The sequence below is a fragment of the Protopterus annectens genome, chromosome 1.part0, assembly GCF_019279795.1.
Source record: "Protopterus annectens isolate FY-2018-M chromosome 1.part0, PAN1.0, whole genome shotgun sequence".
Lineage (NCBI taxonomy): Eukaryota > Metazoa > Chordata > Ceratodontiformes > Protopteridae > Protopterus > Protopterus annectens.
In genome coordinates, this window is record NC_056725.1 from 127,412,358 (window position 1) to 127,484,446 (window position 72,089).

The following is a 72,089-nucleotide window of genomic DNA, read 5'->3' on the forward strand; positions in this document are numbered from 1 at the left end:
TCGAGTCCCCAAAACACAGAATTATTCAAAGCATGTATTATGATGCAATAGCTCCAACTTAAGGATTACCACACATAAACACATACTCCAATAAATGATTCTGCAGAGATGGCAAGCCCCCTTGCACCCCCATACACCCTGCAGCTTAAATGTACAAACTCCAAGATCACACTGCAGTGGAGAAACAGTACATACAACATATCCCAACAATTGCTGAAATACACACCTGTCCCTCCGGAAAATGCATATAAACTGCCAGCACAAAAACGTTCACTTCTAGTTACTTTTCCCAGAACCGCAAAGCACACTTACACAATCTCCTTTCCAAAAATAAATCCTACCATAAATAAATAAATTTTACTAACCCTTTTCTTCAAAACTTGTACTACAAACTCTGACAAATTCTGTTCACCATAAAACGTAATGTCTGCATGTCTCTTTACCACAATTCTCGACTTCTTAAAGCAATACCACAGTAATTATACTCAACAGACAAGACATGTTACCATTTTTGATGTTTTGGGAGTTGATGTGATAACTTTTCAGTGTTCTGAGTTTTTGACATTATGGTCTCGATGTTTTGACATTATGTTAATTTGACCAAATGAAGTAGATCCATATATAGTATAATATATATATATATATATATATATATATATATATATATATATATATATATATATATTATATATACAGATGTAGGACTATTGAACGAAAGTTCAATAGTCCGTATCCACAATACCCGAATGCACTTTAATGAAAGCACTTTCATCAAAAAAGTGCTTTCATTAAAGTCCGTTCAAAAAAAGAAAAAAAAAATACTAAATCTTCTTTTATGCAAGCATGAGGGGGGGCTGTGCCTCTCCACCCCTCCTACTTTTATATTCTCACTCCGAGGTCGCACTACAGTGGGGAAAAGGTAATTCTCCCTTAACTGCACCATAGTGCAACCGGCACAACCAGCATACATAACTGAAAGTGCTGCTTCAGTGAACAGCACTTTCGGTTATGTATGTTCGGTGATTTCTGCTTCGGCAGAAAGTGCCGTCAGAGATTTTATATATATATATATATATATATATATATATATATATATATATATATACATACACAGATATATATTTATATAGATTTATAAACATACATACACACACACACACACACACACACACATATATATATATATATATATATATATATATATATATATATATATATATATACATATTTATGTATAAAATCATGTAAGGAACTGGATAATTAATATTAGCATATTATCCAATCATCCATGAGTAGTTGCGATTGCATATTTGTGTGTAAGACTGTTAATCATATGGATGTTATAAACCATCACTGAACACAGAGGTGGAACAATATCAAGTGAAATGTAGCTGACATATCAGTGGTAACAATCAAGAGCTGGAGTCACCCACACATGGCCATCTGTTTTTGCTTTGTTTCTCACCTAAAACTGACAATGCAAAAACAATACAATTAATTATAAGCCATTTCTGTGACATAATTTGTGCAAATGCTGTTTTTCACAGTGCTCATCATTGTGCACAGGCTGGTTCACATGACATCTGATTTGGGCTTTAATTCCCTAATATTTTTACTGAGATCTTTCTAGAGAAGACATGAACAATGATGCTGAGAGTAGTGTTCCATTTGGAGGTGATATGAGGAAGATCCTCATATTTTTGTAGTCCTCCTCATTAGAAATTCCAGTCAGAGGTTTTTGCAGGGTGGCTGGGTTTCAGGGCAAGAATGAGGCATAGAATACTGTAGTTTAGCCAAGGTTGTTTTTCATGCTACTTGCACCCCATAAACAGGTGAATAGTGTTGTCACCATTAAAGTGACCTAAAAAGACAACAACAACTGATGAGAAGATCAGTATAGGTTCTACCCACCACCTCAGTTCTGTAAGTATATCCCCCAATAAACATGCAATGCAATAAAATGACATGACAGCACACTTTATTCTTTGTTACTGTTTTTTCTTATGTGTAGCCCCTGCAGAGATTAAATGAAAGTGGGAGGCATATAAAGTACAGTTTTGTACCTACCATAAATGTAGATGTTCGAGGATCCACATTGCTGCAGTCCTAACTATTGGGTAGTCCGCTGTCCAGTCGGCCCGAATACCAAAGTATATGGCTGACGTCGGTCAGGGCGCATTAGACTGACGTCAGTACGTCAGGGTACTAATGCGCATGACCGACGTCATATCCTCAGTCTTTTCTTGCCCCAGATGTCAGAAGACCCTGAAAGGATAAGGCCAAAAGCCAAAAACTCCCAACATATCTGCACCAAAATATATATATATACAAAATATACAAAATTAGCAGAACATAACCTCACCTACACAACCACCCCTAAACACAGAGGGGAAGGAGGGAGGGTAAATTGGACTGCAGCAATGTGGATCCTCGAACATCTACATTTATGGTAGGTACAAAACTGTACTATGTTCTTCATTCCACATTGCTGCAGTCCTAACTATTGGGTAGAATCCCAAAGCAGAGGTAAGGGAGGCTGGCAAATCATAAGGAAGCAGGAGCTGATAACATGCCTTGCAAAATAGCTGTGGCAAAACCAGCCCTAGACTTAGAGTAGAGAGGAAGGTGGTAATGCTTAGAGAAAGTATGCACTGAACTCCAAGTAGCTGCCTCCAAAATATCCTTAGTTGCCACCCCTTAAAAAGCTGTTGAAGTGGCAGTAGCCCTAGTGGAATGAGGCCTAATCCCAGCTGGAATCTCCTTGCCATGATGGGAATAACAAAATGCAATGCAAAACCCAATCCACCTAGAAATAGTTTGTTTTGACACAGGCTTGCCCTGAGAACTCAAAGCAAAAGAAACAAACAACTGCTGAGACTGCCTAAAATCCGTAGTCCTGCTCAAATAATAACGCAATTGCCTGTGTACATCTAAAGTGTGCAAAATCTTTTCCCCTTTATTTTGGGGATCTGCATAAAACGTAGGCAAATGAATAGTTTGGTTTAAAGCCACACTAGAAACCACTTTAGGCATAAAGGAAGGATTAGTACGTAATGATACCCTATCCTTATGAAAAATCAAAAGGCTCAACCGCCATAAGGGCCTGTAACTCAGAAACCCTTCTTGCAGAAGTAATGGCCAAAAGCAGTCTTCCATGACAAGTATTTCAGTTCAGCAGTAGCTGCAGGCTCAAAAGGTTGTAGAGTAAGTTTCTCCAACACAAAATTGAGATCCCAAGCAGGAGTAGGAGCTCACGTGGGGTCTTATATTCTTTGCCCCTCTAAGAAATTGCTTGAACAAAGGATGTGAAAACAATGGTGGGTCACAATCATAGTGAGCTGAAATTGCTGCAGCATGAATCTTAATGGAAGAGAAAGACAAACCGTTGTCCAATAACTCAGTAAGATATTGAAGAGCCACACTCAAATTAGGCTCCGAAATCTCCAAATTCTTTGCTGCAGACCAAAATAAAAATCTCTTCCATTTTTCTGCGTACACTTTCCTTGTACTAGGTCTTCTGGCTTCCATAATCACATTTAAAACTTGTTGAGGAAGTTGAGACCTGCTGTCTTTCAAAACAGAATATGCCAGGCTGTTAGATGAAGAGAGTGAAGCTTGACATTGAGCAGACGACCGTCCTTCTGAGACAACAGATGTGGAATCAAGGGTAAAGGCCATGGAGGCTTCTTTACCAGACTCCTCAGTAATGGGTACCAGTGCTGCCGAGGCCAATCTGGAGCTATTAAAATCATCCTTGGCTTGTCTTGTCTGATATTTAGAAGCACCTTTGGAAGAAGAGGTAGAGGTGGAAACGCATACACATGAAGATTTTTCCAACTGAAGGAAAGAGCATCCATTTTCCAAGCTGTGTGATGAAACCTCTTTGTGCAAAACTTTGGCAGCTGGTGGTTTAGTGGAGAAGCGAACAGATCTATGTCTGGAGTTCCCCAGGACAGTGTCAACTTTTGAAATACATGAAGATCCAGTTTCCACTCATGGGGATCCATGATTTGTCTGCTTAACACATCTGCTAAGGAGTTCTGTGCTCCCGGCAGAAACCTTGCCTGAAGAGTTAGTTGCAAGCTTAGCGCAGTCTCCCATAAAATCATTGCTTGCCTGCACAATGGGTAAGAATGTGTTCCCCCTTGTTTGTTGATGTACCACATGACAGTTGTGTTGTCTGTTAGAATCAACACCTGCCCTGAAAGAAGTAACTCCTTGAAAGCCATTAATGCAAACTGGACTGCTAACATCTCCTTCATGTTGATATGTAGATGCTGTAGTCTGGCAGGCCACTTGTCTTGTATCCACTTTCCATTTAGATGAGCTCCCCAAGCAATGTCTGAGGCATCTGTCGTTAGAATTTGACCCGCCTCTGGCCGGGTCACAGAGAGTCCCTTGTTTAGGTGACATTCCTGAGCCCACCACAAAAATTCCTTTTGAATGCAAGGTATTATTTGAATGACAGTGTCCAAATCCTGGCAGTGCTGTGTCCATACATTTTTGAGATACCATTTTAGCTTCCTCATATGCAGTTTGGCATTGGGAAGCACCAGAATACAAGATGCCATGAACCCTAAGGCTTGAAGGACTGTCCTTGCAGTCAGCCCGGACTGAAGAGATAGTTGATGGAAGTAACTGGAAAGATTCTTTTGTTTGTCCGGGGTTAAAAAGGCCATCTGGGCTGCTGTATTCAGTCTCACACCCAGAAAGCACATGTCTTGAGAGGGTACTAGACTGGACTTTATATCGTTCACAGAATACCCTAGGCATCTTAGCACTGCTATGACATATTCCAAATGCTGTAGAAGGTCTTCCTTTTCTTGAGCCAGAATCAGGCAATCGTCCAAGTAAGGATAGATTTGAATTCCTTTTAGCCTGAAGTAAGCTATCACTGGAGCCAGAACCTTTGTGAATACTCTGGGCGCAGTAGATAAGCCAAAGGGCAATGCAGAGAACTGATAATGAAAATTTCCAGCTCGAAAACGCAGATACTTTCTGCAATTTAGTCTTATAGGCACATGAAGGTAAGCTTCCTTGAGATCTAAAGTTACCATCCAGTGATCCTTGCCCAGCAGAGGTAAAAGCTGTTGTAACGTCAACATTTTGAACTTGGGAATGTCCAGATAAGTGTTGAGGATAGATAAATCCAAAATTGGTCTCCACGTGTTCCCCTTCTTCGGTACTAGGAACAGGCGAGAATAAAATCCTAGGCCCTTTCTGGCACAGGAACCGGCTGAATGGCCCCTATTTGGAGTAACTGAGAAATTTGCTTGTGAGCCTCTTGTCTTTGTAGAGGAGGAATGTCTGGCATGCCCTTGAAAGGAGGCAAGGTATGGAAATAAAACCTGTAACCGTGGTGAATGATATCCAGAACCCATTTGTCTTGGGTAATTAAATCCCAATTTTCTTTGAAAAGAGACAGTCTTCCTCCTAGAGGTGCTGCCAGGCGAGAAGGTACTGGCAGCTGAAAAGGCAGGTCATTGGGTCTGCTTACGAAAGGACTGACCCCTGCCCTCACCAGAAGTCTGAGCAGGTGAACTCCTGTCCTAGGCCTAAAAGCACCTTGAGCTCTGCCCCTACCACGTCTAGACCTACCCCTAGACTGGGAATCATAAGCAGGATAAGTCCATCCCTTAGCAGGCCAATTTCTACTAAACTTGGAGGCTGCACCTGCAAAAATCCTTAACAGTTTGCATAGACTTAGCCTTGTCCTCCATCTTCTTTAAAACTGCTTCCACAGGCGAACCAAACAACACATCAGACTGTAAAGGAGCATCCAAAATCCTTGTCTTAACATGCTCAGCTAAGTTCTGATCTCTCAACCAGGCGTGCCTACGAAGAACAGAACCAGTGGCAGCCACCCTGGAGGAGGCCTGCACAGCATCAAAACCACATTGCAAGGAATGTTTACCCACTTGTTCAGACACATGAACTAAATCCTGCAACTCTTTACACTCAATACCTTCCGCCAGAGCATCCACTTTAGATTTCAACTGTGAAAGAAGATAATTCTGATATTTTAACATGTGAAACTGACAATTCAACGCCCTCATGGCTAAAGTGGAAGAAGTATACACTTTCTTTCCCCATCTATCCAAAGCCCTTGCCTCTTTATCAGGAGGGACAGGATTTTTAACAACTGAGGCCTTCACACCTTTAGGCCCCTGAGAGACAGTTTCCGGGTCTGCCCTAGGACTCTTAAAAAGATACTTATGAGCTTCAGGCACCCTATAATACCTATCCGGTTTAACTGGGGCAGGAGGCAAAGAATCTGGATTCAGGGAAGCCTCTGCAAAAACATCTTCCACCACATTCAAAACAGGAGGTATAGCTAAAGGCCTGTGCTGGGGTAAAAACAAGAATTTCCTAAGCCTTTTCCTGGAATCAGAGAAATCTTGACCTTCCCATTTAAAATGCTCCCTCATGGAATGCAGAGTCTCTGAAAATGAAAAATCCTCAGGAGGGGAAGCTGAAGGAGTAGAATCATCCACATCAGAATCAGAATAAGGAGGGTACTCCTGCAAGTCTTCAGCCGAAGACTCAGAAGCCTCCGAGCATTGCTCAAAACTCTCAAACTCAGATTCCATCCTAGGCCTCTTATCAGGAGGGGGCATGGAACCCCTTATCATAGTAATCAAATCCTCTGCCATTTTAAGCATATGTTTCTTAGGCAAAGACCCTGAAGTACTAGGAGAAACCCCCACTGAAGCAAAACTCGGCCTGCCCCTCAAAGAAGCCTTGGAAACAGAAGGGGAGGCTCTGACCACCTTAGGCAAAGAGGGAAGAACAGCCACCGGAGAAGCCCAATCAGCCTGGCCTACTTCCTGAGAGGATACATCCTGTAACAGTAAAGTCTCTCCCTGAGACTCCAAAGAAACACCTGGCAAAACCTCCGGCTCCACTGAGCCCTCTAAAGAACCGCCGTCTGGGACTGTCGGTTCCTCCACTCTAGGCTTTGCTGTTTTGTCCTTGCGTTTTTTAGCGAAGCGGCCGGAGCATCCGACGGCATTTTATAATTACAACGCTTCCCAAACACTAACCTGGCACAGTCTAACCTTCTCTTAATAGTGCGTTTGTTAAATCTAGCACAAGAGCGGCATCCAACAACGTCGTGCTCAGGCCCTAAACAAGGTATACACAAAGTATGGTAATCCCTATGAGGTATCTGTTTCCCACAAGAAATACAGTTATTCACTTTTCTGACATCCGGTTAAATACTGAGGCAAGAAAAACCAAAATATTCCCCAACGGGGTACTTGGCCAACTTTGATTCGGTCTGAAACTCTGGCTTCAGAAACTTTCAGAACGCCAACCTGCACTCGCAAAATTGCTTCTGCATCGGACCATGCGGCAAAAAAGACTGAGGATATGACGTCGGTCATGCGCATTAGTACCCTGACGTACTGACGTCAGTCTAATGCGCCCTGACCGACGTCAGCCATATACTTTGGTATTCGGGCCGACTGGACAGCGGACTACCCAATAGTTAGGACTGCAGCAATGTGGAATGAAGAACATCTACAGACTGTAACACCTCAATGATGCATGGAATAAGTATAAATTTGGGTATCACTGACTATCATGTCAGAATAGCACTGATTTTAACAATAGGTTATGAAGTATTGTGACATCAGGTCACGCGTGGTTGTCAGAAACCTACATGAGTATACGTATTCTACATTTGCAAAGTCTACTAACCTGTATGATTAGTTCATGTAGCAATTGTTATTGAAAGACAAATAGATGTGGGTTCAATCCCAGTCAGCAGGAAAATTTGTCTGATATGCATTTTACAAGTCAGTATTCACTAGCTGTACTTATACCTTAAAATAACATGTAGTTAGGCCCAATACATATTTAAGTAACTGTTATCTATAATCAAGTTGTAAAATAATTAATGTTTAGTGGAATGTTTTTAAATGGGAGTCCAGGGATAGCATTAGTGTAATATCAATTTATGACCTGCAGTGTTCAAATTTAGATGTAAATAGTATTAAAAATGTATGTGGAATATGTAATGACTGTAACATTAACAATGCAGAATATTTATGATATATATTTTTTTCTTTTTTGTCTCTTTCCCCACCCTCTTTCTAATTATCATTTCTATTTTTTTGTTTGTTTTGACTTATCATTCATTGACTTGCAGAATTCATTGCATCTTCATCACAACTGCCACCACAGGAAGCTAGAATGGAAACAGATTAATGGACCATTATCCCTCCACAGGTGACAAGGCACTTCAGGTACCTCTGCTCTGGAGGATGGCATAGTGGTACTTACCGGGAGTAGTACCAGTGGAGGTAGTGGTTATGTAACTTGACTAGAACCGATAGGGCTCATGGAGGAGATTGTGGAGAGGGGCCTTGGTGCCCACTGTGGCCATATGGAAGAATCTTGAAACAGGTAGCCGAATCAATGGCCTCATCCAGCACTGCCCAGTTGTCTGTGACAGGAGGCAGTTATGACAGCTGGGAGGGTGAGGGCAAGATTCCCACTGTTTTCAGGCTGGACAGGGATGTGCCTCTGAAATTCTATAGCAAATCGCAACCCCCTTCCTCTTGTATCCATCACTATCCCTGTCTGTCTTGTATGTCCTTTATGTCTGCACCTGCTACCTAGCCTATCCTACATACTTACCCCTATTATGCCTAAGTACCTTAACAAATGATCCTCTCTCTTTAAAAAGAAAAACTAAAAAGATACCTGCCCCACTAAAAATTACTCCCCATGTATAATTCTCCTATTTGCCTGTGTGTGTGTATTATAGACCTAATTTGTTTGAATTAATCATACATTACTGAGCTGTTGTCATACATCATTTATGATATATGATTTTAGCTAGTGAAGAAGTGGGTAGATATGATCCTCTCACCATCCTGTTCATTCTTTAATTATTCCCAAATGTCCCACCCAATGCTTGCTCCTCATTTTCACCAGTGCCCTATTACCACCATTTAACAACTTTAATATGAACAAAAATAAAATGTTTTGCAGACTACACACATGATCAGAAGTGGCTTATAAACATAAATATCTATTTTTGTCCGCAGCATTTGTGCATGGCTTTGCATTGAGCAGTATAGCCTACTGCTAGTTCTAGTCCTATGGCAAAACTAAAAAAATAATTATGCATGTGCTATTACTTTGTCATCAGTTACACAACTGATTTTGGCAACACTGAGCTTTGGTAAGCAATTATATCAGTATGATAGTAATGTCAGTTACCTCTGTTACTTCCATATGGTTAATTGGTTATTGTATACCTGATATGAGGAGTCCATTCTAATGCATGCATTGCACAGCTGTATATAACTGAGGGTGGGATCCTCTCACAGTTTTGTTCCTAGTGTCATAGTATGTTCCACTTAACTGGTACAATTATACTCCTTTGCAGACTGGTATTGCAGAGTGCAATACTAATATCAGTTACATGTATACGCCTTATTATTACCCTGCACATTTTGTGCACAAAACAGTGAATTTTCACTGTCACACACATAAACTCAAAACTTATATGCAATCATGCAAAATGCAGTGATCTGGAGGATAACAATCAGGAATGCATGGGTGGCACTCTACCTATTATGTAACAGCTGTTACTTTCACCTAAAATGTTCCTGTTCAATCTTCCAACAGCACCTTTGTGATATGCATTCTACACAATTCCATCACCATTAACTTTTCAGACATATGACAGTCTAAGTCCATCTGTGCCTTTACCCATGACAGCACTGCTCTGGAACATATCATTTAGTCCATCATTACATCCATTTCAGGAATGTGTATTTACCCTCATGGTTATGCACATATGTATCATTCCCTATCATGACAATTAATGTAAAACAACACATGTATCACTTCACAGAGAGCAACAGCAATATTAGCATGAGGGGACAGTAATTATCATTTAATCATTAAAACTATAACAGGGTTGAAGGTTTAATTTACTTCTGATGCAAAGCAGCAGGTCATGTTATGGATGCTGATCCACATATTCATGGTGTCTGTTTCATCATACACATTGCCATTTCTTCCATACATGTGTCACATTCCCTTCAACTGTTTGCTTTCTGACAACTATAATATGATTTTTTTTCTGTGGTGTCAGCAGTTACTGCATAGGTCTAGAGACTGTAGAGGGAGATTTACAGGTGTTTGAGCAGTGTGTAAACAAATAGTAACAGGCAAGACTGGCTTACTCAACAGGTATGATGTGTACCGTTCCACTTAGGAGTAACATTTACACAGAGAAATGGTTTTGATCCCTCAAGTGCTGTCCTCCATTTTATGGGTGGCCACCTGCATTGCAGCACCATGCTCAAGTTATCCCTTCAGATGTTTGCTTCCTAACACCTGTGATGTGACTTCTTCTGTGACTTCAGTGGTTAGTCCACAGCTCTAGAAAATGTTGAATGAGGTAGACAGGTGTTAAAATCCAGAGGTATGTGCCTAGTTTGAGTGTGCAAGAAAATAGTAACAGGCAGGGCTAGTTTATTCAAAAGATATTATATTTACAATTCAACCTGAGGTAATATTTACACAGGGAGAGTATTTTAATCTCTGAAATGTTGTATGCCCTTTTAAGGGAGACCACATTCATCTCAACAGGCAATTCAAGTCACCCACTCAAATGTCCATTTTCTGACAACAGTAATATGATTTCTTCTGTAACATCAGCAGCTAGTGCACAGCCTCTAAAATGTTGAATTATGTAGGCAGGTATTCAAAATCAGCAGTGTGTACCTTATATGATATGTAAGAAAACAGTAACAGGCAGGACTAGCTTACTTAACATATATAATATGTACAATTCATCTTGGTTGTGATGTCTAAAGAGGGAAAGGGTTTAGATCTCTTGAGTGTTGTATTAATTTTTAAGGGAGGCTGCATACATTTCAACACACTGCTCAACTTACCCATTGAAATATGTGTTTTTCTGACAATTGTGAGATGACTTTTTCTGATGTGTCAGTAGTGAGTGCACAGCTTTACAAAATGTTGAGTTATATAGGCAGGTGTTCAAATCCAGCAGTGTGTTTCTTATATGTCTGCACAAAATCAATTAGAAACAAGCAGGACCAGCTTCCTCAACAGATGTGATATGTATAGTTTTACTTAGGGGTAACAGTTACACAGGTAGAGAGGTTTGATCCATTTTAAAGGTGGTTGCATGCATTCCAACTCCCTCCTCAAATTAAGCCTTCAACTGAGTGTTTTCTGACAATTTTGATATGACTTCTTCTGTGGCATCAGCAGTTAGTGCACAGTTGTAGACATGTGTATGCACAGTTGTAGACATGTGTGTTAGGTAGGCAGGTGTTCAATCCAGCAATGTGTACTTGGTATGAGTGTGCAAGAAAATAGTAACAGGCAGGTCTAGCTTATCCAGCAGATGTGATGTGTATAATTCAACTTAGTGGTAACATGTATAATTCAGGTTAGAGGTAACATTTACACAAGTAGATGGTTTTGATTCCTCAAGTGTTAACTCCCTTTTAAGGGTTGCCACATGCAAACACCCTGCTCAAATTATCTCTTCAGTTGTATGCTTTCTGACCACTGTGATATGACTTCTTTTGTGGCATCAGCAGGTATTGCACAGGTATAGAGAATGCTGAGTTTTTAGGCAGGTGTAGACATCTAGCAGTGTGTACCTTTTATGAGTTTGTAAAAAAAGGCATTGCTGACATGAAGGACTGGTTTACTCAACTAATGTGATGTGACACTTTTTTGATGGCTGGTGGATTTTGATTATCTAACTGCTTTACTTCCTTGTAAACATACCTTGTTTAACAATATACAATTTGTATCTTCCACTACATGACTTCTAGCAAAAAACAGCATTGGTATTCTGTGGTGGGAAATAATAAATTTCATTTCTTATTCTCTGGCAAAAACTGCTAAATACTTGTCTGCCGCTGCACAGCTTTGCTGACTATTGTGCAATGGATGTTAAAGTCGATATGTGGAGGAAAACAAAAGTGATATAGGCCTGTGCAAACATTATGTCAACTACCGTATCTTCTATATTTCAGTGTAACCCTGTGGTGATATTTTAGTTGTCTGTTAGGTGTGTTGAGGGCGGTGATTCAACAGTTATTGTTGTCTGTTTCACAATGCTTATTTCCTTTGTCAGTTTTCAATAAGGTGGTTGCACACCCCTCACTACCATAGCGATATGTTATTCCACTCAGCTGTGCTCCCAGTCATTAAGCAGCATGCCCTGCAGTGATTTGACATCTGTCAGTCATATCAGCAGGGGTTAATTCTCATCCCTAATACTTTGCCTGTTTTACTGGTCACAAGTGTTACATTCCACACAATGCTAGCTATCCTGTTTTGTATGCACATAATTAATTTATTGGGAGTCTTACACCACCGTTGTGATGGCCATTCATGAGGATATGTGTTAATAATGGACAAGTAAGTAATCTGGGTATAACTGCAGGAATGTGTGCTGTGTTCTGGGAGATTTGCTGCATAACTGCTTCAAAAACAAGTTTATGTATAATAAATATGTGACGTGACAGTTCTGGGTTAGCTTTCCCTGAGGTGTGCTACTTGCTCTGCTTTATTGCAGTCAGTCTGCACATGTGAGATTGTCATTGACTGTGTACTTATGACCACTTGCACTATGACGTGTGCAAAGTCTCACATTAACATTACAATGTGGATGTACTGGCATGTGGGCCACAGTACTGCACTGACACATTTCCATTTCTACTCACTGTTATGATATATTATGAGTGTGCAGTTCACACTTCATTGTTGTTAGGTATGTACTTGTTATTCCATTACAACACAGGTTTATTGAAGCAGGAAGAACAATACAATGACATCTCAAAATTATATACATGATAGATTATGTTATCTTGACTAGCAATATGCATATGATGTTAATGAATCTTTGGCTATTTCACCTCTTACATCTTGTTATGTAGAGAGCTTTGAATGGTTCTGTGTTAGCTATATCTATTTTCAAGAATAAAACTGCACTAATGGCTTAGTACATTATAACAGTATGCAAAATATATATATGATATATATGAAAGAAAATATTGTTAAAAGACACTGATTAGAATCTCTATATTAACCGCAAATGATGCACACATTGTTTATGAAGTCAAATTATTTCAGTTAAAAATTTCTAAGGAGGGTATAATTTCATATAGCATACAGCAGATTGAAACTGTTTATGAACAGAAATATAAAATATTTGTAAGTGGCAATGAGACCAATAATGTACAGATTGTAGTTGTGTATAATAGTACCACTTCTATGATTTTAATATATATGTTGATTCAGGAGCAGTAAAGAACTGTAATAGTTTAATGTCTTATTGTGATCTTTGGGAAAGTAGTATGAAACACATATGTGCCCATTAGTTTCAGAAATCTGAATTAAAAATATTATGATGTACTCCTGATTTTTAAGTGTCATTAAATAATTATTTCTGATAAAAAAGCCTTGGCACATTTATTTGTGCTTTTTGTTAACAATATATACAGTTCTATTACTAGTAAGACTCATGCATCTGGTGGTCATTATCCATATACAGTTAATTATGCTGTTTGTGATGCTGAATGCACCAAATGTAACTGTTTTTATGTTGGGAGAACCAGTAGGTGATTTTCAGCTAAAAAGTACATTAGCTAAACATATGAGGTCGTGTTAGTCATTTAATAAATTAAGTCTGATATTTTGGAAAATGTTTATATATATGATAGACGGTGAAACTCTGAAAATACGTCACACTGCAAAGATTATTATTGGCAAAATTTATTTTACGAACATGCATTTCCTGGATTAAATATCACAGTTTAATTTTAAGTGCAATAAAATAATAGCAAAAACACACTTTGAAGCAATAAGAACATATTCTCTGGAGGCACTCTTTATTATAATTGCATGCCATGATCTAGGGCTGGTACACTGTAGAAGGCACATATGCAAATGGCCCTCCTCCTTGGTCATATATAATTCAACAACACAAGAACATTGTTGGACTGGCTAGTCCCAGCAGGGTGACCTCTGAGACTCTAGTTGTGTGCTGACTGATGGTGTCATGCTTGGCAGCTCAGCCATCCCCCTTCTCTGCTAACATGCTGCAGCATGCAAAGTTGAGCAATATATTAACAATGTTAAAAAAAAAAATCTACATTGAACACTAAGAATATCCTTACTAGCAATGGAATTCCAGGTGATTTTATCCCCAAAAGGATAGACCCATTCTGTGCTCCTTTCTGATATCAGACTGAGCAAAAAAAAAAAAAAAAAAAAAAACTAAATAGAACACAGCATATTTGCAATCAGACATATATTAACACCATGCTTGTTTACTCTCATCAAAAAGACAGCCAGCTTTAAATGCACATTTTTATATATTTTAATAAAAGTTTGTAATTTTAGCTGTGGTTGTCGGTTTACATTTTATGAAAGACAACGAAAGTTCCAGTGTGGCCAGAAAAAAGTTTAATGCAATGCAAGTATCACAAAACACGAACCTTCAAGGAGTACCTTCATCTTCCAAAGCCCCATCCTTTATACCCCACAGTTGCCAATCAAACAATTAAACAATTAAATAATATAGCAATTACATATTTTAAATCACATTTAAAACACTACAATTTAAAGATACATAACTTGCAATATTTTCAATAACACATTTCCAACAACAGTCTGTGTTCAGACCCTGATGAACAAAGTTCCATATTTCAAAATAAAAAGTGTTTCTTTATATAACAACAAATTTCTTACATAGTCACTGTCCCCCTCTCCTTGTACCTGTTCTTGTACCTATGTATGTATATTTATGCAATCAAATGTAGTTGTAATAAATACTATATAGGGCAAACTAAGCGAATGTTTAAAAAGAGACTAACAGAACATCTAAGAGACATTAGGGTAGGCAAAATAAAGAGTCCTTTAGCCTAACATTTTAAATGATATCATAATAATAATTCTGTAGATTTAAAAGCTACTATTTTAGAACAGGTACAAAGAGAGGGGGACAGTGACTATGTAAGAAATTTGTTGTTATATAAAGAAACACTTTTTATTTTGAAATATAGAACTTTGTTCCACAGAGTCTGAACACAGACTGCTGTTAGAAATGTGTTATTTAGAATATTACAAGAGATGTATCTTTAAATTGTAGTGTTTTAAATGTGATTTAAAATATGTAATTGCTATATTATTTAATTGTTTAATTGTTTGATTGGCAACTGTGAGGTATAAAGGATGGGGCTTTGTAAGATGAAGGTACTCCTTGAAGGCTTATGTTAAGTCGAGGCGCTAGAGTGCTACTTCGTGTTTTGTGCTACTTGCATTGCATTAAACATTTTTTCTGGCCACACTGGGACTTTCTTTGTCTTTCAGAATTTGGATTCTTGTTGACTGGTGGTTTATATTTTATGTTATTAATACTTTGTTAGTATACTGACTTTTAGCTGCCTGCCTTATCTTTATTTTCTGCTTTGTTTATCTCATCGAAGTGATAAGAAGGGGCACATAGCTGAAGGTTTTGATCTAGAACTGGACTATAATCTGATGACTCCCTTTATGGAGAAATACATGGGTCATTTGAAAAGGATGTTGAACGTGGAAGTCAATCCACTGATTAACCTGGATTTTGGGAAAGATACACATGCTGATGATGAGGTACCATCACTAAATCAAAAGAACTGGAAAGTGAGCTATGTAAACTAAGAAAGTTGCAGTGGCAATGATTTCATTTTGAAGCATGTCTGCATCATGTAGTTGTCCTGAGGGGAATAGGAGTGCTCCATATGCCTACCTATGGTGAACTTTATCCAGATCTGTTAAAAAGGTGGCAGGCGCTCAACTTAGAACTGAGTTATAATTACATGCATTTACTTAGAGACTTTTACAAAAGTATGTACGTATAAAAGTATGTATGTATGTATGTATGGACGGCATAGTGGTGCAGCGGTAGCATTGTCACCTCAGAGCAAGAGGTTTTCCTTTTCGATTCTCGGCTGGGGTGCCTTCTGTGTGGAGTCAGCTTGTCCTCCCTGCGTTCGTGTGGGTTTCCTCTGGGTGCTATGGTTTCCTCCCATGTAACAAAGACATGCATCTGGAGCCTTTCTCCCTGGGAGTCTGCTGAAAATTGGCTTTGTTCCAAGTCGGACTTTCCCGGTTAACAAATGTTAAATATAAATAAAATGTGAAGCTGAAATTTATGAAAAACTTACTAAAGATTCTGGTAAAAAATTTTATAATTTAACAAGATCTGTATATGCAGCTTTAAGACAGTTACGATCTGATCATTTCTCTAATTTTTAAGTAATACTATTAAGGTTTTTCTGCCTGGACTGAAACTTTTACCATGGACAGAAATGGAGGTTATACAATGTATTGCCATTGTCATGCACATCTGTCTATCTATCTGTCTATCTATCTATGGCTTTTGAGCATCTCTGCTTCAGTCTCCCATGAGGGTATGGTATCCTATCACTTGCATGATGGCAATTTCTCAGTTAGTGTCACATGTACAAAATGTGTATTTTTATTTATTTTATTTATTTGATATTTATTTACCAGGATTGTCCGACTGGACACCAGGTGTCCTTTTTCGGTGGAGTCCTGGGGAGAAAAGCTCCACAGATTGCAGACTAATTAAATAATAATAGTTAAAAAATAACAATAGTTAAAAAAGTTTGACAATGCTAACAATAGTTAAAGAAATAACAATAGTTTAGAGGGTTTAAGAAGTTATCAAAAGATTCAGAGTAAAAAACAATGTTTAACACTGCTTAAAAATACCTGCAATAATTAAGAATATTAGAATAGTCTGACAAATTGATAGCAAAAACTTGTTCTCAAAAACATAGTAGTTAAGCATAGGTAGAGTATATATAGAATCATCTTAATAGACATAAGACACTGTATTCTATCTGCTTAGGCATGTAGTATAAGACAGTGGAAATGTATCTAGTAAGGGGGACTGGGGTAGTACACCTATTTATAGAAGGAGGTTGCTAAATTTGGGGCTTGCCTTTGCCCTGAGGTACTGTGACCCAGGAGTTAAATACATTTAGCCCAAGGGTTCAAGAGGCAACCCCCCTCCCCCATATAAGGGTAAAGCACTTTCTCCCTACAGAGAAATGCACTATTTTGAGATGCTGAATTGTTTTATTTGTGCTTGATTCACTGTTAAAAAACACAGTTTTGATGAACTGAGAGATATCAGCTAGAGAAGTGAACCAGTTTAAAGCCTTTAAAAGGCTACTTGCAACTTGAACCTATGATGCCCACTTTTGTTATTGTGAAGAAAAGATCCAAAGACATTTTAGAGCCTATTACAAATTTCCACAAAGTACACCAGACTTTCTTTTGTATTATCATGTATTGTTGAATATATCTACAGGTATCTAGCTATCTATACATGATTACCTCATGATGAATGCTTACATGAGAGAACAAAAAAAAAATTGATCTGCAAAGATCAAATCACAAAAAACATAAAACAATGGGCCAGATTCATTAACAGCAACATGAAGTGTAGCAGTCATGTTGGTGGCATGCAGCACAACCACCACAATAGCTCGTTATTTGGTATTCATTAACAAAGGGAAATGGCAAAATATGCTAATGAAAGCATAAAGAGCCTATGTACATGCTAATTAGCCAATCCAATATGTCAGAGATATTCAAGAAGCTATAAAGCAATCATATAGACTAGGTGGCTACTTTTGTCATGTACACCAAAACCCTTTGGAATACAGCATGATTACACAAAGGAAAACAAACATTAAGGGTTGTTGCTGCTATTATTATGTTGTATGTGTAACAGGCTTTAAATCAGGGTACTGCTGATGCTAGACCTCAGGCAAAAAAAGGGGTGTTTGGACTCAGTTTGACTTACAATGGACTGCATGAAACAGAAATTGTTGAGAGATATAGGGTGGACAGGGAAACAATGGAGGAAATATGCAACCTTTGCCACCCCCATCTCAGGCCCCAGAGAAATCACGTAGAACCCATCCCAGTGTAAACAAAGATATATTTAGTATTATGTATACCAGCTACTAGTACTTTCCAGAGACCCACAGAGGATATATTAGAGGTGTCAAAGGCATCAGCCTCTACAATATTATATCAGTTTTTAAATGCAGTGCTACTGCACATAAGGGAACACATCTGTTTCCCATTTTCCCATCCACCCACCATGAGAGAGAGCAAAAAACATGCAGGAACTCTGTGCAGTAGCACACTTGCCTGAAGTGTTTGAGGTCATATATTTACACACACGCGCCCGCGCATGCGAGCGCACACATACACACAGACACACAGACACACAGACACACACAGACACAGACACACAGACACACAGACACACACAGACACATGCACACACACACACACACACACACACACACACACACACACACACACACACACACACACACACACACACACACACACACACAGAAATAAACGTCCCCACCTGGTGAACAGGGAGGGATATGCATCAGCAGAAAATGTTTTCAATCTATAAACTGCCAGGTTGTCTGTAATGCCCAAGGGATCATCTACAATGTTTGTTCAGGTAACCCAGTCAGTTTCTATGGCTCACACACATGGCATACTTGTGAGCTGTACACCAGGTTTGCTAAGATGACATTCCTCAGGGGCATCTAGTGGGGGATGCCTGTTATGACACCTCACCGTTATGAGCCCCTCAGACATGACACCCATGAGAAACCCAGAAAACTCCACTGAGCAGGGATACAATGAGGATGACACTTAAACTGGGAATAACAGAACATGTGTTTGGTTTGCTTAAATCAAGGTTCTTGTGTCTAGGCACATCAAGAGACGCACTGCAGTATGACCCGAGCATCTCTGTCAAAATACTTAACAGTTTGCCATGTTACACAATATAATTCTCAAGAAACAGATTCAACAAGGGCAGCAAGGGGCAGTAACACAGTTTCAAGGACCACATTCAGGGCCAGCAGCAGTTACAGATGAGGAAGCTTTGGGAGAACCACCAGCTTCAGATTGTGCTGGCAGGAGGAAATGTGCACAGTACAACCTGGCTCTGGCTAAGATGCAAAGGATAGCCCACACAGTCACTACCTAGGTCAAAGCCTTTGGTCCCATGCACATACACATAGGAAAACTGATTCTGTCAAGCTCTACAACCTTTAATTAACCATGTAATGGCTGAGTTATGATGGCATCAGACAGGGACAACTCCAAGAACAACATTTGTAACTGCAGAAATATTAAGGTAAATATGGAAACTAAACATCTATAAAACATGAAAGAGGCCAATTATACCCTCATTTGCACAACTATACCAATAAGCAAGACTGAAGTATCTAATGCTTCCACTGGTATTATGACAATACTAACTGAAATACAATGCAGTTCAGCAATTATAAAAGCAATCATTCACAAGTGAGTAAAAACAAGAAATTGAGAAGTTTTCTTCTGCAATACATATTGATCAATCCAATCTTATGAATAAACAAGCATTAGCTATCCACTGTGCATCAGACATAAATACAACCTTATGTCACACAGACATGTGCAAAGGACACGGCTCAGTCATCATCATTTGCACAGGGTGGGGGTGGGGTATGGCAGGAGGGCAAGACTGAGAGAAATGAGGATGTGCAGGTAAGACACACGTGTATCTACCAAGGTATATAATGTTCAAGGCCAGTAGCAGCAGCTGTATAACATTCAACAGTACTGTTTAGACAGTTTGTGTATGTGTGTGTGTGTAAGTGTGTGTGTGTGTGTGTGTGTGTGTGTGTGTGTGTGTGTGTGTGTGTGTGTGTGTGTGTGTGTGTGTGTGTGTGTGTGTGTGTGTGAAGTTGCATGGGAAAGGAATTTTTTTTTCAATATGTGTGTGTGTATCTGCATGAACCTAATCAGGCACTGTCCTAGCACTATATCCTGGCATTTCTAACAGGAGTGAGCTGTGCTTGGTAGAGTAGTCAGCATCATCACCCCTGACCATGAGAACCACCAGTCCCATGATTTGTATTGCTACTTTCAAGGTCCTGGATAGAAGTCAGGATGCCATCTGAATGTGAGAGATGTGTGCTGGATGAGCTCTCCTCACAATTAGTCCAGAACCACAAATCCATGGCCTACCATGTCTGAGTATAGATACTACAATCACTGATGGAGCAGTGAATGTACTGACTCTGTGGGAGCAGGGATTTTTATGGCCATGTCTACTGACACCAGGAGATGAAACAGCACTCCAACCACATGGATACCCACCCTCCCCCTGCAGACGTTCCATCACAAAAACTGCACAATCCACTGTGCCAATAATCCTGTCTAAGGAGTTGCCCATACAGTTTAGGGAGTCACTCATGTCAGACATCACATTTAGTATTCGTACTATCTTTTCCAAGGCCCAGGTGGAACTTGGCTATGCCTCTACTATGGCCCTACAGATATATCTTGTGGCATCTAATGATACACAAGTCTTCAGAAGAGTGGGCAGCAGGCATCCTCCAAGCAATCCTACCAACCCTCTTGTGTGGCACCATGCCCTCACAATGGCTACTGGGAAAAGCAACCAGCACTGCAACCAGAGTAACCACACTAGCCTGATCAACTGTGTCACTCTCAACCTGTCCTATATCAGAGGACTCTGTGTCCAGTGAATGCTTTGGCATATTGACTATGTCTGAAACATGGGCAGGGAATGTGGCAGACACAACCTCAGTGTCAGACTGTCCCTCGACACCCCCGCACTGTGCCTCTTCATCACCATCATCATCCTCAGAGGCTGCTGAAACTCTGACATCAGGTGGTAGGAGTTTCACAGTGATACTCTCAGGATCACCTTTGATAACAAGTAAGAAACACAAACAGAAAAATGAAGAATAAAGTTGATCACATATTTTCATTATATTAAAGGTATGTTAAATATCTTAACAGATGCTAAAGCTGCAGACACTTACTCTCATATTGATCTGAATCTACCTTTTATACAGCTTTAACAATAACCACGTGTGCTTATCACGTGCAGGTGGGCTGGCAGCTTGCAATCCAGAAGTGCCTGTATGTGGGGAATGGAAAAGAAAGAATTTTGCTAAGTATCACAATGCAAATAAAAAATGAAGAAGACAACAGTCCCCTTCAGAAGTGCATATTAAAATGTTCTCATCCAAAAAGTTAGTGAACAGTTGGATTCCCCCCAACCCAAAGCAAATTTCACTATTTATGTATAACTGTAGTCTGACTCAGAGTTATTGCTGACTCTCTCTCTATATATATATGTATAACAGACATCTTAGATATATGCATATACTGGTATAACAAAGACACTTGCCTTTTGTATACCTGGAATGTCTACTTGTGAGAATCTGGGTCTGTCATCCACATCTGCATCAACATCAAGGATTCTGGTGGAACCCTCTACCAAACTATCTGGATTTCTGACAATGGACAGGAACACCAAAGTGTCACTTAGTGGTAATTTGGTAGGAGGACCACCCCCACCCCCATAGCCACTTGTTCATGGGAAATTGCAGCATCCCTACCCTGGGGAGAAGTTATCACGTCATGTCACTTGCCTGATACTGTATCTGGGAGTAGGTTCTCCCATACCCCTTGAAAGCATTCATTTCATTAACTGCCTGCTGCTATAGTCTGTCTCAAGCAGATTAGTCACCTCTACCTCTCCCTAACAGAAAAGCTCTGTGACATAAGACCTGGATAATGACCTCATTTTCTGCACCACTATATGGTGGTTTATGGGGTGCAGATTTCTTCTTGGGTGCCATATCCCTGAATGAGATGAAACAGAAAACAGACACAAAAAGTTGAATATATAATATACAGACAGGATGGCTGTTAGTTCAGTTTTGTATGACTTCATCTATCCAGCATGCACACAAACAATTCAAATGTGTTAAGTGTTCACTATGACTACACCCAAATTCTCCCCAACCCCCAAAAAAAGAAGTATATGTAAAACTTAAACGTCAGCACAGATCTTATAGCCCTCCTGTAGTAGAGATAACACAGGTATAACTGTGTAATACCTTGCAGCTTAACAATAACAATGTTATATATAGCATTAGAAAAGCAACGCCAAACTGTTATAACTGCCATATCTACTACTGTGGAGTTCAGCCAAGTAGAAATATACAAACAGAACAAACACAGATAAAAATGACAGATTTTCATACTTACTTAACATACCGTCATCTGCAATAAGTGTTAAAGCATGACATACAAACTAAATAATGTGACATGTAGCATTCAGTAGCATAATTGTAGAAATACAGACATGATAATGACAAAAGGATGGGATAAAAGAAAAAATGTAATATAATAAAAATACTTTTCAGTGGTCACTGCAATTCATCTTGTAATGTTAAACTAAAACCATTATTTAAGCAATATTGACATATCTGGACAATGCAGTACTGTAGAATATAAATGTCCCAATGTCTTATTTTTCTAGTATTATTTGGCTCTGTGTTTCAAAATTGTGTCCCCAGTATGATACAAGGGCACTACCTACACCATTACCTTTATATAGTGCAGAGTGAGCCATATGAGCATTGTGAGTATGCAAATGAGGTGTGAATCACTAGCATTCCTGAATACCAAAACCTGCACTAAGTGTAAGGAATGTAAACATGGTGTAAGGACCTACAATTACATGCATGCTCCCTTACAATGCAAGGACAAGCATTGATAAGTGTTCCCTGTTAATGGCTTGCAGGTGTCTATGATTACTATGCAAGAACAATCAGCTTTCACAGTCTCCCCTCTTTAACATGCACATATTGAGGATATGTCATGGAAAAGAGACTTAAAAACTCTGAAAGTACATTGAGTGATTTAGGAGAGTGACAATTCTAATATTTCAGAGGCTGGCTTTAATAGGTTCATAGGTTCATAGGTTGGTACTAGGCTATTGGCCCTAGGGCCTATACAAGCCTAGCCATAACAATTCCCTGGAAATTTCTTCCCACAATATTTGCTTCCCTAGACCCCTGTCTAGCAGGGCAACTGACATGATCCCCGGGATGAATTTTCTATCTCCCATCCAATCGTCAAGGTTCCTTTTGAAGAGGGCCAAGGAGGTGCTCTGCTTGACATGTATGGGCAGTCTATTCCAGAGTATGGGGAGTCTCTGGGTCAGGAATCCATCCCTCCAGCATGTTTTCTTCATTGTGATGACAAGGTTTAGATCCCTGGAGAGTGTGGCTCTGAGGGATTAAGATTTCTTTAATTGGAGCATGTCCAACAGCTCAGGGTTTGACATGGCCTTGTATGTTAAGCAAAAATTGCCTCTGAGTAGACGATATGCCACAGAGTATAGCTGGAGTTTTTCTAGATGGACAGCATAGGGCATCTGCTTTAGACCTGTAATTCTTTTAGTGTGGTATTTATGCGACCTTTCCAGCTGTTGCAGATGTCTTGTGAGGTACATACCAAACAGGAAGTGGTACTCTATAATGGGTCTAATGAGGGATGAGTACAGTGGGACAATGACCTCCTTTTTTCTGGATGAAAAGCCCTTAGTGATGAGGTGCGCCACATAGAATGCTTTTCTGACTGTTGTGGCAATGTGGTTATTGAAGGTGAGACCACTGTCCACCTGTGTCCCTAAGTCTCTCATCACACTTTTGGTGTTTAGTGTACTGCCACTTATGTGGTAATTCATGCGTACATGTTTTTTCCCAAAGGGGATAACTAGACATTTCTTGGCATTAAACTTGAGCCCATGGTTCTGGCACCAAGTATCTGTTTCTGTAAGGCCCTTTTGCAGAATATCCACAACATTTGGGGATTCAGTAATGGCTCCCAGTTTGCAGTCATCTGTGAACTTTGTTAACCAGAGTCCCTTAGTGTTGGCCTGTAGTTCAAAGAAGTAGATACCAAACAAGAGCGGTCCCAGGACTGAACCCTGAGGTACTCCACTTGTCATTTGTTTGGAACTGGATTTGGAGTCAGCTACTTTTATAGTGTGGGTTCTGTCAGTAAGCCAGTTGGCAACCCATTGAGTGACGTAGGGATTTATGCCCAGCTTAATAAGTTTATCTATGATTCCAGAGTGGGGGTGGTGTTGAAGGCCTTGGTGAGGTCCAGATAGGCTGTGTGGACTGCCTTACCCTTGTCCACAGCTCTGGAGACTGATTCAAAGAAGTCAGTCAGGTTCATGAGACAAAATCGGCCCTTCACAAACCCAAACTGGGTGGGGTCCAGTGTTTGAAGGTTGCCAATGTCTTTGTTTATAAGTTCCATGATAATGCCTTCCATGCCCTTGCAGATCAGGCTCATCAGACTGATGGGATGGTAGTTCCTGGGATCCAAGTAGGATCCCCTGTTGTGGAGTGGGATAACTGTAGCTGTATGCCACTCAGTGGGCACGAAGCCTGAGGTGAGGTTATGATTAAACATGACACTTGGATGAGGTGCCAGTTCATTTTGTAGTTCATGTAGTACACAGCCCAGGATGTCATCTGGTCCCATGGATGCTGTATTCTTAGCTTTGGAGAGTGCGGTTTCTACCTGTGTGGCTGTGATTACCAGAATTTGGCAACCTTTTGGTATTGAGATTGGCCCTTTAGGGGGTGAGAGGGGGGGTGAAGTTGGCACTAAATCAATCTGTCAGGATATTGGCAATATCCTTGGGATCAGTATATTTAATGCCATTCTGTTGTAGCTCAGAGCAGATCTGAGCATTGCCATTTAGATTCTTGACATAACTATAGAATGCCTTGTGGTTGTCTTTGGAATCTTTGGCAATTTTATTTTTATAACTAGCTTTGGATGATTTTATGAAGGATCTCAGCTTCTTACTGAGGCTGGTATGGGATTTTTTTGCATCCTGGGATTTTCCTCTTTTCTGCAACAGTTTCTTCCTTCTGTTGTATAGTTTGTTTATGACAGGGGACCACCAGATTGGCTTCCTTTTTTTGGAGGAGAGCATCTTAGTTTTATTTGGGATGGCACAATTCATGCATGAGTGGATGTGCTCTTACAGTGACTTAGTGTATGATTCAGCAGTAGAGCTTTCAGCTCCCATCTGCATGGGTGTCATGAAGTTTGTCACTTCTGACTTGAGTAGCATAAAGTTGGCTTTGCACCAGATTTTTTGTCCCTTAGTAAGAAGCATTGCACATATTAAAGGGAGTACTTAAAGCAATGGTAAAGATAACATATGGCAATAAGACAGAAATAGACTTGCTATTATGAAAACATGGATAATGAAATGGGGATCAGACAGAAAGTAAGGGACACACTTGCAGTGTTTGTAGTCTTTGTTTAATTCCATGTGGTATATGCCTATGGTGTTTGCAATATCCCAATCATCCAAACATTCATTCTGAAATGTGGACACGACTTTCATGACTTGTTTCTGTTGCACTTTCAATGTGACTTGATACAATGTCACATTATCATTACATTTAAACTCTTTTTCACATTGTTAATATATGTCTTTGTCTGTGGCACCACTGGGAAATACTGGGAAATTATTGATTTCAATATGCTTGTTTAAGGGTTCAAATCTGTACAGCTCCCTGTTAAAATATACATTCAGTTAAATGCAAACTGTACATGTAAAGAATTTGATCTATGATAATTGTTTTTAATTATTATTTTTTTATCATTTGTGCACTGTTTGGTAGTGTTCAAGAGCACTGAGTTGTATTCCAGTGCTCAAGGTGAAAACTGACATTTTATTTACACTACCATCAATAGTGCAATGAATAGTGCCGTTGCTCTGGTTTGCTCATTAGTATGAACAATACTAAGTGAATAAATTAAAGTTATTACACTCCTGTTTTTGTGGTATAATGTGTAAGGGTATTTAGCTCAGTGAAACAGCACAGATGACACAGAGATCAAAGCCTATTTCCCAATCATTTGACTGAGGGACTTCATAATAATTCTTGAGATTCATTTTGTTGTATGAATGTGCTGATGTGAGAAACTTAAGTAAAGTTAGCACTGACTAAAAGTGACAGACAGATAAGTCATTTGAAATTATGGAAATATGAATTATGTGTGCCGTGTGAACATTGAATGCATTGCTTCAGTTCCCTCTGCCCTTCTCCATTACCAGGGCATTAGCTAAAATCCTTATATTGTGAAACACACATCATAATACTGATGTGGCAATGAAATGCGAGATGGCTGATAATATCACTGTAACACATTACTAGCTGTGCTCATTGCTACATATACATTGTAATTCATTTCAAGTATCTTCATAGGTTCATAGGTTCATAGGTGTGAACTAGGCTAATGGCCCTGGAGCCTTTACAAACCTAGCCCGTAAGATTACCCTGGCATCGTGCTACCCGACCTTAGTTCCCAGTGCCTCTTGAAGAGGACCAGTGAGGTGCTCTGTTTGACATGTATGGGAAGTCTATTCCATAGCATGGGCAATCTCTGGGTTATGAACCTGTCACCCTCACCCTTTTTTTTTTGGGGGGGATAGGTTATAATTTATTAACAATCTGCTGTTTGCATAACTTGTTGCTGAAAAAATTAATGACCAATTGCACAAAGAGGCATACTGACCACTGCATCTTAATCTGCCATTCCTCCACAGATGGCAGTACAAACATCTAGCAATTCATGGTCACAAACTGTCAGTGTTGCTACCATAACCCCTGCCTACCTGCTCCAAGTGTGTCAGGTAGCTTTGCTCCAGCTGATGTGCAGTGGTACCCTCTGGGAGCAGTAGTAATGGATGTGGTGATTTTTTCATCAAGCAGAAGCTGACAGGGTTGTTGGTGGATATAATGGAGAGGGGCCCCAGTGCATGTATCAGCAGGGTTGAAAAGGTCCTGCGTTGCATTGCAAAGATGATGCAACATCTGGCACTGACCAAGGTAGCTGCTGCAGGAGACAGTGATGACAGTTCTGGGGGTGAGGATTAGACTCTCACTGTTCTTAAGCTGGATGTGAGTGTGTCTCCAGTGTCTGTTACCTATCCCCAATCCTGGTGTCCTACTGAACCTCTCATTCCTAAGCACCCTTTCTGACATTTCCCACCCCCCAAAAAAGGCACCTGTCCCACAAAAATGTACTCTCCATACATAGCTTTCTCCTTTGCCTGTGTGTCATCTAGACATTACTGATTCGGTCCAATTGGCCATACAGCATTATTCTGTTGTTGTTACCCATTACTGGTGTGGTGACTCTGCAAAGTCATGAAATTGTGTGTGCAATTGTACACTTACATTGTTAAGAAGTGGATAGCTTTGGTGTTCTCCCATGACCCTCCTGAAAATTCCTGCATTCTTTCCCCCTGTGTCGTACTCTCTACTTGCCAACCCCACTTTCAGCACTGTCCTATCAACACATTTTCACATGTTTAATATGGTCAAAAATAAATTCACACAGAACACACATGACCATAAATGACCATTGAAAAAGCCTTTTCCTTATGTCCTTGGCATGTGCACAGAGTTTGGCATAGCGCAGCTATGCTGAGTAAAAGAGAACACTGTTTAACGTCTTATTGCAAAAGCTGAAGATTTCAATTCAGTCTGCAGTGATCCAATTACTTTTGGGCAAAGTGTTTAAATCTGCTGCACTATAGGAATACAGACTAAAGGTAGACTAAAGGCAGTACTGTGGAACAGTTAATGTAACAATTCTTAGGTTGCTGGATGTATTAAACTAGGAGTTCCTATGTGGTGTGTTGAGAGAATTACCTTTTTTGTAGCCTAATGTTTTTGCATAGTGTCATGAGTTTGATTACAGGTGTATTTTAATTTATTACTTCATGATATTTATTTAACTGCAAATGTCTATTTCTCTACATATAAAACAACAGAGCATAACAAATTAATGATTTAATTAGTAAGATTAAAACACAATACAGATGTTCCTGCACCCCCCACAAAACATATTGTTGATATTCTTTGCTTCTGTCTCCCTCTCTCTTTTTTCCTTCTGCTTCATTAAATTGTTGGTATGCTTCAATAGTGTTGTTTTTAGTGTTGTTAAAACAATGCAGTAGGACAGGTCTGATGTCAAAGGAAAAACACTTAATCTAACTTTCTAATCTTTAGCTATTCTTAAAAGAAAACACAGTGCTATAATCCTACTTACATACATAATGAGCAAGCAGTGCTTGGTTAGATGTCCATGATCAAAATGCTTACAGTCTCTCATTGAACAATAGTTTTTAAACACTAACCAACAGCTCTGCTGAGGCCCTCCCAAATTACATCATGTTGACATGTATGTTTTCTCAGGCCACAAACTGCATTATTTAGCAAGCTAACACCTGCTCAGGAAACTACAACAATACAAGGCATTTCACATATACACTCTAGTGGGAACCAGAGCAATAAAGCACCTTCCAAATGTAAATTCTGGCCCTTAACTTTAACCTTAAAACAATGGGCATGAAACCTTCATCCAGACCCACTATAGCCGACTTGTAAAACATCAAAGAGATTCATAATATCTTTCCAACTTCAAAAGACACATTTGAAATGCTTGGCTTGGTTTTCCTTACAGCAGATGGCAATGTTGCAACAATCTTGAAGTTCACATTTTACAATGTTTTCTTTCATTTAAAAACACAAGCCTATATTTTACATTTATTTATAGAGTCGATAGAATTATGTATCAAATTCTATTTGACTAGTCAGGCAGCCTTCACCCATCTTCCTCCAATCTTCACATCTCTTCCCCCCAGGGAACTCAAGCAAGTGTTTCAAGTGCCCTTGAGAAACATTGCTTGAGAATGTCAGGTCTATCTGGGTGAACCTCACCCCATTCCCTGTCTTGAGAGCCCATCTGCATTGGCATTGCTACTCCCACTGCAGTGCTGCACTGACATATCATATGCTTGCAACCTGAGGCTCCATCTTAGCAACTTGGCATTTTGCTGATTGGCTCTGTTTAACCATGTTAGAGGGTTGTGATCTGTCATCACAGTGAATTTTCTTCCATACAGATAAGGCTGAAGTTTTTGTAGTGCCCACACTATGGCTAGACATTCCTTTTCTACCGCTGCGTAGCATTCCTCCCTGGGTTGGAGCCTATGACTGAGATAAACCACTGGATGCTCTTCTCCCATTGAAGAAATCTGGCTAAGTACAGCCCCCAACCCATAGTTTGAAGCATCCACCTGCACAACAAATTATTTGCTATAGTCTGGACTGGCTAACACAGGGGGTCCTCCCAAAGCTTCCTTAAGCTTCTGAAATGCTTGCTCACATGCTGGGGTCCACACTACCTTATCTGGCCTGTTCTTCCTTGTCAGGTCTGTGAGGGGAGCAGCTATGGTACTATAATTGGGAACAAACTTTCTGTAGTATCCTGCTGTCCCTAAGAATGTCCTCACCTGCTTTTTGGTAACAGGTGCAGGCCATGCCTGAATGGTTTCCACTTTGGCAAGTTCTGGCCTTATCTTACCACTCCCCACTCTATGTCCTAGGTAGGAGACCTCTGTGATACCCACCTGACATTTGCTCAGCTTAATGGGCAACCCTGCCCTCTGTAGTCTGCCCAGCACCTCCCTGACATGCTGAAGGTGCTCTTGCCAGGAATGGCTGTAGATGGCAATATCATCTAGGCAAGCAAGGGCAAACCCTCCTGCTCCTGCTAGGATATTATCCACCAGCCTATAGAAAGTCGCTGTGGCATTCTTTATCCCAAAGGGCATCTTTGTGAACTGGTACAGGCCACAAGCAGTCACAAAGGCTGACTTCTCTCTAGCACTGGGAGTCAAGGGCACCTGCCAGTAACCCTTGGTAAGATCAATGGTTGTAAGATACTTAGCCTCACCCATATGCTCTAGGGCCTCATCTGTCCTAGGCATGGGGTAAACATCTGATCTGACTCTATGTGACTATTTAATTTCCTGAAATCCACACAGAACCTGGTGCTGCCATCCGTCTTTGGCACCAATACTACTGGTGAGGCCCAGGGACTGTTGGACTCTTGAATCACCCCTAGTTCCAACATCTCCTATACCTCTTTCCTCAGAGTCTGTTAGACTCTCTCAGGCACCCTATAAGGGGCCTGCTTAATAGGCCTTTGGGGTCCTGTATCCACCTGGTGCTGAACCAGGTGGGTGCTCCCTGGTTTACTGGTGAATATGCCCCCAAACACCTGCAACACTGCTCAGATTTCTCGAACCTGGGTAGGCAATAGGTGCTGGGAGATTGCTACCCCTTCCACTGAAGTGTCAGCCCGAGCCTCACTGAGGAGATCAGTCCGCAGATCTCCCTCAGACTCCTCCTGCAATCCACTGCAAATGCTCAGCACAAGGGCCTCTCTATCATGGTAAGTTTTCATCATGTCAACATGATACAATTTGTGCCCCTTGCCTTCTGCCTAGCAGTTCCACCATGTAGTTAACATCACTTACCTTTCTTACCACCTTGTAGGGCCCCTCCCAAACTGCTTGCAACTTGTTGTGTCTGACAGGAATGAGAACCATCACCTGCTGCCCTACAGCATACTCTCTAGCGTGAGCATTCCTGTCATGCAACACCTTTTTCTGTTGTTGGGCTTCTGCCAGGTTCTCCTCGGCCAGGCCCACGAGTTCCCTGAGCCTTGTCCTGAGGTTTAGGACGTATGCCACAACAGACTCCTTGTGAGACTCACACTCACCTTCTCACTCATCTCGAATTAAATCTCTAGGTTCCCTCACCCTATGCCCATACAGCAACTCAAAGGGTGAATAACCTGCGGATTCCTGGGGAACATCTCTGTAAGAAAACAACAGATGGGGCAAATATTTGTCCCACTCCCTCTTAAACTGATCTGCAAATGCCTGTAGCATGGACTTGATTGTAGAGTTTAACCTCTCAACAAGACCATTAGTCTGGGGATGGTAGGGGGTGGTCTTCATGTGCTTCACCCTACAGGACTTCCACAGACAAGCCAGCAGGTCTGACATAAAATTGGCACCTCTGTCAGACAGTATTTCCTTTGGGAAACCTACTCTGCTGAAAATCTCTAGCAAAGCATTTGCCACCTTCTCGGCCTCAATGGAGGACAAAGCCACTGCCTCAGGGTATCATGCAGCATAATCTACAATCACTAGGATATACTTTTCCCTGTGGAACTTGGGGTACTCAGAGGACCCACAATATCCATAGCTACCCTCTGAAATGTCTCCTCAATCACAGGCAAAGGCATCAAAGGAGCTCTCACCTTGTCTCCTGCCTTGCCTACCTTTTGGCACTGCTCACAGATCCTGCAGTACATTGTTACATCTCTGGAAATTCCAGGCCAATAGACATTTTGCATAATACACCTCTTTGTATGTTTTATGCCCATATGACCTGCAAAGGGAATATCATGGGCTATGGCTAGAAGTGCCAGATGGTAAGCTCTAGGCACTACCAAATGCTGTACTCTCTCACCTTCTAGCCCTCCCTCAGGGGTCCACTCTCTGTACAGTAACCCTTTGTTCCAGTATACAGATTCCCCCTTCCCTTGAGAACCAGGTGCCTCCCTAGCTACCTGCCTCAGGCCTTGCAATGTAGGATCTGAGAGCTGAGCCTGTCTCAACTGTCTCCTTGTACCCCTTCCCAGCTCCCCTTCCACAGGAAGTCTGGCATCCACTGACAGTGGTGCCTCACTGTCAGCCTGGGTGCTACTACTCACCTCTACCTTTGCAGTCACTCTCTCCAAGGGACCATCAGTACCCACAAGCAGGTGTGGCTCACCTTCAGCCTCACTGTTACAGTGTAGCTCACTCCCTGAAGTAACCACATCAGCAGTCCTGGCTGCAAGTATGCAGTCTGTCTGGGTCTCCCCCAGACTACCAGATCCACATGCTTGTCTTCTAGCCTCACTGCATGTAACTGCATGAGTACATAGTACTGCCTCATCCAAGTCCTTCCCCTCTCAGAACATCTGCAGGATGGTAGTTCCGTACCCCTGTTGTCTCAAGACAACCTACTGTTGGCATTTTGTCTTTACCACTTACTGGCTCTTTCAACTTTTGTTCCCCACCTTGCCTCCATGGACATCTGTATGCCACATGGCCCCACTGGTTGCATTCAAAACATTTAACCCTAACTCCTGGACATATACCTGGACTAGTGGCTTCCCCTGCTACTGGTGGATTCTGTTGGGGCAGACTGTGCTGCCCACCATGGGTTCCTTTAGTCCCATGAACAGTACTGGGGGTACATTTCCTGTGCAGGGCTGCCCTGCTTGCTAGGTATAGATCTCCCTTATTCCCCAACTCCTCTGAAGTAGCACACTGTCTATCACCTAATCAGATCCTCATGCCCTCAGACAAAGTGCTAAGGGCTTGTTCCCTTACCAAAAGGTCTGCCAGCCCTTCAAAAGTGGTGACCAGTCATCCACTCACCCAGCCATGAAAATATGTACCCAGTTCAGCAACATATTCACATACATTTTTATCTGCCTTGCATCTATGCTCACAAAACTTTTTCCTATACATTTCAGATGTTATCTTAAAACATTCCAACAAGTGTCTTTTTACAGCAGTATAATCAAAACAGTCAGTGTCATGCATTTTTGCTGAACAAGTTACAGCTTTACCATGGAGTAAGGGGGTCAGAAACCATACCCAAAGCCCTTGGTCAACTTCATACTGTTTACATACCCGCTCAAACATATGAATGAAGCTATCAAAATTATCCCCCTCTTTAAACTGTGGAAGAAATTTACTGACCTTTTGTGCTTCTGGGGTCCAGTTACTCCCTTCCCCATTACCTCCATGACTCTGGCGAAGGGTCAGCATTTCCCTCTCATGCCTTCTCTACCATTCATTTTCCTCAGCTTGTAGACTCCTCATTTTCTCAGCTGCTTCTAGTTCCATATGCCTGGCCTCCAACTCAAGTCTCTTTAGCTCCAGCTGGACTTTTAAGTCCACTGCAGAAAGGTTGAGCTGTCCATTCTCCGAGGATATTGTATCTCCACTGTCAGTCTGATTGTCCTTCAGACTGTTGTTTTCAGATATAGCTGTAACTAAGTTTGCAATCAGGTCTGCCTTAGTCAGGTTTCCATGCACCAGTCCCCTAGCCTGGCACATCTCTGCCAGCTGGCTCCTTGTCAACTTTCCATACTCTTCTGCTGACATGCTGCCTGCTCACCCTGACTAACACTAAGCTAACAAATGAAATAAAACAATTGTGATCTGCACTCTTGAGTATACACTGCATGGCTGTTTTAGAGTACAAAACACTTTTAGAGATCACTGTACATAAGCTACAGGAATTCGCTCTACCCACACCACTACAAACCAGTTAGTGTTTGCCAAGCAATCAATATGTGATGTGGATCCCACCACAGCAAACCAATATGTGATAGGATATCCCAACCACTGCCACCAATATATGACACCTGTGCCCTGGCCCAGCAATCAAGAAACCTCAATCCTCACCACTAACACCAGGGAGGTAATCTCCTAGAGGAGGGAAGGATAACTAATACACAAAGTAAAGTACAATTTCCCTTAAGTGCACAGTCAGTCTGGGGCTGGTTGCTCCCCTGCTCACCAGGTCCCCAGTAAGACACCCCACTGGCATAGCTATAGGGTCTAGATCTCAGACTAGCTGTCAAGCTAACCTCCAGTACCCCCTCTGTCCAACCAGTGCTTTGTGTCCCTGCCCAGGTAGCTGACACACACCCACACTTTGAGATAAGTATTTATACAACTTCACAGACACTCCTGGGAAAGGCTGACACAGATTCTCCAGCTGAGCCCCTCTACCCAGACTATATAGTAGTAATTTCTGCCACCACCAGCTAATATTATCAGCTACTAAAAGGCCCTTAAAAGGGTGTCCAATTATTACTGTGAAATATTATTATCCAATTGGTAATATGACTATTCAGTCTAAGGCTTATTTTAGAGTGGCCTATTACAATGAACTTTATAAATATGCAATGTACTCTAGAGACTGCTTCTCTATACAAAGCAGCCACATGTAAAGGTTTTTTAAAATATTTAATAATAAATAATTAAAACACAAGACAGTACTACTACACCACAGATATATCTAAGAGTTCAGAGATCACACAGAAACTTAAAACAATACAGTAGAACAGGTCTGATGTCAAAGAAAAAAAACACAATCTAACTTTCTAATCTTTAGCTATTAAGAGAAAACACAGTGCTATAATCCTACTTACATACATAAAGAGCAAGCAGTGCTGGGTTAGATGTCCAAGATCAAAATGCTTACAGTGTCTCACTGAACAATAGTTTTTAAACACTAACCAACAGCTCTGCTGAGGCCCTTCCAAATTACATTATGTTGACACTTAGGTTTTCTCAGGCCACAAACTGCATTATTTAGCAAGCTAACACCTGCTCAGGAAACTACAGCAATACAAGGCATTTCATATATACACTCTAGCAGGAACCAGAGCAATAAAGTACATTCCATATGTAAATTATGGCCCTTAACTTTAACCTTAAAACAATGGGCATGAAACCTTCGTCCAGATCCATTGGAGATGACTTGTAAAACATCAAAGAGATTCATAATATCTTTCCAACTTCAAAAGACACGTTTGAAATGCTTGGCTTGGTTTTCCTTACAGCAGATGGCAATGTTGCAACGATTTTGAAGTTCACATTTTACAGCATTTTCTTTCATTTAAAAACACAAGCCTGTATTTTGCATTTATTTATACAGTTGATAGAATTATGTATCAAATTCTATTTGACTAGGCTGGCAGCCTTCGCCCATCTTCCTCCAATCTTCACAATCATCTCCTGTAAGATTTTCACGTATGCATTTATACTTAAAGTCCCTTAGCAAATAAGGCTAAATGGAAGTACACAGCGTATGGCAATATAGGTTCATAGGTTGGTACTAGGCTATCAGCCCTAGGGCCTATACAAGCCTAGCCATAATTCCCTGGCTATTTCTTCCCATACTATTTACTTCCCTGGACCCCCGTCTAGCAGACTGACGTGATCCCCGGGGTGAATTTCCTTTCTCCCATCCAATCATCAAGGTTCCTTTTGAAGAGGGCCAAAGAGGTGCTCTGCTTGACATGTATGAGCAGTCTATTCCAGAGTCTGGGGAGTCTCTGGGTCAGAAACCTATCCCTCCAGCATGTTTTGTTTATTGTGATGACAAGATTTAGATCCCTGGAGCGTGTGGCTCTGAGGGATTGGGATTTCTTTAAGTGTAGCATGTACAACAGCTTTGGGTTTGACATGGCCTTGTATGTTAAGCAGAGATCGCCTCGGAGTAGATGATATGCAACAGAGTATAGCTGGAGTTTTTTAAGGCTGTCAGCATAAAGCATCTGCTTTAGGCCTGTGATTCTTTTAGTGAGGTATTTCTGACGCCTTTCCAGTTGTTGCAGATGTCTTGAGAGGTACATACCAAATGGGGCATTGTATTCTATAATGGGTCTAATGAGGAATGAGTACAGTGGGACAATGACCTCCTTTTTTTCTAGATGAAAAGCCCTTAGTGATGAGGTGTGCCACATAGAAGGATTTCCTGACTGTTGTGGTGATGTGGTTATTGAAGGTGAGACCACTGTCCACCTGTGTTCCTAAGTCTCTTATCACACTTTCGGTGTTTAGTGTACTGCCACCTATGTGATAATTCACGGGTACATGTTTTTTCCCAAAGGGGATAACTATACATTTCTTGGCATTGGCTCTGGCACCAAGCATCTGTTTCTGTATGGCCCGTTTGTAGAGTATCCACATCATTTGGGGATTTAATAATGGCTCCCAGTTTGCAGTCATCTGCGAACTTTGTTTGCCAGAGTCCCTTAGTGTTGGCCTTTACTTCAGACAAGTAGATGCCAAACAAGAGAGGTCCCAGGACTGAACCCTGAGGTACTCCACTTGTCACTTGTCTGGAGCTGGGTTTGGAGACAGCTACTTTTACAGTGTGGGTTCTGTTAGTAAGCCAGTTGGCAACCTATCGAGTGATGTAAGGATTAATGCCCAGCTTAGTAAGTTTATCTATGATTCCAGAGTGGGGGATGGTGTCAAAGGCCTTGACAAGGTCCAGATAGGCTTTGTGGACTGCCTTACCCTCATTCACGGCTCTGGAGACTGATTTGAAGAAGTCACTAAGGTTCAGGAGACAAAATCGGCCCTTCACAAACCCAAACTGGGTGGGGTCCAGTGTTTTAAGGTTGCCAATGTCTTTGTTTATAAGTTCCATGATAATACATTCCATGGCCTTGCAGATCAGACTCATCAGACTGATGGGGCGGTAGTTCCCGGGATCCAAGGTGGATCTACCCTTGTCGATTGGGATAACTGTAGCTGTGCGTCACTCAGTGGGCACAAAGCCTTAGGTGAGGGTATGATTAAATATGATGCTTAGGTGAAGTGCCAGCTCATTTTGTAGTTCATGTAGTACACAGCCCGGGATGTCATCTGATCCCATGGATGCTGTATTCCTAGCTTTGGAGAGTGCGTTTTTTACCTGTGTGGCCGTTATTACCAGAATTTGGCAATCTTCCAGTATTGAGATGGGCCATTTAGGGGGTGAGAGGGGGTGAAGTTGGTACTGAATCGATCTGCCAGGATATTGGCAATATCCTTGGGATCAGTATATTTAATGCCATTCTGTTGTAGCTCAAAGCAGATCTGAGCATTGCCATTTAGATTTTTGACATAGTTATAGAATGCCTTGTGGTTGTCTTTGGAATCTTTGGCAATTTTATTTTCATAACTAGCTTTGGAGGATTTTATGAGGGATCTCAGCTTCTTACTGAGGATGATAAGGGAGTTTTTTGCATCCTGGGCTTTTCCTCTTTTCTCCCACAGTTTTTTCCTTTTGTTGTAAAGTTTGTTTATGGCAGGGGACCAGCAGATTGGCTTCCTTTTTTTGGAGGAGAGCATCTTGGTTCTTTTTGGGATGGCACGATTCATGCATGAATGGATGTGCTCGTACAGTGCCTTAGTGTAGGACTCAGCAGTCGAGCTTTCAGTTCCCGTCTGCATGGGTGTCATGAAGTTTGTAACTTCTGACTTGAGTAGCATGAAGTTGGCCTTGGAGAAGTTTTTTATGGAGGTTTTCTTACTGGGGGCTGGGGGGTGGGATGTGGGTGTTAAGGGTGATTAGCTTATGGTCTGACCTGACCAACGAGGGGGTGACCATAGGTGTGGAGCATCAATTTCCCATACTGGTAATGACCAGGTCTAGGATATTGGAGCCCCTGGTGGGACTATGGATTAGTTGACCCAGGGCATTGGAATTTATGAATTCCAAGAACCGTTGGGCAAAGGTGTTGGTGCACGAGTAGTTTTCCCAAGAGTTATCTTAGGATTTGATTGCTTTCATATTCATTACTCTGTCTCAGAGCTTCTGTGATAAGCTATGTTTAATCAGTTTAATGTAATTTTGAAAAAGATTAAGCGTTGGATGTACATATTATAGGATCATAGGATCATAGGAGATTACTAGGCTATCAACCCAGAGTACATTTCAAGCATAGCTGTTTCATCCCAATGTAATGCCATAGAAAAGTTAGTTAATACCCAACACTGCATTTAGTAATGATTACCCATGTCCAGAAGGGTTGTGGGCATTATTCCTGGTAAGAACTTATGGTGCCCCATGCACTCGTCCAGGCTCCTTTTGAACAGTATTATAGAAGTGCTCTGTTTCACATGAATAGGTAGCCTATTTCAAAAATGCGTCAGTTGCTAAGACATAAATCTGTCCCTCCAGCATGTCCTATTTAAGTCACAGGCCATATTTAGGTCCCTGGAATTGGTGGACCTAGTCACATTTGATTTACGGTTATGCAGCAAGTTCATTAGGTGTGTGTGTGAGATTGCTTTGTAAGCCAGGCATAAGTCTCTTGTAAGAAGTCTATATGATACAGAGTAAAGTGACAGGGGCTTTAATCAGTTTGTGTATGGCATGTGCTGGAGCCCCTTGATCTTATTTGCTACAAACCTCCGGGGTCTCTCCAATTGCTGGGTGCTTGTATGGTACATGCTGAACAGGGCGTTTTATACTCAATTATGGACCAGATTAGTGCTAAGTATAGAGGAGTTTTAACCTCTTTTTCTCTCGAGGTGATGCTTTTACTAATCAAGTATGCTACATAGAAAGCCTTCCTTACTACAGTAGACACACGGTGGTCAAAGTTAAGATAGCGGTCAACTTGTGAACCCAAGTCCCTTACCACTTCATAGGTACTTAGGGTACTGTTATTGATTTGATAGTGTGAGGGGACATTGTTTGTGCTGAAGGGAATCATGATGCATTTCTTTGCATTCAGTTTGAGACCAGTCATTGGTCTGCATAAGATACTCCTGGAGTATACTGACATCATCTGGGGATTCAATAATTACACCCGGTTTGTGGTCATCTGCAAACTTGGTCAGCCACAGCTCCTTAGTTTTGACCTGAACTTCTGAGAAGTATATACCAAACAGTAGGGGGCTCAGCACTGACTCCTGTGGCACTCTGCTGGTAACACATCTGCTGGTTAATGTGGAGTCACCCACTTTGATAGTGTGTGTCTGGTTTGTGAGCCAGTTAGCAACTTATCTTACAAAAAAGGGGTCTACATTCAGTTTGCTTAGTTTATTAGTAATGCCTGAGTGTGGGGTTGTGTCAAAAGCCTTTGTCAAGTCGAGGTATGCTGTGTGCACAGATTTGTTCTCATCAATTGACCTGGTCACATTTTGAAAAAATCCACAAGATTTAACAGGCAGGATCTCCCCTTGATGAAGCCGAATTGGGTAGGCTCCAGGGTTTGGAGGTCACCTATCTCTTTATTTATGGGGTCCATAATGATATGTTCCATGGCCTTATAGATGAGGCTGGTCAGGCTTATGGGTCTTTAATTCCTGGGTCTGTAGATAAACCACCTTTGTAGAGGAGAATAACTGCTGCTATTCTCCATTCCGCAGGAACAAAGCCTGTGGTTAGACTGTGATTGAAAAGGGTACTTAATGGCAATACTAGTTCATGTTTTAGCCTGTTTGTAAGACAGCCTGAGATGCTGTCTGGTCCCATAGAAGCTGTGTTTTTTGCTTTGGACAAGGCTTTGATGACCTGTTCTTCAGATATGGGGGGGGAGTTTGGGGCAAGGTTTGTGATAGATTTGGGGAGGATAGGGGGTGACATTTTTGCTAAATGTATCATTTTGCAGGTTTGCTATCTCTGTGGGGTCAGTGTGTGATATCATTGGTCACCAGTCCTGCACATGCTTGGGTCCTACCTTTTAGGCTATGTATGTAGTTGTAATAGGCCTTATGGTTATCCTTGGTTGTGCTAGCCAAGGTTTTCTCAAAGAGGCCCTTAGAGGATTGGACAAGTTGTCTTATTTGCCTGTTAAGGCTGAGGAGAGTACTTTCCATTATTGGGATCTCACCTTTGTTTTCATGGACAGCAACTTTTTGTGTTTATTGTAAAGATTGTTGATGCTGGATGTCCACCAGTGTGGCTTCTTTTTACTTGAAGCTCTGGCTTTGATTCTTTCTGATACAGCCAAGTCTAAACACTTATGCAAGTGATTGTACAGGGCTTCAATGTAAGCTTTGGTGTAGTTACCACTTTTCCAGCTAGGGTTGGGACTCATAATGCATATATACCTTCACCTAGGACTAGAGTTTGCCTTGGTGAAGGTTTTTAGTCTGATTTTGCCATTTTGAGTTCTGGTTTTAGTGGCAGCTTGAAAGTGACTGATTTGTGGTCAGATTTAACCAATGAGGGTCCGACAGTTGTGATTGTGCATCCATTTGACATGCTAGTGAGGACCAGATCTAGTATGTGTGTTCCTCTTGTCGGGGTATGAACAATTTTTTCCAGGGCATTTGAGTTAACAAAGTCAAGGAACTTTTGCGTTAGTGGGTTTGGGCTGTCTTAGGTTTTCCAGTTGATGGTAGGTTAATTGAAATGTCCCATAACAAGAGTGTTCGGTAATATTTAGATTGTTGCCAGTTTGGTCAAGTAGGCTTCATGCACGTCATGACCCATGGAGGGGGATATATAACTGGCTATAACTTGAATGGGGGTCTTACCCACCATAACCTGAACTTGGAATAAACCATGTAGTTGTCCAGTCCAACTAGATGCAGATGAATTTGTCTCTAATATAGATAAAAACACCACCTCCTTTGGTTCTCATATGTTCATTTTGTGGTCTGAAAGTGTGGAAAACATTATAGCCTTGCAAGGCCAGGGTAGTGTCTGAGGCTTTGAACCAGTTTTCTGTGACTGCACAGATATCTACATCTTCTGGTGATAGAAGTGCTTCCAGGATATGCAGTTTTTGGTTTAAGCTCCTAGCGCTTGGCAGCATGACCCTTACTTCGTTATGATTGCACATTTTATGTTGATAAGTTTGTTTTTGAGACTTTGCCTAAAAAAGGCACTATATGTGTAGCAAGAGCCTTTGCCAGCAGCAGAAAGCCTAGAGGTGCAAGGTGCAAACTGTCTCTGGCAAAGCAGTGAGATTTGTCAAACATGGCTTCCCAGGCTGATAGGAACTCGATCCCCTTTGAATAATACCATAAACTAAGCCAATTATTGAAATCAATCATTTTTTGTTTATAATGTGGCATCATTCTAGGTGAGGGTAGTATGCTGTTCAAGGCTAGGGACATACCTGCCTGGGACATGTACTCAGAAAGCTCAGTCATGTCTCTCTTCATATAATCCATTGAGGTATGTCTCAGGTTGTTCACTCCAACATGAGAAATGACAGAGTCATAATGGTACTTGTTGCTGAAAGACATGAGTGCATGTGTGATCTGACAAATCCTGGCACCAGACAGGCAGCTGACTGTGACTTTCTCCTTGTCCAACCTGGTGAATGTGACATCTGCGTGTCTCACTACTGATTCTCCAATGACTAGAAAATTAGTTTTTTGAGTGTTACACCTTATGGGCTTGGTAGGTGAGACACTGGTGCTGCTTTGTGTCATGGGTGCTGTGGGAACTCTGTTAGTTGCAGCAGTCTTGTGTTTTGGAGGTCTGTGGTATCTCTGTAGGTTTTTGGACAGAACCTCCGTGTATGTTGATTTTTGTGTTGGATGCATACTATGTGCATGTGTAGTGGTGGGTGTGTTGACCTCCTCTTCAGTGTTACTGTTTTGAGTGCAAGAGAACATGGATTCAAGATTCTTGGTGTAGATACATCTCTCACACTCTGTACTAGAGTGAATTATTCGTAGAGAGATGTCAGTGTAAATGAGGCAATTGATACACTACCTCAAGAGACCCAAGCCAACAAGGTTGGCAGGAGAAACAAGGGTGGTCCAGCTGTCTGTAATGCTAGGTTGAAGACTGTTGTCACGGGGGGGGGCATTTCAGGATCGCTCAAGGAGGAGCTCAGTGGATGGATATTTCTGCCTGAGTTTTTTTTTTTAGTATATTAATAGGTTTCAGCTCACTAGCAGTATTTCTTTCAATGGGAAAGTACTAAGGATGAGGCTATACTAATGTGCTACAGCTGTAACTAAGGGAAGAACTGTTTAATTAATTTCTCTGGCTATAGCGCACAATTGCACAGCAGTGTGTGATGCTGCTGGATGTGCAAATAAGCAGAAACCTGCTTAAATGCAGGGCTTTAAAACAAGAAGCTAAAAACCTGAAAAAAAACTTTAAAAGGGTTAAAAGGACCAATAAAGATTCGTATTCCAAGCCCTAGACCAACCACCCTTCACCAGACAGGTTCCAATCAACATAATCCTCTCACTAGGTTGCAGAAAGGCCCCTTCAATCCAAGATGTCCTAGAAAACATGCTCAGAAAAAACAGCCACTACAAACAGACCCAGATGCAGCAAACCTGTATCTGGACTATACTACAGCTATTAGCTTCCCTAATTTCAGTGGGAACCACTAGAAAATGTTTAACACAGCAGAAAAATAACAGTGAGACACTAAAAATATTTAAAACAGCAGAAAATCAGCAAGGGAACTCTAAAGAATGTTTTAAACAGCTAACAAATCAGTTACTGTAACTCTGCTTGGCGGGAAAACTGGAACAAGCAGAACAGGTTGCTTTACAACAGTGAAAAAACACCAGCAAATACTTAACAAACAGTGAAAATAGCACAAAAGAGCTTAGTAAACAGTGAGAACAGCAATAAAATTTGATTTAACAGGGACAGTAAGGCAGGCAATTGCAGTATAACAGTGTAGATTAGTGCACACTATATAAAAACAGTATTAAAGTAGGTGACAGGCAATAAAGAAGTGCAGTAAATAGTATAAATAAGCAAAAAATAAAAAACTGGCAACTTATGGTGTTTTGGAAACTCAGAACCCTCTAGTCATATGATATCTCAGCTCAGAGTTGTGGCTGATAGCCCATCTCAGTTCAGCTTAGTAGAAACAAGCTGCATAGTCATCAATAGAGTAATGAAGATGAATACATGCATTCACATTTGCTGAAATCTGCTGTGAAATAGCAGCCGTCACAATTATGACTTTCTACATTGTGTGATAAGATAATATTCAGGTATAAATGTTTTTTTATTGGCATGCTGTAAATGTTCAAATACATATCGATGAAACCATATTTCAGAATGTGTTGTCTGACTCTTGTGGATGTAAACATCAGCTACAGATTTGCAATTAACACATCATTGTCCTGCTGCTATATTCATGTGTCTGATATGTACTGTGAAGTCTTTCTTGTACAGAAGTTTGCACGGACGTCAGCACAGACTGGTATTACCATTGTAAGTTCAACTCTTTAGGTTATGATTACGAATGTATTAACACTTTGCAATCAGAAATGCAATTCATCTTAGCAGTGCTGCACTCAGTTCAATAAAAAAGAGAAAATCAAATAATGATAATTTTCTGTTATACAACATGTGTATGTCTGTGTTTTTTTTTTCAGCAGGTGACCTTGATTTCAGAATGATGTTGACTCACTTAATTCATTAATTTAAATATGTCTGCTCTACATTGGTTACAATTACAACTGTGCTACCAGCTTGATTAACCTGTTCTCACAGCATCTATCACTGTCATTCCTCAGTGCACTGTCCTGTGTATGACTGGCATGTTTGTTTTGCCAAAGCACATAGTGCAAGTATGAGATATTACAAGTGTGCAGTCATACCAACATGAAGTCACAGGAATGTTTGATTGTTAATCCACTGGTGTACAACAGTCAATGTGTATGTCATCCCATTATGTGTAACATGTCAATGTCCCTCACAGTAATACAATGAACAGTAAATACACAATGTACATTTCAGTAGAGATGTATGCCAGTACATGTGACAATCAAAGTGATGTTACATTGCGCTGTGCACACATATGAATTTGTTATGCAACCTGTGATGCACAGTACCATCTCTTCTGAACACTGCATTTTACAAATACTCAAATACCCAATTTCACATTGGTAGTGTCAGTCTTCTTCTGTGGTGCTTATGACTAATACAGAGCTGTATAGATTGTGTAGCTAGATGAGTAGGAGGTTCAATGCCCGACATGTAAGACTTGTGTGTGTGTGTGTGTTTGAGGCAGTCTGTGCCACTTGATGCTGTATCCACAGCTCCCAAGAAGAATGTATTTAACTGTTCTCACAGTTCCCCTTTCCCAATTTTTCCAGAAACATCCTCTTTCAGACACACTGATGAGGTCATCCTGACAAAAGTGCACTCTCTACCTTTAAGACTCAGATTTCTCCTGTGGTGCTTGCAACTAATACAGTGCTCTTTAGATTATATAACTAGATAGGTAGGAGGTTTGATGCCCACCATGGAAGACTTGTGTGTCTGTTTCTTGCTGTATCCATGCCCCTGAGGAGAATGTATTTAAATGTCCACACACCTCCCTTATATCAATTTTATGGAAACTCCTCTGTGATGAAACACACTGATAAATTCATCCTGACAAAAGTGCACTCTCTACCTTTAAGACTACAACTTCTCATATAGCAATAGTTACTAGTATATAGCTCTCTAGATTGTATAACTAGATAGGTAGGAGGTTTTGTGCCCAACATGGAAAATTTGTGTGGACCTGAGAGTGTTTACAGTTAGATGAGGATGTGCTCAATCAGCCTTTACTCTGGATAAAGGTTTTAAACTGATAGATGACTCCACCATCCCCCAAGCCCAACTTTCACATCCACAACTTCTTTGCAACACAAGGGTACAGCTATGTATACTGTTTGTACTCTGAGTAAAATATTCTATACATTACTTAAAGAAAACATTGATTTTTTAGACAATACTCTCTCCACAAATGTATAAATTAATGCTTCAATGAAGAGTGTAATGGGTTGAAAACATCCATTTAATGTTTTTAGAGGGAAAGTGATGCAAACATTTGTTAAGTTGGGGTAGGTGGAGAATGTTTCCATTCTTCAAATGTCAGGTGTTTTGTGTGGGATCAATAAGAGAGCACAATCACAACATTATATTGTCTGCCTACACCCCTGGTTCAACACACTGATGAGGTCATTCTTTTGCAAGTGAACTGTCACTATTTAAATGTCAGACTTCTCCTGTGGTGCTTGCATGTCTTACACTATTCTCTAGAATGTGTATCTAGCTAAGCAGAATGTTCGAATACAGCAGTGCTTACCTTCTACATGTGTGACTGCCAATGAATTCATGATTGTTTTACACACATTTGCAGTGGGAATGTTTACAATTCTTGATGGCTGTAAAACAAATGTTATCAGATACATCTCCTTGGCAATGCACTGCTGATGTCATCCCTTTGTATGTGCATTATATTAAAGCTTTACTCATTCTCCTGTGGCACTTGCTGCTGATAATGTGCTGCATAGATGGTGTAAGTGGATAGATATGTGGTTTGATTCCATCACTGCTTCAGTAGTGTGACAGTGATTACTGCCATATACTATTGGCCACCTCCCAACCACCTTCATGTATGGCTTTAATTATGAGACTGAATTACAGTGGCCCTCTGTGACACTAACAAATCCTAGCATCACCAGGAAAATAACTTTTTCACCACACAATGATTACATACTGCTAACATACTTGCAGTGCATCACATTTGAAGTGTGACTTTTCCTATGCTGTGTGACTTTAATAGTGTGCTTTGTACACTGTATAACTACATATGTAGGATGTCTGATGTCAGCTGTGAGTGTGTCTTTTACCCTCATACTGTTTATACTATTTTTCAAAGAAATATTTGATGTGTACCTATACAGTGTTATTGTGCGCTTCAAGTACTTATTAGCATAACTATCCAGCTAATAAACAGCAGTGATGTCATCCATTTAACTGTGCAGTGTCTCATTTGTACCTCAACATGGTTGTGTGGCTCTTGCAATTCAGGCACTGATGTTTAGATTATGATCTTGGGTAGTTATTTCAAATCTGTCCACTACTTCTCAGATTTTGTTTTGGCTGTACATGTCACTAACACTGTTGTCATGCACATTTGCTTTGTACACATATAGATGTTGATCCTTCTTACCAAAAGCTATGACAATTTCTCACATAGCAATGCTTTTATACAGAGAAATGATGACGTGATTACATTTTCCTTATACAACATATGTAAGAAGTGTTATCCTCTGGCATGAGGGAATGAGACAACATGCTATCTGTTGTTGATATACTACAACAGTTTTAAGAACACATATCCTTTGTAGCAATAACACAAAGTAATGCCTTCACATAATGACATATCTCACAATTGTAGTGACATTTCTACTATGGTGCATTCATCCTGTAAAATATCATGTAATGTCTGCTGTCAAATGCTCATGTGTTCGACATCCACATTCAGTGTTTGATAGCATTGTTGTGTCTTATACTGTAATGCATGAATGGCATATACCACAGTTATAATGTGTCCATTTACAATGTAAGAGTCTTCCACCACCCCTTTTATCTCAAAGATTGTTTACCACACATACAGTTGATGTAATAAGTTAGCACAGGTGGATTGTCTTAATAGTGTTAAGTCTTCCACTGTGGCCATTGTGGTTTATCCAGATGTCATTACTCAGTAAAGTCCGAAGGCTTGATATTACACAAACACATTGCATCTAGTTATTCATAACCATTTTTATGTTACAATGATTATATAATCACAGGTTGTGATTGCATGGCAGTGACATGCTTATCAGTAGCATGCTGTGCTGTGAGTGTTACTGCAGCACTTGCATTGAGTATTGGCTTGTATAGCATACCTACACAGGTAGATTGTGGTTTGGTTCTGAGACAGTGTATGTAATACATGATAGAAACAACTGTTGTGTGGACAGTAACATATGTAGCTCCTTTAAAGCATTATGAATAAATCTGATTCATATTGTTCATACCTCCAGTCTTAACATACACATTCAATTCAGTTATTTGTGACAGTCTCCATTGCTATCTGATGCACATGCAATCAATACAGAAATGTGAAGACAGCCTTATATAATAGGCAAGGGTTTGAATCTGGTAACATCTGTCTGTCGGAAAAGAGCAGCTTACACACAGACAACATTTATGGCACACTCAAAGGGCCACCTTTTTCAGGCACTTTCCTTTCAGGAAGGTCATCCATATACCTTATATGGTAGGAAAGTGCTGTAAGCCCTTCAAGCATGTTCTTCATTACATGATCGATATGCCCATTTCTGTGGTGACCATGATTGTTGTGCATCTTTCTAATATCTGTTCTGGCATGTGTTCGAAAAGGGCATGATATAAATGCTTTGTATGTAATTCATTGTTCATATGTGTTACCTATTCACAAGATAATTATGTTCTGTATTGCATGTCTTTCTCTTGATATGTCTTTAATATTGCAATTGTTTTCATCACACTATACAGTTTAATGGTAGCTAAGTAATTCTATAAATGTTTCTTACTAAATGGCATGCTGCCAGACCATCAGAAACTGTGATTGGTCCTCTGTTACAAAATGTTCTACTGTGTTGCTGCTGTTTAATTGCTTTTTTGTTACTATTGCTTGTAATTCATTGTCAGCATGCCCAGTATTACTATGTCAGACATGTTTGCAAATCAGCAGTGGCAAAACTGGACTCATGGTATGTCATCCACTCTGTCTTGTCAGTTTGTATATTACATGCCTGTAGATGACAAACACCTTTCCTACTAGTACCACTGTCATTTCTTTGCCAAAACATGTTAATTTCTGAGCTACCTGACATTACAGCTGTGAGGTTCTTTTGTTCTTGTGTATACATGCTGAGGTAGATAATACAACAGTGCTGTCAGCTTGCATACATTAATTGCCTGTATATACATCAAATATGCAATAACTGTATTCTGTACATTCATCCCATAAAGTATCTTCTGCCCTAGCTAACTGTTATCTTAAGTCAGCATTTAATTAACACGTGCATCATATTTTCACTCCTCTTTGTTACACTGCGGCTTTATATCCTTACGTCAGTATTGCAGGATTTATGTCAGTAATGCTTCTTATACACTTTTGTTGCATTTGCCTGTGGAATATGAGTATACTTTAAACATTTCACCTTTTCAACATTAATTATTCAATATAACACAATTTAGTGTACTTATTCCTCCATTTCATTTCCCCTCATTCTATATTTTTCCCTGTACTTGCTCTTAATATGTCAGGGTTTCAGTGCGTGCTAGTACCAGACCATTGTCTACACGTGATCCATTTTGTTTACATTCTGTGTTTCTGCTTGGAAGCACATTTCCCCTGGCTGCAGACACTACTGCTGGCTATGAAAAGGTGCTTGCAAATGTGTAGGCATGATGCTCAGCATGTATATTCAATTAGCGCTGCTGCTCAACATGCTTACATCATGTATGCATAGCACAGCCTCTACACAATTGTTACTGAATCCCAGGGAATGTTATATGTAGGGGAGTAAGCCCCTCTGTCTCCACACCCCTGAGTAATTCTATATATCAACTCATAAATTGCACAACAATGGGGAAAGGGCCTGTTGTACCTCGACCTCAAATACATAGCAGCCGGCAACTTGATAAAGCAAGGAAAAACAAATATTCACTCTTTTGAACATTTGATATTATAAATTACAATTTTATATATATATATATATATATATATATATATATATATATATATATATATATGTATATATATGTATATGTATATATATATATATATGTATGTATATATATATATATATATATATATATATATATATATATATATATATATATATATATATATATCTCCATGACATATGCATATATGTGTGTGTGTGTATGCATGTATATGTATATGTGTGTGTGTATATATAATATATAATATATATATATATATATATATATATATATATATATATATATATATTGATATTGTTAGAAAAATATGTATTAATGTGTGTATTAGTAATATGCTTAGTGCATTCAGAGCCTAAAAGAGTTAACACATTTATTCTATTTCATACTGCATAAATCTGTACAAACTGCAGTTGCTTCTTGACCTTGTACTGTCAGCTAAATCTTGCTTGTGCCTTGGAAATTTACTGAGAAGCAGATGATTTCTGCTTGCATTAGGAAAATAATGAATAGAACAATACTGCTTATATGAAACTCAGACAAGAAGTTCCGCTGTGCTATGAGAACATACACAGCTGTAGATAATTAGGACAAAGCCTGCTTGAAAATATGAACTGCAATCAGCATTTGCTTGTATCTATATTAAAAAGTGCCTTGAAAAGTAACAGTGTACAATAGATGCTTGTAAATGAAGTACTGATCACCAAGGCCAGGTTGTTTTTCTGAAAAGTTTCTCACAAATCTAGTCATGTCATCAGAAAATCTGAAGTAACACCTGCTGCAGTACAATGCTTAAAGTTGTGTTTGATTACGTCAGCTTAGAAGGCCATGTCTTGTAAAACAGTATAAGAATGAACATACTTCCTGCTAGTAGTTAGACAAATCCTTGTATTTGCATGTTTTTGTCTCCTTGCTGCAAGTAAATTAAAGTGCCTTAACTGAACCTTACGTGTATTGGTCTTTGAAGTTTTATCCTTTGACAGATATATATATAGATATATGTAGATATATATAAAACATACATGGGTACAGATATTTATCTTTATATGCATAGAGAGAGAAAGAGACAGTTTAGCATAGCCAACTCATCAGTATGATTTCAGAAGTGGGAATAAACCCATGCACACATTCAGAGAATCTAGAGTACATACAGACAGTAAACAGAAACTAGGTTTAGATCACAGACCCTGGAGCTCTGAGGCAGAGACCGTACCTCTGAACTAGTTTTGCACAGGAATGAATGGCTTCTTATAAAATTGCACTAGTTTGTTCCCACTTACTTGTTTCCTATTATACAAGCCACTGGCATTGGCAGGAACAACACAGATAATGTGTTTGACCATAAAATATGACAATAACACAATGAATGTACTTGCTTTGCAACTTTGTTCCTAAGAATCTCTCAGAAAATGGGCTTTACTCAGTAAAGCATAAAAACCTAACAAAATGTAACTTAAATTAATAAACCTCCCATGGTTGGAAATCAGAAGTGCTTCCCTTATAAGCACTTATGGCCTAAATTACTGCATCCTGTATGTAGAAGCTTCCTGCTGCTGTGAGGAGAGATTTGGTCATTGATATTCTAATTCACTGTTTCCTTTACAGTGGTCAGTTTGTGTTCCAGGTTACTGTGGGCCCAAATGCATATTCTCAGATCAGCTTTGTTTCACTGACCTTGTGACTGAAAAATGTAATCCTCAAGATTCCTGAGCTTACTTTCACTGCTGCTAGTAAGGGAAATATGATGCAATTTAGACATAGTATTATTACTGATGTGTACATACATATAGTTAATAAGGTATAGATATGCATTTCATTCAAATACTCAAACTTTCAAGCATTCAAGCACTTGAATTGTTGGCTGCAGAGTTTGAAGATGAATTTATAAGTTGCAGCTGTTTAGATGCTCAACATCATAGGACAGTAGGGATCAGGGAACTTGCCCTTTTCCCTTTTTTATATGTATATATTGATATTTACTTTTGCCAACCAGGCATAAACTATTCTCAGGGGACAACCAGCAGTGTTATTTCCTTTGTTTAAGGGAAAGTTAGTAAAGACAGTCAAGACATTTTCCTTGTTTATTGCACTTATGGGACAGTGATGGTGAAAGGCCATGGCAAACAGAGCAGTAGTGACCACAAGGGAAGTTAGTCATAGTGCTGTATGCTAAGAAGATACCTTATCAAGCTGTGGATCACATTCTCAGGCACACAACTGTTGTATGATTGCACTACAGAAGAGTAGCGCCATCCCAGACAGACATCATTAATGAAGAAATATATATATGTGTGTGTGTGTGTGTGTGTGTGTGTGTGTGTGTGTGTGTGTGTGTATATATATATATATATATATATATGTGTGTGTGTGTGTGTGTGTGTGTGTGTGTAAATGGACTTAAATTCATTGACCCCACAAAACACAATGATGTTGCTAACACTGACACGTTAACATCAACAAACAAATGTCAACATGCTTACACGCATGCTTGAAGATTATTTCTCAGAGCATACAAATTGTAAAACAGTGCTCTTGCAGGGTGCAAGCCCCTCTGAACCCCTTACCCCCCCCCCTGCTAACTTTGAGATTGCATTATCCTGAGGAAGCATATTCCTCAACTTGCTCATGACAAGATGGGTCTTAGGACAGCTGCTTGAAAGCTTAGGTTTTGACGTTGTAAAGATGACCAAGGATTTAAAGCATGTACTAAATTTATCTTTGGAAAAATGAAAGGAGTACTTTTTCATGCTGCTCTGCTTCACTATTATCATTATGAAGGAGTGGCTGTACCTGGCATATTGTGATGGTTGTGGCTGTACTTGGTCTGTTGTGATGTCATGGCTGTATATGGTGTGTTGTGATGACTGTGGCTGTACCTGGTCTATTGTGATGTCATGGCTGTATCTGGTGTTGTGATGGTTGTGGCTCTACCTGGCATGTTGTGATAGATGTGGCTGTACCTGAAATGTTGTGATATCTTTGCTGTATCTGTTCTGATGGTTGTGGCCTAGGTAGGCTTCTTTTGCTGTGTAACCTAGAGTACTGTAATGATGGAATTTCTAAAGCTTGGATTATCAAAAGAGACATATGTGTATAGCTCTCACCAGAATGTCCAAAAGTTTCCATGAAGGCACAAGTTCACACAATCATGGTGACTCCTAGTCAGGCAAGAAAGTACAACCCTAAGAGATCCTTATGCAACATGAGAAAACAATAGGTTTTGAAAACTGTCTTCTACCACATTAGTGTTTCTACAGAAGATATTATGAGTGTAGATTATTAGGTTCCACTGTTAAAGCTGAACGTGGCATTCAAGAAAAGATGTCTATAGAGGATACCAGTATGGCTACATTGTTTGGGAAAATTGTAAATAAATGTCCATGACTGGCAGGACACTGTCAACATTAATAGTGGGAGGTCATAAGAAAGAAAGCAGTCTACATCAATTTCTCTGAAATGATTATTAGTGGATATATCACATGCACAGGACTATCATTTTATAACTAGACAATATGTAGAACCCCCTCCTTACCCAACTAAACCTCATCCCATACTGACTGTAAAATTACAATTGCTATTACCAGGGAGGGTACATGCATGATGAATACATATGGTCACTATTCGCAGACTATCTGGCAACATTGTGTCACCTTGATTCATATATTGCCAACTAACCATCATGCTCCTGATGGGAAGTGCAAGTGGGTTAAACAGCATTTGCCACAAGCTGAGTGAGCCAAGGAATGCTGCCCCCCACCCAGCTCTTCCAGCTTCCCATACTGCTACTCAAACATGGGATGTAACGCTCTTCCACAGAGCTAGATGACCTCTACACATACGCTCTTCCACAGAGCTAGATGACCTCTACACATTTTATTTTCAACTTTATCAATAGGAATTATAGAATATACTGTACAAGATAGGGCCCTGTAGTTATGGAAATACCAAAAAAATTATAACAAAGTGGTAAAGATACAGGATACCTGCCCTTTCCTGCTATGGAAACATGACTGAGACACTTAATATGGGATGATGTGTCATAGATAAGTGAGTGGAACTATTGCCATGTCCTAACAAAATTTTCAGGCCTATATATTATGGGAGCCAGAAATATTCCTACTTCCCTTGTATTCTACTTTCTTGGGTATTCCCATTATTTATTTAGGGACAATCAGCAACCTGTAGGCTTTTAGTGAGTCTTCCATTCCCCCATTATATGGTGAGAATGTGAATGAGTTTTGTACTTTCATCCAATATAAGTGCATCCAGGCCTGATGGCGCATCGGCTTCATTATTATTTGTTAAAGGACTTTTTTTCCAGCAGAATAAACCAATGAAAAAACTGCTGAAATTGAATATGATCGTAAGCCACTTTTTGCAGGTAGCAAGCCTACCCCTTCATACCCTGTGGGGGGATATCCCCACACCTTCCCTAATGTATGTATGCCAACTCTATAGATGCATAACAGATAAAGCAGTGTAGAAAGGGCAATACAATACATTCACTGAAAATGGCTTTCAGCAATAAAGCCATTGTGCTGCTGTCAATTGCAAAAACAGTGTATGGCAAAAATGGTGGTCGTCTAGTGTACAGCTTATGCACAGAGCTCCCTATCTCAACTACATCCTCTAAGATTTTAATTACTTCAAAAAGAGCTATTTTACCTTCATCACTTCGGATTTTTCATCACCTCTGCAACCTGCAAGATTCAAATACAGCTTTTAAATTTTACAGCTTTTCCACAGTGCTATTTCCACAGAGATCCAAAGGGCCTGCTTCCACTTGACGTACTCTTAACTCCACATGGCTAAACAGATAAAAATGACAAATTAACCTATTACAATGGATACACAAACAACAAAAGCCAAATCTTCAGCAATATTCTCACCAGAAAAAGAGGGACTTTCAAAAAGACAGAGAACAAATAAACAAAATGTGGAGCCTATTAAAAGCAATACTAATACTAAAGTGGATTCCAACTTCCACATGGATGAGCTGAAACAGGCCCTCCAACCCATTCATTCTGCCATACAAAGTTTTTCGGAACAACTTTCTAATCTAGGAAAATCCATCAATCAAATTGTTGACAGAGTAGACACACTTGAACAAAAAACACAAACTAATGAGTTTCAAATACAGTCCTTATCTGATGATTTGCGCGCCAAAACAGCTTCTATATCAGATCTACAACTAAAACTAACAGATCTTGAGGCTAGAAGTAGACGTAACAATATCTTAATTAGAGGTCTTCCTGAGAACTACGATAGCCAAGGCTTACTTAATGTTACAAAACAGATATTTGAATCATTGCTGCACTCAAGACGGAGATAATCCTGAAATAATCATTGAGAGAGCCCATCGTGCATTACATAAATGTCAAGACGCCTCAGCACCTTGCCAAGTCTACACAAAGTTACTCAATTATCAGATTGCCCAAAAGATACTGAACTCGTTGAAAAAACACAAAACCTTCATGTGGAACAATCACAAAATAACCTTCTCTCAAGATCTACCCCTTTCCATCAAAGAGAACAGACAAAAACTAGCTCCGTTTTGTTCTGATCTTATTAAAAGGAATATCAGATTCCAAATGCGCTTTCCAAACACCCTGATCTTTTTCAAAAATGACATTAAATTCACAGCAACCTCCCAAAGCGAAGCAAGAGAAGCTTTCCTTAAAGCCTTCAATAAGGTTCCTGTACCTTAATACAATACTAGTACAAGCGCTTTAGCTGATGAACTTCCTATAAACTCTGTCTATTTACCGGGTGAATTAAGGACAACTCCGCTCACTAACTCAGCACCAATATCATTCCCTTTTTACTGTTAAAGCTGTCTAAATGTTTTTTTTCTTTTTTAGAGCAGGTACCCGTGTCAAGCAAGGAACCTGTGTTCAACGTGAGGTTTCCAGTAGGATATCTTCAGCTTGGGACTCTCAGGAGTACACGCATATCAGGTTCGACCTCTGCTAATCGCGCATATAGCGCTTTGTGTAGTATGCAGTTCCTGCATACAAATTCAAGAACCTGCCTGAACATACTATCGCAAAACCATTCCTGTAACAGGGACACTATAGTTACGCTGAGCGGGGGATGTTTCAGACTGATAACCCTCCTTTTTATAGGTAAATAATTTTGAGAATAGCTTTCTTACACAAATATATGCTAAACCAACATAATGCATGTGGCAGACCAAGGTGTGTAATAAGGAGCTGCTCAGCACAACTGCAGTAGGAACCTGTGGGGAGATTGTGTTAGATCAACTCACTGTCACAGCAAAGTGCGAACAGCTGTAGTAAACACTAAGTGGTCACAAGCATCTAGGGTAGTCAGCGTGAAACCGCTTACACATACTGTAACACTGATGTGCTGATTTATTGATGTAGCTGAATGTTACAGGTATGCAGATAAATGTCTTGTGAAAGAATTAAGGAAAGTATTCTTGTGTGGGATGGCAGCAGTGGTAATGAGGCCACAGAAACAGACATAAGTCTGCAAAGTGAGGTAATGATGTAATCAGGGATGCAGAAAACAATTGAGAAGGGGGTGCAAAGCTTACTCAAATATCAGTCTGAAGTCCTTACACCTAGTAAATGTGAAACACCGATGGATAGGAGGGGTACAGAAAAGTAACAAGATTTATTGATCTATATCAGTCCTGACATCATCAGAGTTTGATCAGTGCAAGTACTTTTTGCTCAACTCTATTACAAATGTTTAAAATGCTCAGTTTACTAAATTTCTACAACTTCTGTTGTATTGATATATATACCAGTTATACTTCTCTGAATCTAACATGCTCCATGAGGTTTTGAAACAGTCTTTTACACTATCTGTTTTGTTTGTGATCTTATAAGAGTTGTTCTTAATTGTATAAAAACTGTTTTTTATGGGTTTCATAGACCCCCATTTATCATATGTGTGAGGATTAGATGAACAGGCTTGTAAATTTATGTGAATTTCATCTTGCCATAGCGACCTATCATACTATTATGATTACTTTTCATTTATGGATGCTCTCTATGCATTGTAGTAGGGATCTAGGCTGATGATCTTTTGGAAGAGCTTTTTTTTGTACATATGTATAGAAATGTTCTGTTTATTATATGTTTGGTTTTGTACTTCTTCACCTAAGGGGTTTGGGTGGGTAGGCACCGGGGTTAGTCAGAAGGAGTACTTTGCTACCTTTACCTTTATATTTAAATTTTTTGCAAATTCAGTTTTGAAGTGGTTCTCCAATTTCCTTCTCTACTTAAATTATAGTGCAGATTCTCTCCAACACTTACTAACCTTTCCATATTTACTACTAAATATCCAAATATATAACGTTTCCTTCTACCCTGCTAATTGTTAACTTACATGAGTTGGTCTTTTGCCTCTTGGAATATTAAAGGCTTACAAAATACTGCTAAGAAAAAATTGCTACTCCACCTTGTTTTTAAATCCCAGGCCAATATTTGTTTTTTACAGGAAACACACTTGTCCAAGGAAGAATGGGAGAAAGAAACCAACAGAAAATGGATTAGGGATATCATAGCTCCAACTCTAAGGGAGTGGCCATTATAATTAAGAAACAATTCCAGGGAGCAATTAACGAGTTTAAATCTGATAAAAATGGTAGATGGTGTTATTTTACATCTATGCTCCCAGACTCATCCAAACCAGTTCTTTTTTTGAATGTATATGGACCATGCTCTCAACAACAAATTTTTATTTTAGAAATCTATAACATCCTATGTTCATTCCAAAACTACTTATTCATAATAGGTGGGGACTGGAATGCTGTAATAGATCCTAGCTTAGATCGCACCAGTAACTCTTCCTCATATAATTTCCAAGCCTCTATAGCCCTAGAGGAACTTATCTCAGACTTTAACCTTATTGACGCAATTGCTTTTAGTAATATCTCGACCAAAGAAAACTTATATACTTTCTATTCTAACTGCCATAAATCCTGGTCACGTCTGGACTTCTTTTTAATCTCAGACCCTCTCTCTAAATTTAAAAATGCTTTCAATATTGAACCCCGATTTCTTTCAGATCATGCAAAAATCTCCTTCAAAATTAGCTTTACGCCCTCTACTTTCACCTTCGCTAACTGGACACTTAACAATAACTTACTAAATAACAAGGACATACTAAATAAAATCAATGACATGCTATCTGACCTAGACATCAATCTTAAAAAGTCCCAAATTCCGCCAGACATCCAATGGGCGGCTTGCAAAGCTGAATTAAGAGGATTTTTGATTAATAAAGCTTCCTTTCTTAAAAAACTCAACAAAAAAAGAGAAACTAATCTGACCTTAAAACTATCCTCTCTAGAAAGAAAACAGAGACTATACCCTGACCCAATAATAGACAAACTGATCAATACAACACGTAAAGATTTACTTGAACTTTACACACATAATTACTCCCTGCAGGAACAAAAATTTATAGCAACCTACTCTGAATAGGTGCAAATTCCCTCAAGAACCCTGGCAAGAATACTAAAAAACAATAATGGTGCTCCTAGAATTTCCACTCTCCATTACCAGGGTAAAATTTACAAATCGGATACTGAAATAATTCAACTATTTCATGAACTATATTCAGATATTTATAGCAGAAATGAACGCAACACTTTTAAACCACAGATGGAGACCTTTCTCAACTCCATCAAATTTCCCTCTCTTAAGGCAAATCAAACCTCCCTTTTATCTTCCCCGCTCGATATTCAAGAGATTCAGAATGTCATAAATAACCTTAAAGTAGGCAAATCCCCGGGCCCAAATGGCTTTACCACTAATTTCTTCAAAGTTTTTAGTTCAAAAATCTCCTCTATTCTATTGAAAGTCTTCAACTTCATTATAAAGAAGGGTATTACTGACCTACATTGGAACAATTCAAGAACTATTTTGATATTAAAAAACAAACAAGATAAAGCAGACCCTCACAATTATAGACCTATCTCGTTAATAAACGTTGACATTAAAATCTTTGCTGCTATTTTAGCCAATAGACTCCAAAAGATCCTCCCATCCTTAATATCCCCTGACCAAGCTGGCTTTATGAGCAACAGACACACATGGGACAATACCTTAACATTGGATTCCCTAATACAATTTACAAAAAAAGTTAAAAATCCGATATATGCCTTGACCTTGGATGCCTCAAAAGCATTTGACAGAGTTAACTGGGACTTTTTGTTTACTACCCTGTCTCATTTTAATATACCCAAAACCTTCTCTGATATTATCAGAATACTTTACACAAACTCATACACATACCTATACATAAACAAACAGAGCTCCAGTCCAATACTGATCACCAACGGAACAAGGCGGGGTTGCCCACTTTCCCCCTTTCTATTTAACATTTTTATTGAGCCCTTTTTTCTATATATCACCCAAAATTCACACCACTCTATCCCTAAAATCTTAAATACTCAAGTAGCATTATCGGCTTTCGCCGACAACCTAAATTTATACTTTCAATTTCCCAATTCAGATTTACCTAAAATTATAAACGCCGTCAGTAACTTCTCTATTGCCTCAGAATACCAAATTAATAATAAAAAATCACATATTTTCCCAATCAATCCTAATGCCCATAAATCTTTCTTTTTTCCCCGAGTCTTCCTTCCAAATAACATATAACCTTAAATATCTTGGTATTCACTTTGAACATAACCAAGCCTCCATGCTTCAAAATAACCTACTAAAAACATGGTCTAGTATACATCAAGATCTACAAAGATGGAAACTCCTGAACCTAGCGTTCTTATCCAAAGTAGCAATAGTGAAAATGAATGTTTTACCCAGACTCTTATATCAATTCAATGCATCTGATATGATGGTTTCTAATAACCTGTTTTCCAAAATTAACAAGGATCTATCCAAATTCATCTGGTTTCCAAAGACAGTCAGGATCTCTTACTCCAAGTTAATCTACCCTAAGGAGAAAGGAGGGCTAGGCCTTCCAAATTTTCAACTTTATTACACGATCATCTGTTCTAATAGGGTTTGGTCTATCTCAAATCTAAATAGTAAAGCTCATATTCACTATCCATCCTGGATGAAAATTTGGCATCATCACATCATCTCCAACAAAATTAACCCGAAGGCTATCCCTTTCTATCCTCTACTTCCATGACCAACTGTAAACTATCTCACACCCTGAAACACAAGATCAGGCTTTTCCAAAAACTGATTAAGGACATCAACCTTGAAAATATCTTACCCCTTCTCCAACCACTACATCACAACCCAAACCTCAAGATCAATAATAAAATGATCGACCTCACTGAATTCCCCCTCATCAAAGATCTTAATGTATGGGATATTCTTAAATACAGGACTAAAACTCTTGCCGAGTTACGTTTAATTCTTAAGACCAATAACAAATACACAGTTATTCTCCGGCAACTAAGAGAGATTATACTTTCACAACTTATCAATATCTCTCCCAATCCTCAGGAAATCAACAAACTAGGTGAAATAATTTCTGCAATTTCGAGCCCTAAAAAAACAATTTCATCCTCTTACAGACTATTGAACTCCTTATTATATAAATCGAATTGCCTTTTCTCTAACTACTGGGATAACCATGGTTCCCCCATTACAGAGGAACAAAAACTTTCAGCTACAAAATCTACTGTAGAACTCTCCCTTTTCAAAAATCTCTTATACACCCAACTGATGTTGAACAATAACTCTTACTACACTCCTGTAACACTCAATAAATTTAACCCCAATTTATCCCCCTCATGCACTTGTTGCCCCTATCCGAGAGCTGATTTACTACACATTATGTGGTACTGCAACCACTCCCATAAACTCTGGTGCTCTCTAAAAGTCCGTCTGCAGAAAATGGGATACTATAACTCCACACTTTCATGGGAAACAGCCATTCTACATAACCCCCCCTCTAAGTTGCCTAAACTACAACTCCACATTTTAATTACTCATTGCTCCCTTATCAAACTATACATCACAAATAACTGGATGGATTGCACTAAACTATGTTGGAGGGGTTTCAAAGAGATGGCATTCAAACACATTTCTGCTCATAAGTTCATTATAAATGGACCTAAGAAGAGAGCCTATTTCAGCAAATTATGGAAATGTCTAATTGATTTAATTCTGAGTGAATAATTCCCTATTTCGGCATTTAGTGAAATGCATATCCTTATCCCTGTTATTAATTGGAGATCCACTGCCAACTCTAATAATTCTCTTTTTCTTCCCTTCTTTACTGTCTCTTTAGAGGGCTGGTAGCACGTTATTTTGTAAATATTGTATATAAGTGCTTTTGGTTAGATTGATTACAATGCCTTTTTTATCTCTTTCTTCTTTTTTTTATTTATTTATTACCATTGTTAAAATGTCTTCATGTCCATAACAACATGTGATAATTCAACGTTTAATCTCAATGTTCATAATCACAATGTTCTCTATTTTTCTGTATGCATTGTTTTCTATTATGGAAAAATAAAAGAAACATTTGAAAAAAAAAAAAAAAAAAAAAAAAAACAGTGTATGGCAAAAACACATTCTCAGCTCATTACACTATATATGTGTGTGTGTGTGTGTGTGTGTGTCTGTGTGAGCCTGCCTGTGTGTGCAGGTGTGTGTGCGTGTGTGCGTGTGTGTGTGTGTGTGTGTGTGTGTGTGTGTGTGTGTGTGTGTGTGAGTCTGTGTGTGTGTGTGTGTGTGTGTGTGTGTGCCTGCCTGTGTGTGCAGGTGTGCGTGTGTGCATGTGTGCGTGTGCGTGTGTGTGTGTGTGTGTGTGTGTGTGTGTGTGTGTGTGTGTGTGTGTGTGATGAAAAGAGAAATCCTGACTATGAGTATAACCTAATCATTTGAAAGGTAAGCTACAGATTACTTGTAAAAGTAGTAGTGTACTGCTGCCATTGCATTTGTTTCAGATTTTATGTCCAAAATAATTTTGTGGTACATCAGGAAGAAAACTTTCTATGGTACTGCAGGCTTCATGTCAGGGAATCGAAAACCAAAGCAGTGAATCCATCACATGCAAATGTAAACAAATGAAAACCAACTCCATCAATCACCTGTCAGTATGAAAAAAATTAAATGAAACACAAAATAAATATATAAAGGATGTAATGCATGCCATAAAAAAAATGCCTTACGGATACATTTTTGCATTCGGGCTATGCTTCTACACTCCTTTAATTATATCTGCTATCTGCACAGTCATACAACTGCAGAGAAGTCATCAAGTTTATGAACTATTTGCTGATAGCACAGTTCCTTTCCTAATACTTGTGTTTGAAACCCAGAATTTCAATGCATGTTTTTTGATGCCTTGGGTTTTGAGGTTACTACATACTTCAGCTGGGAGAGGTTATTAACAATACCCGAGTGGGAAACAGTGTCAAATGCCTTAGCAAGACCTTGATATGCAATATGTACTCATTTTTCTTCATTCATAACTTCTGAATAGGAAGAAATGTAGGAATTTAGAGATGTTCAAGTGTTTTTTTATAATTTGTTTTCCTTCTGAAGCAGAATCCATCTTGATTTAAGATGGATTCTGATATCCTAGGATTGTCTTGAGTTTTTTTTTCCACTGTCTTGGCATTTCTTAGTATCAACATGGAAGATCAGAACTTGTGCCTAATAAGAAAAAGCACAGATAAGGGGACTGCCAATTCTTAGTAAGCATTAACAACATGGAGATGTTTAGTTTTAATTGGCTAGTGACTAAAGTTTGAGAGATAAAAATGTTTGCCAATAAGCTATTACAGTAAAAATGACTGTGGTTTCTTTGTTCAGGGAGAAAATACCTTCACTGCTTAGTCTCCCACATATTTGTGTTTTTTCATAGGTTCCTAGGTTCATAGGTTGGTACTAGGCTATTGGCCCTAGGGCCTATAAAAGCCTAGCCATAACAATTCCCTGGGTATTTCTTCCCACAATATTTACTTCCCTGGACCCCTGTCTAGCAGGGAGTCTGACGTGATCCCCAGGGTGAATTTCCTATTTGAAAATAAGGAGATCATTTTACTCTGCTGAATTGTGTTGCATGAAGTTATTTTGCACTATAATAGCTGGTATCATGAAGTCTCGGATTTCGAGATTTTTTTTTTTTTCATGCAGCAGAAATTACCTTTTGGGCTTATTTTAACATGTTTTCTGTCATGTGCATTTCTTGGGCTACATTGAAAATGGCCCATGTGCCCTGTGAGTCTGCTCGGTTAACAGAATTCACATAAGAACTAAAAATATTACATCTCTGTACATGAACAGTATGTCTGGATGAAACTGCTTGTGCCATTTGTGGATTTTTGCAGATTCAAGCTATATTTTTATTGAAATGGCTCCCTACCTCTCAATCTCTCTGCTTAAGACATCTGGACAAAGCCAAAAATAATAGGGGGACAAGACCCATAATCTGGGAGAATTTTCAACTGTTGCTCTTACAAATTTAGAAAGTTACTAGAATAACAGGTTTTGCATTAGCATGCAAATTCTGAGGGATATGAAGTCTGAAACTCATTTTTTTCATTATCTATTAACTTCAGTCCTCAATGATTTGCCAGAAAACCACACATTTTATGAGGAACAGGCCAAAAATATGATTCAAAAATTTGGACATCCTGGAAAAAATCTGGACAGTTGAGAGGCATGGATGAACTACAAGTGATATTTCTCACTATGTCTAAGAGCTCATAGATCCTAGACTAGATTGCATAAATTCAGTGAAAAGTTTGCAGCCTGGTGTTTGGGATTGTGGAGGTCTTTGACCTGTTCCAGTATCATTGATTTGAATTCTTCAACAAATGCAGTTTCTAATGGTATCTGTCATTTAAAAATGCATATGAAGAAGTTGTCCTTTACTACATTAAACCTACTATGGAGGGACAGCATATTTATACAGGAAGGTATAATGTCGCAAATATAAAACAACAAACAATACAAACAGAATAAAATTACACTACATAAAGGACACAAACAGATACTAAGAAATGGACATTTTGTGCAGGACAATGTTAAGTTTATATTGGTAGAGGAAAAACTGAACTCAATGCAATGTAATAGATATAGCAAGAGACAAAACATTTGTAGTTCTACATCTTTTGTAGAAGTTGCAGAATAAAATAGATGTACCTGCTGTTATGTAGAGCAAGTTAAAAGGAATGCATTCAATAACTGAATCATTTTCAGGCTGACACCCTTCCTCAGAATGCATGTGATGAAGGGTGGCAACCCAAAATGTTATAGCAATTATTCAGTAATGAATTTCAATATTTTTATGACTGAGAGTAACTGCTATTGTTTTACTTTATTTCCCATTTGGTACCTCATCTGCAGTGGCTGAGATCTTTATCTAGAGCTATATAAAGATTTATGTGGGTTCTTTCCGTCCATTTCTTTCGCTTGTTCAAAATGTCCTTTCCTCTTTGGATTCTGGCATTTCCTCTTGCACTACAAATGCTGCATACCTTATGACATATTACACCATCATTATATTACCTTTTCTATACAACAGAACATGTTTTTTAATCTCAAGGTTTGAGTCAGTAGTGTAGTCATATGCTTAGAATGTTTATTTTAATGTGTACTGATGCACTTTTGTTTAGTTTCTGTTTGCAGTTTAAATATACAGTAAACAGGAGATAACTAATGAACACTTCATATCATGGAGATGGTATTTATTCTTTTTTCTAAATACCCAAACCACAGAGTTAAACATACTTTAGAGTAACGGGATTTCACTTCTTATAATAAGGAAAAGTTAGTATTAAATGTTGGAAATGACTGCAAGTTACACTAATGAGCTGTTTTGAAGCAAAACTTCAAAATGATTTGAAACATTTTCAAGTACGTATGGTGCAGGGGTTGGTTATTTCTTAGGAAATGTACTCGACAGTGTATGTGTTTGTACATGTGTACATGTGTGTATGTGTTTGGGTCGACCTGATAACACCGACACGCCAAATCACCGACAACGAAATAACCGACACAACAAAACCGAAAGAAACCGAAAGTTCAAAAACACGAAACTTCACATGCCCGACAAACCACAATCCCGAAAATCAACAAAACAAATACCTGTCCCGAAAAACACACACACACAATACAAGCACACCAAAAACCTTACAAACCTACACTAAACCTTACATACACAACTATCTATGCACTAACCTTAACCTAAACCCTAACCCTAAGGTCCATCACTATCGCACACTTACCTTACCCACACCCTAACCCTAACTCACTTAATCCACCCCTAACCCTCAAGTCTGTCACTATCGCACACTTACCTTACCCGCACCCTAACCCTAACTCACTTAACCCACCCCTAAACCTAAAGTCCGTCACTATCGCACACTTACCTGACCCGCATCCTACCCTAACGTCCATCACTATCACACACTTACCTTACCCACACCCTGACCCTAACGTCCGTCCCTATTGCACTTACCTTAACATGTGGGTGTTCTCAGCATCGGGATTCTCAACTTTCGATCATCACCATTGTCGATCTTCCGGTGTCGGTGTTCTCGTTGTCGGCGTTGTGCACTTTCGGCGTTTTCAGGTAGACCCATGTGTATATATACGTGTGTGTGCGTGTGTGCAAGCATGTGTATTTATGCTTGCATGCACCTATGTGTATGTCAGTGTATGCGCGCATGGCTATGCATGCTTGTATACAACTTCATGTATGCCTCTGTGTGTGTGCGTGCGTGCATGCATGTGTGCGTGTGTGTGTGTGTGTGTGTGTGTGTGTGTGTGTGTGTGTGTGTGTGTGTGTGTGTGTGTGTGTGTGTGTGTGTGTGTGTGTGTGTGTGTGTGTGTGTGTGTGTGTGTGTGTGTTTGCATTCAGTAAGTGCAAAAACATCTATTTCAGATGAATATCTAGCACAATCCAATAAACTACAAGAGAATAACTAAACAGTAGCTCATGTTAATGTTTTACGATGTATGAAATATCTGTGAACACAGATCATGTCTCCTAAACCTGATAGAGTTCTTTGAAGTGGTCACCAAAGCCGTAGATGAGGGTAAGGTGGTTCACACAGCCTGTCTAGATCTCTCCAAGGCTTTCGACACCACCTCCCACTCTGAAATTATAGATAAACTCACTAAACTAGGTATAAATCCCTATGTCACAACTGGCTCACTGACATAACCCACACTGTGAAAGCAGCGGACTCCAAATCCGACTTCAGACCAGTGACAGGTGGAGTACCACAGGGTTCAGTCCTGGGTCCTCTCCTGTTTGATATCTACTTTTCTGAAGTACAGGCTAACACAGAAGGTCTTTGGCTAACGAAGTTCACAGATGACTGCAAACTAGGAGTCATAATCGAAATTCTTAACAATGTGGACATCCTACAAAAAGGGCCTCACTGAGACAGATGCCTGGTGTCAAAGCCATGGCCTCAAGCTCAAAGCCAAAAAGTGCATTGTCATCCCTTTTGGTAAAAAATCTGTACCCATGAACTGCCACATAGACAGTAGTCTACTTAACACTGAAAGTGTGATAAGAGACCTTGGGACACAGGTGGACAGTAGACTCTCCTTTGATAATCACATCGCCACAGTAGTCAGGAAATCCTTCTATGTGGCACACCTCATCACAAAAGGGTTCTCATCCAGGAAAAAAGAGATCATTGCTCCCCTCTACTCATCACTCATTAGACCTATTGTAGAGTACAACCCCCTTTTTGGTATGTACCTCACAAGACATTTACAACAACTAGAATGGCCACAGAAATACCTCACAAAGAGGATTACCACCTCAAACAGATGCCCTACGCAGACCATCTCAAAAAACTCCAGCTTTATTCCGTCGCATATCGCCGACTCAGAGGCAATCTCTGCCTAACATACAAAGCTATGTCAAACCCAGAGCTGCTGGATATGGTCCACTTAAAGAAATCCCAATCCCTTTGAGCTACACGCTCTAGGGACCTAAACCTTGTCACCACAATAAACAGAACATGCTGGAGGGATAGATTCCTGTCCCAGAGACTTCCCATACTCTGGAACAAACTACCTATCTATATCAAACAAAGCTCCTCATTAGCACTCTTCAAGAAAAATCTTGATGACTGGATGGGAGTTAGGAAATTCACCCCGGGGATCACTTCTGTGGCTCTGCATGACAGGGGCACAGGAAAATAATTTTCTTGGGTGGCGAAAGCCAAAGTACCTTTTTGGCTAGGCTTACAAAGGCCGTAGGGCCAATAACCTACCTATGAACACCAGCTTGTGTGTGTGTGTGTGTGTGTGTGTGTGTGTGTGTGTGTGTGTGTGTGTGTGTGTGTGTGTGTTTGGGAATTTTGAAATACCTTTTCGATAAAATAATTTTATCTTTAATTTGGTGACTGCTTTTATTACTTGCTCACATTCAAAGGAGGTGGATGTCTTCATTGTACTGGTATTTTGGCAAAGAACTGCCATACTTGACAGTGAAACACTGTTCCCAGGATTCAACATATTTAGACATGATAGGCAACATAAAGGAGTCTTAATGGAGAGATGAAAAGCCAGCAAGCAAAAGAGAGTAGTAGTGCTGAAATTGAATTCATCCTGAAGTCTCGGTGAGTAACTTCGCGAGGTGGACCCTGTTTTTCACAAAATCTCACCAAGGCAACAGTGATATATAGACTGTATTTATATAGCATATATCATGGACAGAAGTAAGTCAAAAACAAAAAAAGATAGCTGGGTGCACAAAACCCAGGATAAAAAAGTGCCCAATCCTGGTAGTGGTGCCAGGACTGGAAAAAATGTCAGTGTAGAATCCTCAAAATATGGAAATATTCCTGCAATGGGGCTAGGCAAGGCCCAGGGGGGAAATGGTCCCCCTGTTGTAGAAGGAAGTATCAGTCCACAAAAATCATAAAAGCTGATTGGCCAAAGAATAGCCATAAAGATGATAGAGTGGACTATTGAGGATAAGAAAGAAATTATGTATTGTTACTGTTATGTAAAAAGCCCAGAATTTCCAGACACAAGCTATACAAAACAATTAAGAGAGAAATTAGAGGAAAGAAAAATACTTCCACTAGAAAAACTGTCAGAAGCTTCAAATAAAAAATTGTGTTCATTAATACAACAGATTATTGAAAAACAGTATATAGATCAAGAAACTCTGATCTATTTAGAAAAAGAAGCATCTGAGGAAGTGCGAAAATATAAACAACAAAACCTAGAGATATTTGAAAAATATAAAAAAGAAATATGGACATGGGAAAGGAAGAGAGATTTGATATGGTGCAATATTTATGCAAAGGAGAAAGCCAAGTTAACTAATAGAAGGCAGTTTCAAAAATATTCTAAGAGAAATACAGGCAAAAGCATTCAGATATGGAAAATTTCACAATAAAAAAATTAATAGCACAAAGATGCAATGTGGAAAAGATTCGTAAAGTAGAAGTTAAAGAAACAGAAGTTGAAGTTATGGAGTGCCTGTGAAGTGATAGATTTAATGTAGAAGGTCTAAAACAGACTACATCACAGCATGATGGAGTGAGTCCCCAGAATAAGGAAAAGCAAGAAGATCAGGAGAATGTGAAGAAGAAATATGGACATGGGTAAGAAAAAGAGATTTAATATGGTGTAATATTTATGCAAAGGAGAAAGCAAAACTAACCAATACAAAAAGAGCACCAAAGATATTTGAAGAGAAATACAGGCAAAGGAATCCGGATGTGGAAAACTTTACAATATAAAAAATAAGGAGATTAAGAGGAAAAGTAGAAAAAGAGATTAGTAATGGAGAAGTTAAAGAAATAGAAACTGAGGTTATGGAGCAGCTGCAAAGAGAAGGATTTAGTTAGAAAATTGAATGCAGAAAGCACCACAACAGGATAGAGCAATGGATATCCAAATTAAGGGGAAACCAGTGGTGCAGGAAGCAATTGGCCAGGTGCCATATCAAGATATTTTGGAGCCTTCCACAGGAAACCAGTATAAATGTTCACTTGAAGCTAGACAGCAAAGGAAGGCACAGGAAACTGTGGAAACTCTGATGCATTGTTAAGGAGTGATAAGCCAGTGTGTTCCCATATGGTAGAGCAACGGATGGCACAGGATGAATTTCATAGGTTCATAGGTTCATAGGTTGGTACTAGGATATCGGCCCTAGGGCCTAGACAAGCCTAGCCATAACAATTCCCTGGATATTTCTTCTCACAATATTTACTTCTCTGGACCCCTGTCTAGCAGAGTGACTGACGTGATCCCTGGAATGAATTTCCTATCTCCCATCCAATTGTCAAGGTTTCCTTTGAAGAGGGCCAAGGAGGCACTCTGCTTGACATGTATGGGCAGTCTATTCCAGAGTATGGGGAGTCACTGGGTCAGGAACCTATCCCTCCAGCATGTTTTGTTCATTTTGTTGAAGAGAATGTGCCACAGGAAGATGCTATAAAATCTTCTATAGAATGCCTGCAGGAAACAGAAAATAAGGGATGTGCCCTCATTTTGGAAGAAAATGAGTTAAGAGAAGAGTTGCTTGATTTAATAGACATAGGCAGATATATGGGTCTATATTATATGTACGAAGTTTTATAACTTCGAATACCATATGATCGACACTATATGGTGGAAGTTATAAAACTTCAAATAGTTAAAAAAAAAAGAAAAAACAAAAAAAGTAGCCTAACGGGTTAAAGCAGGGTGGGCAAACCTCCCTGCACCCCCTACTCTTTAAATATACCAACTCCGAGATCACAGTCTTCCCTTTACCGCATTATAGTGTGGTCTTGGAGTTGTTATATTTAAAGAGCAGGGGGTGTGGTGGTGCAGGGGGGCTTGTCCCCCCTGCTTTAACCCCTTAGGTTACTTTTTTTGTTTTTTCTTTTTTTTTTTAACTATTTGAAGTTTTATAACTTCCACCATATAGTGTCGATCATATGTTATTCAAAGTTATAAAACTTAGTACATATAATATACACCCAGATATGTCAAGATCAATGAAAGAAATAGACTGCAGAAGGTTAATAAAACCCCCAAAAATCAGAAGTTTGATAAATAAATGACCATAAAACACCAGACTTTTATTTTCAGCAAATCCAGTTGGACTGGATTTGCTGAAAAATAAAAGTCTGGTGTGTTTTATGGCGTTTTTTTTTATTTATTTATAGTATATTTGGCTTACGTTTTTGTTATTGGTATTAGAAGTTTGATAAAACAAATGAATGTAGTAATTAGGACTGTCCATAGAGATCCATGTAATATAACAGAAGTAAACAGAATATATTACTATGCTGCTAAATTAATAACTGATAAAGTTCTACCACAGGAACACAGGGTAGCGAGGGAAAGGAAGGGGCAAAAGCGAATACCATCATGGAAGAATACCATCATGGAACTATCAAATGTAGAAAACTATAAAGCAGCTAAGAGAAGAAGTGTCATTGTTAGAAGAGTACAGAAGAGGGAACAGATCAAGAAAAATACTAAAAAAGATAGATGTGATAAAAGCAATGTGCAGTATTAGAACAGACCAGGATCTATTATGTACTATCACAAATAACAAACTAAAAATTTCAGCACAGGCGGAAAGACTTAGAAGATACGAAGATAAATATAAAGGAAAAGCACAAAATAAGCAATTTATTGATGATCCAAAAAAAAAAAATAGAGAGAAATGGGAAATAGGGTAAAAGGAATTTTAAGACTGCCAAAAAAGAAGAAATAGATACATTTTGGAGCAGTATCTATGAAGATCCTGTGGAACATAACAATGATGCTAAATGGATAGAAGAAGTAAAAGAAATAATAAAGATGGTTAAAGGTACAGGATATGAAATGGGATGAATTAACAGCCTGAGAGATTGAAACAAAGTTAAGAAAAGCCTCTAATTGGAAAATCCCAGGCCCAGATGCAGTACCTAATTTTTGGCTGAAATTATTAACATCTTTGCACAAGGATTTAGCCATGAGTAAGAACTATTTATATGTGCACCCCAAAAACCCACTGCACTGGTTAACAACAGGAAAAACAATGCCCTTACTTAAGAGTGAACTTGCAAGCTACCCTAAAAATTATAGACCAATAAATTGTCTTCCAACGACGTATAAACTATACATGGGAATTGACGCCAACAGAGTTTATAGTCATTTAGAAGAAAACTCAATTATGGCAGTAGGACAAAAGAGAAATAAAAGAAAGTCATATGGAACAAAGGATCATTTATTGTTAAATAAAGTTATAGTGGAGAACTGTAAAAAGGGGAAGAATCTAAGTATGACATGGATTGACTTTAAATAAGCATTTGACAGTATCTCACATACATGGATAAAAGAGTGCTTAAAAATGTATAAGATACACCCTACACTGATTGATTACATTACAGTAACCATGAAACAATGGCAGACCACTTTGCAATTAAGCCATGGTAATGGACAGATTATTAGCCCAAGGATAAAAATTCAAAGGGGGATATTCCAGGGTGACTCTCTGTCACCATTGCTATTCTGCCTTGCCATTAATCCATTACACTGTTTACTTAACAGTTTAGGCCATGGCTACAATTTGGCTCCTAAAAAACAACAAAGTCTAATGACTTCTCATCTTCTCTTTGTCAATAATTTAAAACTGTATAGCTCATCAGATGGGGAATTGAAAGCACAGCTGCAGGTTGTCAAAACTTTTTCAGATGGTATTGGAATGTCATTTGGTCTTGATAAAAGTGCAAACGCAACCTTTAAAAAAAGGAAAACTGCAGCACCAGGAAAACATCAGTTGGGGAAAATAATGTGATATAAAAGAACTTGAGCAAGAGGGAGTGTATAAATACTTAGGAAATGATGAAGGATCAGCAATAAAACATGAACAAATGTGAATAAAACTCAGTAAGGAGTACTTTAGAAGACTTAAATTAATCCTGAGAACAGCATTGACATCTAGGAACAAGATCCAAGCTATAAATCAATTTGCTGTTCCTGTCCTAACTTATAGTTTCGGAGTGATTGAATGGCCCCAAAAAATGTTGGATAGATTGGATATTAAAACAAGAAGGATGCTTCATGCTCACCAAATGATTTATAAAAATCAGTGTATACCAAGATTATATATTCCCCATTCCAAAGGAGGGATGTGCCTCCTTGAAATTGATTACATGTATAGATCTGCAATCATGGGACTCCACACATATCTACTGACCTCACAAGATTGAAATGTAGTGAAAGTTTTGAAACATGAGGAGAATAAATGTAAGATGGCATCTCTGCTTAATTTAGCAGAAGCATATCGATTTCAAGCAGGAATGGAAATCAAACCAGAAGTGGATAAAAAACAGGCAGCAACTGAATGTGCCCAAAAAAAGAAAAAATATAAGGTAAAGGAACAGATAAAATGTGGAAAAACATAAATATAGTTGCAAGTATAGAAAACTTCTGGAAGAGCCTCATGTTGATCAAGAACAAACACAGGAATGGTTAAGGAAAGGCAAATTCAAACCAAGAAATGAAAGGTTAATATTGGCAGCCCAAGATAGTGGGGTACGTACACACTGGTTTACAAAGTCCATTGAACATGTGGGAGAAACAGACATATGTAGGTTTTGTAAATCCAAATTGGAAACAGACACACAGATTGTTGCTGGTTGAGATGCACTAATGTCAGAGGGACTGTACACTGAAAGCATAATGATATTGCAAGACTGTTACACTGGAGATTCTGTAAACATTATGGTATTGAAATGGCTGAAAAACACTGGAAACATGAGCCATAAAGAATCATAGAAAATGATGAAGTCTATATCACATGGGATCACCCAATACCAACAGTTCAAAAGATAGATGCTAGAAAACCAGATATAGTGGTCCATGAAAAGAAGACAAAAGTAGCATTGATCAATGAATTCACCACACCGAGTGACTACAGTGTCTTGTGTACAGAGAGATACAAAGTCATAAAATACCTGGATCTGCAAGCAGAAATGAGAGCCATATAGAAGAATGATACCCAGACATACCGATAGTAGTAGGAGCAACGGGTCTTATAAAAAAGAATTTACAATCGTATTTAGATATGTTACCAATTCATGTAACACCGCACGAATTGCAGAAGGAGTCATTACTGGGCACATTGTGAGTGCTGCAAAAAGCACTTTTGGCTGACATCAAGGAGTGAAACAGTACTAATTTCATGAACTTTAATCATACTTTGACTTAGGAATGGGGTCCATTCCCATCATGGTATTAGAAACCCAAAAGACTTGGAGAAATTAAAACGTGCAGTTGGAGTAGTTACCTTTCACAAGGAATCTGTACTACATTCAGTTCTGCTGATCAGTCTGTTTTGTTCATCAGACAAGGAATCTCCCATTATCTGTCTTATAAGCATTGAATATCAATGCAACATAAATAATTAGCATCTGCATAGCGTGGTCTCTCTTTATGTTTCACTGCACTTCCCTAATATTGCACTGACTACACCCAACACAAAATGAACTGGTGATAATGAAGGATATCGGCAATGAGTGATAACTCTCCTCAGACCCAGTTTCACATCATACCCCACAGCTGTTTAGAGTTGCTACAGGTGGTTATACTATCCAGCAGAATAGACAGAAGCTGTGGTTGAGAGAGTATACTTGAGTGCCTCCTTGTGTTTGCACCTGGTAGTATAACAGTCATTGGCATTATGGCAGCTTTCCATGGCCTCTCTGATCAGGTTCTGCTTTTGATCTTTCTGAATTATATGTGGGATTACTGTGGTATGTTTAAGTAAACCCAGTAGGCTGATGACTCAGTCATACTCTGTTGAACCTACAGAGTGATAGCTGTACCATCAGTTTTCATTATGGGTTGAACTCTGTTCACACCTGCTTCTATGGTCTATACCACAAAATACTCAAGACAGAGCATGCTTTTTAGCTATATGGACGGGTCTTCGGCTCTTGCGCTAAACTCCCTTAATACTTACTTTGTTAACTCATCTATACAAGTTGTGAAACCTGAATAGTTTTTTTCTGGTTATCATGAATAACAATCTCAAGTCTGACATCCATGTCAGGTCTGACATTAAACAATAGCAATCAGAGGTTTGGCATGATTGACAGGATCACTGCATTTATGTTTTTTTTTTCAAACTGATGAGAAAGTTGAATATGGTCATTGAAAACTTTTGTAACTAATAAATATAGAAATAAGATTTTGTTAAAAGGTTATTAATTTCCAGATAAAAGACAGAATAAAC